Genomic DNA, 72089 nt, shown 5'->3' with positions numbered 1-72089 from the left:
CTTGACACAATAAACGTTATTTTTGCTGCCTCAGGGAGGACCGGATCTTGTCCTTCCAGGGTAATGTCGATATCCCGTTATCCAGCCGAGGAGTCTAGTTCAATGCCTAAGAGAGCCAAGATGGGCATCCCGTTAGTGTTAGGTTTTTCAGATGAGGACAAAGTTGGAACCATACAGCCCCATGATGATGCTTTAATGGTTATGCTGAGAATTGGTGGATACGATGTGAAAATGGTGATGATTGACCAAGGCAGTGCTACTGATAGAATGTATACTGACTTGTATAGGGGGCTAAATTTGAAACCTGAAAACTTAATAGCCTACAGTTCTCCTCTGGTGAGTTTTGAGGGTAAAATGGTTGTCCCGAAAGGTCAGATTAGATTACCGGTGCAGATTGGCACAGATGTGGTAGAAGTGGACTTCATCGTCGTAGATGTTTTCTCTCCCTACACGGCCATTATGGGCAGACCCTGGCTCCATACCTTGGGGGCCGTCTCCTCTACTCTTCACTAGAAGATGAAGTACCCATCCGGAGACCACGTTTTGGAGATAATAGGAAATCAGACTGCAGCCCGACAATGCCTGGTAGCGGCTATCCAACATCGGCTTGAGGCAGAGACCTCGGCCACCGCTGATAATGGTTTATAGCAATTAGAAACCCCGACGTTGCCCTTCAATGGACCAGCTGACGAGGTGAAATACGAAGATTTGGAAAGGGTAATCGTTAGCGACGATCTGGAGAAGTTCTTTTAGGTTGGAGCTAAACTGCCTTTGCAGGAGAGGGAGCAATTGGTTGAATTTCTCAGAGAAAATGTTGATGTGTTCGCGTGGAGCGCGTATGAAGCCCCGGGTATAGACCCAAGTTTCATTTGTCATCATCTGAATGTTAATCCTTCCATCACTCTGAAGAGACAGCCACTTCGACGTCCATTAAAAGAGCACGCCGAGGCTGTCAGAAATGAAGTGGCCAAGCTCAAGCAGGTAGGGGCTATCAAGAAAGTTTTTTATCCTCAATGGTTAGCCAACATGGTGGTGGTGAAAAAGAAGACTGGGAAATGGCGTGTGTGCGTGGACTTCACAGACCTCAATAAGGCTTGTACCAAGGACCTTTTCCCTATGTCTCGGATAGACCAGTTGGTGGATGCAACAGTAGGTCATCATTGGATGAGTTTTTTGGATGCCTTCCAAGGATATCACCAAATACTGTTAGCATTAGATGATCAAGAAAAGACAGCTTTTGTCACTCCCATTGGAACCTATCACTACAAAGTGATGCCTTTTGGTTTGAAAAATGCAGGGTCTACTTATCAACAGATGATGACTAAAATATTCGAACCACAATTGGGCGGGAACATTGAGGTCTATATCAATGATATGGTTGTGAAAAGCAAAGTGGTATTTGACCATGTGGGAGATCTTACGAGCATTTTTTGGAATTTTGAGAAAACACAAGTTACGTTTGAATGCTTCAAAGTGTTCATTTGGTGTAGGCTCCGGAAAGTTCTTGGGTTACATGGTGACTCACAGGGGAATTGAAGTGAACCCAGATTAGATTAAGGCCATTAATGGCTTGCAAGCACCTCGGAACCCCAAGGAGGTGCAGAAACTGATAGGGATGACTACGGCTTTGAATTGATTTATCTCCAGGTCAGCTGATAGGTGTAGACCCTTTTTTTTTTTTACTGCATAAATGGAAAGGATTTGAATAGACCGAGGAATGTGCTATAACATTTTAGCAACTGAAAGAGTACCTATCTCGGCCGCCCATCATGTCCAGTCCAGAGGTGGACGAGGTTCTGTTTGCCTACCTGGCAGTAGCCTCTCATGCCGTAAGTCTTGTTTTGATACGAGAGGACAGTGGCATCCAAAGATCAGTCTATTATGTGAGTAAGTCACTTCATGAAGCCGAGGTACGGTATTTATCCCTGGAAAATGCCATCTTGGCAGTAGTGTATGCTACGCGAAAACTCCCCCATTATTTCCAGGCGTACACCGTGGTTATTCTAACTCAATTACTGCTCAAATCCATACTTCGGAGCGTGGATTATACCGGGAGGATTGCTAAATGGGGCACGATTCTAGGGGCTTTTGACATCAAATATATGCCTCGTACCTCTGTGAAAGGCCAGGTCCTTACCGATCTAGTAGCTGAGTTTGCTGAACTTCCAGAAGAATCAGAGGTGAAGCAACATGGCATGGATGAAAAATCGGTTGGCCTAATCTCCACACAAGACTCCTCATCCTGGAAGGTATATGTGGATGGAGCAGCAAACCAGCGAGGAGCAGGAGTGGGGCTAGTTCTGGTATCCCTTGAAAAGATCACCATTGAAAAGTCCTTGAGGTTGGGATTCTCGGCTACAAACAATGAAGCGGAATATGAAGTTTTGCTAACGGGAATGGCGATGGTCCAAAAAATGGGTGGAAAGGCAGTGGAAATGTTCTCAGATTCAAGACTGATCATAGGCCAGGTAAAAGGGGAACTGGAAGCCCAAGATACAAGAATGCAAGAATATTTGGGTCAAATTAGGCGTATACAAACGAAATTTGAATCTTTTGACTTATCATATATCTCCAGAGATGAAAATACCCATGCAGATTCATTGGCTACCCTTACCACTTCCTTGGCACGGAATTTGCCCCGAGTGATAATTGTCGAGGATTTATGCATCCCCACCCCAATGAGGAAAGATTTGCTCCAGATCTATCAAGTCAATTTAGGGCCAAGTTGGATGGACCCTATAATGCTATTCCTCAAAAGGGATATATTGCCTGAGGAGAAAGCAGAAGTTGAGAAAATACGAAGGAAAACTCCTCGGTTTTGGTTGTCCGAGGACAAAAAGTTGTATAAACGTTCTTTTTCTGGGCCATATCTACTTTGTGTACATCCCAAGATATCAAAGTCGCTCCTAGAGGAACTGCATGAAAGAATTTGTGGAAGTCACTTAGGGGGAAGATCTCTATCTCACCGGGCCATTACTCAAGGATACTGGTGGCCGGGCATGCAGAAAGAAGCGTAAGAATATGTTACAAAATGTGATCAATGTCAAATATTCGCTCCAAACATTCACCAGCCTAGAGGAGTTCTTAATCCTCTTTCCTACCCTTGGCCTTTTGCTCAATGGGGGTTGGATATTGTAGGTCCTTTCCTTAAAGTATTAGGAAACAAAAAGTACCTGCTGGTCGGCACAGATTATTTTACCAAGTGGGTCGAAGCTGAACCTTTAGCTAATTTCCGAGATGTAGATGTCAAAAGATTTATTTGGAAGAATATCGTAACACGATTCGGGGTTCCCCACACCCCCTTCTCGGATAATGGTCTTCAGTTTGATGGTAAAGCCTTCAGGCAATATTGTTCTAATCTGGGAATAAAGAATAGATATTCCACTCCGGCCTATCCTCAAGGAAATGGGCAAGCTGAAGATGTCAACAAGATTATAGTGAATGGACTTAAAAAGAGGTTGGACGAAGCAAAGGGAAAATGGGTGGAGGAATTACCACATATCCTTTCGACGTATCGAACAATGCCTCGATGATTAACAGGAGAGACCCCTTTCTCAATGACCTATGGAGCCGAGGCCGTAATCCCTTTGGAAACAGGTTTTCCGACGTTGAGAACTAATGCATTTAATCCGGACGGTAATGATGGGTTGTTGGAAAAAAGTCTGGACTTAATCGAAAAGCGAAGGGAGAGTGCAATGGTCCAACTGGCTTACTACCAGCATAAGCTCAAGCAAGGATACAATATCAATGTAAAGCTGAGGCCGTTGGCTGTAGGAGATCTGGTATTGAGGAAGGTTTTGGGAACCACCAAGAATACAGTCTAGGGAAAATTGGAGCCTAATTGGGAAGAACCGTATCGAATCACTTCAGTGGCAGGAATAGATACATACTATTTGGAGGATCTAGATGAAAAAATTGTACTCCACCGTTGGAATGTAAACAATCTAAAGAGGTATTATTATTAATAAAAATAGTCCTGTTTAGTTTCCCTTTAATTTATTCCGATCATATATCATGTGTTTCCTCATCTATTGATGTATTAAACAGAAACTAAGTTATGTCAGGTTTCTCAGACCACAAACTTAGTGGAAATTAATACCCTATGACATCTATTGAAGTATTAAACAGAAACTAAGTTATGTCAGGTTCCTTGGACCACAAACTTAGTGGAAATTAATACCCTATGACATCTATTGAAGTATTAAACAGAAACTAAGTTATGTTAGGTTCCTCGGATCACAAACTTAGTGGAAATTTATACGCTATGACATCTATTGAAGTATTAAATAGAAACTAAGTTATGTCAGGTTCCTCAGACCACAAATTTAGTGGAAATTAATACCCTTTAACATCTATTGAACCATTAAACAAACTCAATAGAAATTAATACACCCCGGTACTATTAAAATGCTAGTTCAACATGAACTTGAGCATTTAAAGGGAGTAAATCCTTAATTCCCATTCTCGGATCACAAGGTTTGTGATCACCTAATAAAGATGTAAACCTCAATAAGACTATGAGCATCACTTAAAGCATTCTGAGGTGCCCTGGACTTAACTTTGTTTAATCAAACGTTGGAATTTTTTCTTGAGGTTAAACTTGTTAGAATAGATATATATTCAAAATATGTCTAAGTAGTGTTATGGATTCAATGGTTATCGTCCATTTTAACTACCAATTAAAAGTATGTGTAAACTTTGTTTTTCTCTTAAATAAACAAAGGACAGTCAAGATGAAAACTACTCAAAACTAAAATAACAAAACAGATAAAATAAAAATGAAATAAATAATAACTCAAACGAATTTGAGAGGGTAAAAATGCATATTTTATTAAAACATGTCTGAGAAAAACAAAATCCCTTACAAAAATCATAATTATATTACAAAGGAAGGTTCATTTTTTCAATTTAATCTGAAGCTTGGAGGTCTTGTTAGCTGGGTTATCTGCTTCTGTGGTCATCGTTCCTTCCTTATCTTTGGAGGCTCCCTCAACGGGCATGGTAGTTGAAGCCAAGTCCTGCTGAAAGCCCTGGGAAGCTGCTCCTACTTTTGGAACTATTGTAGCCTTGTCCGAGGGTACTTCTTGGGGAGCTCCAGGTTCTTTTGTCGACCCTTGCTGACTGGGAAGAGGAGGATCCTAAGGCTGTGCTTCTTTAATCGGATTAGCAACTGTAGAAGCCACTTCACCTTGAGTAGAAGGAAGGTCCGAGGCTCGTATGGCAAGGGGGTAGAATATATTTTCAGATTTCCTCAGCTTAGAAGAAGCCTCAACCCCAAGGGTTTCCTCGGTCTCAGCTATTCCAAGGTTGTAACCTTTTTGCTCAGCCTCATCCCTAGCCTTCTCGGCCTCAATCTTTGCCTTCTCAACCTCAGCCTTGGATTTTTCAGCCTGATTCTTAAGCCTTTGGGCTTCTTCCAACTGTTTCTTAAGCGTTGCCATCTATTCCCTGGAAGTAGTCAGTTAATCAGTGGTCTCGCACAGACGTTTCCTTTGGTCCTCGGCTTGCCTTTGCGCGCCCTCCAAGGCTGAGTCAGCACTCCAGCGGGCATGCTCCTTATTGGCCAGCTTTTTCTTTAATTCGGCATTGCTATTTTTAGCAATGGTGAGTGTTTGTACAGTTGCTGTCTGTCTTTTCTTTCGTCTTCCAGTTTCTGGTAGCATGAATTGGTTATCTCCTCAAGCATGAAAGTGGCTTGGACAGCCTAAAAGAAAAGGGTTAATACCATAACAAATAAAAAGTGTATAATAATGATAAGTAAAAAAAAAAGGGGGGGGGGTTAACATCGTACCATGCCCAAATATCTTTTACAATTGGGGAAGACCTCATTCTTCCTGATATTCCGCAGCTTTGACATATCTTTTGGAAGCAATAAGGCGTCCTCCTTGACCGAAGCGACGTGGTACCTAATGCCCCCGTTGAAGTCCCTGAGTGATGCATCATCTCTTAGGGGCTCACCGCCGAGCATGGGTGCTGGGAGCCAAGCCTGTGAATTTGGAGGCTGAGTGTCCACTCCTTCCATGCCTCTCTATGACACGTGGTTGACCTTTTGTTGCTTCGCAGCTCGTTGAGCCTCGTCTTCACGAGTTGGACGAGATCTTCCAGTCTCAATCACATCTTTCCCTTTCTACTCCCTTTTCCTCTTTGGACCAGTAGGTTCAAGTCTGATAGGCTGAGGTGGGTGAGGAGTAGGAGGAGATTTGGGAAGAGGAGGGGGAATCTGAGACTGTGTGGACTTCCCCGATGCATATTTTCCGGGTTGATTTTCTATTAACTCCATCAAACTCCTCTGGGGTTTCCTCTAGACACCCATTTCGTCTAATATGTCCTCGGGAGGTGGAGTCTGGTTGAATACCTCAAATTCGTCCAAGGAGTCTAACAAATCTACAACCTCTTCTGGGCTTTCTTCTTTTTCTTCTTCTTCTTTTCTTTCTTCCTTTTCCTCAAGAACGGGCTGGGATGAGGATGTTCCTATTGAAGGAGTGGCCACAAAAAGTGGTTGAGTACGGGGAGTACCTTCAGGAATTGGGACACCTTTTGGAACAATGAACCCTTGATAGGCAACACTGATACGGTGGAGCCGAGGATCGCGGGCTTTGATTCCGTACTTAGGGGCTTGGAATGTGAGCGAGAGAGGTGTGTACCCAAGAATTAGGTAGGTTGCTCGGAGTTGACCGTCAGCTTCGTTCACATACACCTTGGCCTGTAGAATCCTATCTAAACCCTCTTTGTTGACTAAACTAAGCTTGGGTTTAGTAGCACGCTTATCTGCAAAATCATCGAATTAGAATAATGTTTTGTTAGAGACAAGGATGTTGGGAAACAAAAGAGAAATGCAAACTGAAATTCATAAATCTACGGCTATACCACCACTTGGTTCTCCCTCTTTAGTCGGACAGGGTAGGCCATCATGCCATTCCCCAAAAAAGATTAAGAAATCCTCCTTTAAGTTTTTGTTTGAAGTTAGGAGACACTGGATTAACCTTACTTTGGGACTCCTCGATTTAAGGTAATACCCCTGTCCCTTCAGGTTATGCAGACTATATACCCAATTCACATCGTGATGGGTAAGGTTTAGGTTCATTCTCTCATTTAAAACTTCTATGCTCCCCAAGACCCTAAACATATTTGGGGCGCACTGTGTGGGAGATAATCTAAAAAACCTAAGGTAATTCCTAGTAATGGTACCCATGGGAATGGTCATCCCTCCCTCTAGGAAGGAAATCATGGGAATGACCACCTCCCCTGTTTTCCTAGCACCAACCCACTCTCCCTGGGTAGTGTACCTCATGCCTACTGTTGGTGGGATCTTATACTTCGCCCTAAAGCTTTCCATACCCTTCTCGGACTTAACCAAACGTTTGAACTTACCCATTTTTCTAAGAGGTTTCGAAGAAAAATTAACAAGTTTAAAATGAAAGATAAAAGGGTTTAAGAAGACTTACAGGTTTGAAAAAGGGTCCTCAGACAAATTTCTAGTATTTGTAGATGCACAGGGAGATTAAAGAAGGAGACAAGTTCAATGTATGAGCTCTGGGATTATGTGATTGTTGAAAGTAGGAAAATGAATTGATTTGAAAAGCTATTTATAACAGTGCAGAAATTACAAGCGGGAAAGTTCCCGCTCGTAAAACGAGAAAAATCTTCCACCGTATGATTTACATCCTACCGTTGAACGTGGGGGATAAGGACGCTACCAAAATTTAATGATGGCACACTTTAGACGCCGAAGCGTCAGGAGCGTGGCTTGAGTAGGTAAAAAGACATATAGGAAGTAAAGGATACAGAATAGGACCATAAACAAGATGGGCTGAAGACGTCAAAATCATCATTTCCTCCCGAGGAGTCGAAAAGCAAGATTTTGAGGAGCTATTGTGGGAGCCAGTTAATTAGGAGGTACTGTTAAGACTGTACTAACTGGGCCTATGGCCCAATCCGAGGACATTAGACCATCCGAGGATGTCTAGATAAGATTATAAGGGGAACAGAGTAAAGAGAAGAGTAGAGATAATATGAAATAAGTCCAACGAATGTCCGAGGAGAAAAACCATCTTGACAACAAGGGTCCGAGGTTAGTAAGAGTGTCATATCATCATGGACTTTCTTCGAAATTACATCACAACTAAGAGTTGGACATTGAACAAGGGGTAAGAAAGGAGAAGGGCAACAAATATCTTTAAAAAACTGCTACCTCCGTATTAAATGCCTCTCAACTAACTCTCTGACCGCATTAATGTGGAGATGATGCTTGAATAGTGGTCAAGCAGCCTTACAGCTACTAGTTGATGGTTCTGGGAGGTGTTGGATGGGACATGAAGGAGTTTCCAGAATCTAACCTACACGTGTTTGGTAGGGATGACACCAAGATTGTAGTATATAGTATGGGAAGATGTACTAAAAAAGGGAGGACGGGAGAAGAAATCAAGCAATTTTTACGATAAAACTGTGAACTCTTGTAAAATTTTGTTGATGAACCAGACAATATAATATAAGCTCCTCAGGCCATTCCAAGGATAAACTTTCTTATCTCACTTGTGTCTAATAGTCTTAAATTAGCAAATTTTATCGTTTTTCTTATGGAGTAGATCTAGTTCTTTCATCTACGCTCTACAAATTTATTGTTTGGGCTTCTTGGGCTAAAACTCAATCCTATATTGGGTCTAATCCAATTTCAGTCCTTACAATAGTCAAATTGGGTGAGCCAAAATTCACTGTACGTTTTATGCACAATTTTCTTGTATTGTCTTTTTTTTTTTTTTTTTTTTTTTTTTTTTTTAATACATAATTTTAAAACCAGTAATAATTTTTTTACCTATGATTTGTTGTGAAAATACTGTAGACATAAAAATTAAATAATAAAATATCAAACTGGGACCTACCACAACTAAAAATAAAAAATATTACGAAAATGTTGTGACATTTTGTTATATTCCTAAACTTCTTTTTTGTGTGACATTTTTTTGTGTTTCTAGACTTCTTTTTTTGTTTAGTCAAATTTAGTAAGCAAAAACTCATTGTTTTAGGCACAATTTTCTTTAGTTGGCTTTTTATTTTATTTTTAAATGCATGGTTAAAAGTGGTTAGTCCAATTTAAAACTAGTAGTAATTTACCACCTAAGATTTATTATGAAAATATTGTGGATGTAACATTATTCTAAAATAAAATAATAAAATATCAGACTAGGACCCATCATAGCTAAAAATAAAAAGGTATTGTAAAAATATCGTGACTTTTTGTTGTGTTTCTAGACTTCTTTTTTGGTTTATTCAATTTGTTGAACTAAAATTCATTGTTTAATTCATAATTTTTTTAGGTTGATTTTGATTTAAAAAAAAAAAAAACACACACACACACACACACGCACAAATTGACGAAGTAACACTTTCCTCCTTTATGTTCGGGGTAGTTGCATTCCCCCCTTAAACTAAAGTTGAATAATTTAATCATTTATATTTTGTAAATTAGCATATACCCCTATTGTTTCTCTCTTATTAAACCCTAACAAAATCTTATAATTCCTAAAATATTCCATTGTGCAATGTCTAATATACTCCTACTAAATTTTAATGTCCCAAAAAATTTCTTTGTGTATTTTGAATTTTATGTGGTAGACTGGTAGTCATGCTTGGAAAGTTAGAATGATAATATAGCGTTCTATTTGTTATCTAGAGAACACTAATTTATTAGGTTTAAATCTTCTACACTTATAATTTTATCTAATAGAAATTTTGATGACATATGTCTTTTGTTATTTTGTTCTTTTAAAAAAAAAAAAAATTTATTTTCCTGCTTAAAAGGGTATTCATTAAAAATAAGTAAGCTAAACATTGTAGTTAGACTCATAAAATAAGATAACAAAGAATGAAATATGAATAACAAAATCTTCATTGTAGATGATTGCAAATATTTAATTTAATGAAGATCTTCAAAAAAATTATAGCATATATTATCATTTATTGCGAAAATTTAAATATTGTTAAAAGAATGATGGCATTTATTATCATTCTTTGTAGCATTTTTAGGTGAGTTAGATATTACATTTAGTAAATAAGTTCTAAGAAATTTTCATAGTATATAAATATTCAAATAGCTATTTTAAATTTAAGTACATGACTTCATATTTCTTCAAAAAAAAAAAAAAAAAAATCTATATTAATTTTCTTACTAAAGACCCAGCACTTACCTTGCACGTGCAACTCTCACCGGTATATATTACAAGTGTAAGAGGTTTCTCTGCAAAATGAGAGTTATTCAAGAAAGAGCTCAGCCTCAACTCCCATAATCTTATTGCTTTGAACCAACACAAAATTATGGAGTTTGGAACTTGAGTCAATCTTAATCGTATTGAATTGAGTTTTAAGAATCTCGGTGAGGGGTGTCTTCTTTGGAAGAGAAAAGGATGCTTTAATGGTGCATGATAGGATATTCTGCCAAAGGTTTTTCTTTTCTCTGCTACTCTTCCAAACTACTCTATGGTGATTTCTCTCTACTAATCTTGGTGACTCTCACTATTGTTGTGTTGCTCTCGTTATTGTGTCTTCCTTTGTGAATTATGCATACTCCTATTTATACACAAATTTGAGGGCCTTCCTACCTCTCTCTTCCTCTGATCTACCTAAATTCTTGTGGTACACTAAATCCACGATTCTCCTCTTTTCCTGCCGATTCTCATTTTTCTCCGGGTCTGGGATACGGCGAAGCAAGACCCAACCTTTCCTTTTCGCCGCTTGATGTCCAAAATTTAGGAATTGAATTTAATGCTCCTATGCCCTCTTCGTGTTTTGCGACTCTTTCTTCCTTATTTCCCAATATTTTCGGGAGTGCTCAGAGCCTCCAATCTTTTATCCTAAAAGTCTAGGGCCTTCTAGGCTTGGCTTAATTCCTTGGGCCGTTCTGTAGAAGCTATTTTTTGTGGGCTTCCACTTTCTTCAACGTCTTTTGAGCCATTCTTTGACCCGCTTTTGCTTTTCTTATGGGTTTCGTGGTGAAAATTGTTCTCTCCTTTTTCTCAGGTTAACAGGCCTCTGCTGATTATCTCATCCTAAGGTATTCTGCAACGAGACCTCTTCTTCGGCCACTTGGCCGATTCTTCTTTCTTTCCCTTCATTCTTGGGCTTTTTCTCACTGGGCTTGGGATTTTGTTTGCTGGCTCATGATGTTAAAAAATGGGTACCAACAAATATAAACATCAATCACATATGGAAAGCGTCTTGAACGCGGGTGAGTTTTGGTTCAACTTTTCTAGTTTATTCTTTTTGAAAAATCACTTATTAATGCTCACCTAGTTCAATGCACAAACGCAAAAAATAATACATCTGAGTCCAAAAAGTACTCAAGCCTTGAGAAAATACTGTAGGAAACCAAAAAAGGGTCCAAAAAGTACTGACTTTACCAACCGTATTAAATTATGTTTTGAGACTGCAAATTTGGTTTTTTGCCCCAAATGCGGTAACCAAACAGGCATGTATTCTTTTTTTTTTTTATACGAGGAATGTATGCATTAATTCTTGCATTAGGTTTGAATTCGATCCAAGAGTTAGGCTCTTTTGAATATATATCACTGTCAGTTTCTTTAAAATCTTCTCTCCTCTCCCTATATATGTATGTTAAAAATATTTAGTATTCTAAAAAAAAAATAAAAAAATAAAAAAATAAATAAAAGAAGTTTGAATTCAATCTAAATAATGGTTTTTTTTTTTTTTTTTTTCGGATCTGAGGCACGTATGCAAGAATTAATGCATATGTGACTCATATAAAAAAAAAAAAAAAAAAGGGTTCGAAGTCAAAATCCAAATGATGTTGTTCGATTCATTTGATGGGTTTTTTCTCACATGTTTTCTGCTGTCACAGGTTTAGCTCCTGTCCTAGGTGAATCTAATCCTTGAAAACCCAAAGATATATCTTTAGTCCGCGTGATGTTGTCACTCTCCATAACATGCTCCACGTTCCCATAAAAAAAAAAAAAAAAAAAAATGCTCCACGTAGTCAACTCTCTCAACTCCACCAGCAGGTCCCTCCCGTCTCTCCTCTCTGGCAGCAGTGGGATCATTCTCCTGAGTGTCATTCCTCTCGTTCCACGCATTAAAATTACTTATGGACTGTTTGGATGTTTAAAAAAGGAGGGAGAGTAAAATAGAGGGAGGGAGAATAATTTAATTGACTTGTTTAAAAATTTTTTAAGGAAGAAAAATGAGGGGTTTAGAGGGGTTTCAACTATCTTTAATCCCTAATTTTTAATTCCCCCAAATTAGAGAGATTTGGAAGGAGAGTAGAGTAGATAAATTATTGACCAAATGAATTCTCCAATTTAACCTTTCTAAATTAACAAAATTACAAACCTATTATATAAAATAAATTCACATCAGACTCACATTCCTCTGCCTCCCAGAATCTGACTTGGGTCTCTCTCTCTCCTTCAATTCAAATTTCTATTTTCATTTCTCTATCTAATTTTTTTTTTTCAGTGAATAATTCTTCTGGGCCTATATATATACCGTATAATGATATTGTACAGTGATTATTTTATTTTTTTTGTTTTTGCAATTTGATCCGCTTGTGATATTATTGTTATTGTTCTTGTTTTGGAATTGTGAGCGTGTACGTGTGTGTGTGTGTTTTTTTTTCTCTCTTCCTTTTATGCTCTATTTGGTTGGCGAGAAAATGCGGAAATGGAAAGCATGAGAAAACTACAGTTTCCGATCGCAGAGAATTCCCCTCTTGAAAACTCGATAGAGTCATTTGGACGGTTTGTCTAGTTGCAGGATACGAAATTGAACGTATAGTTCAAATTTGTGTTTGTTTTTTCTCTACTTTTCATCATTTTCTAGGTAACCATACGTGGTGCCTTTATGCATCAGAAATGAATTTCTAACTTAAATTTACTTTACGCTAGCTGAAATTTATGTGCGCATAGCTTATATTTTCACAATAGGTTGAGTAATTCTTTTGATTTTGCTCATTGTTGATTTGATTTTCAATTGCAATTCCACATTTCTTTCTGTAACTCTCACATAATCCTATTCTGTGTTGCAGGTTTTTCATTTTATATTTCATATTGTTGTTTTAAGGCTGTCTTATCAGTAGCTGCCAAGTAAGCGAGAAGAGTCAACACATAGCAAAATAAGTTTTATTTATTTTTTTTTTATTATTTGAGTGAAATAAGTATTGAAGATTAAAATCATCGGAAATTGGGAATTAAATTAAGCATTTTCAAATAGGGGTAAATTTGTCTATTTAAATAATTTATTCTCCTTTCCATCCTAATTTTTAAAACATCCAAACAAGTAGAAGGACTAATTACTCAATTCCCCTTACTAATTTTAAAAACATCCAAACAAGGTGAAAAATAACTACTCCCCTCTACTCTCCTCCCTTTTTAAACTTCCAAACAGGCCATTATATTTTGCTCCTCATCCCCACTGTCCTCTTCACTAAAGCCTGGAACCCGTACCACCATTTTTCGAGATAAATTCGGCGTGAAAGCCCGAAGCTATGGACCAAATTGCTTATCATCCTCTTTGAGAAGCCTTTTGCTTTTAAGCCAAATAGGACACTCCCTGTCAGAGTGTGTGAGCTTCCCACACCAATAGCATATGTTTGCAAGATTGGAAGAGTCAAAATCCAAAAGGCTTCATTGGATTTTTCTTCCTATCATTTTAATGCTTTATTGACAAGATTGGAAGAGTCAAAATCCAAATGATGGGTTTTTTTCTTCCTGGCATTGGTTTTCTTTGCACTTGGGATACCCTATAAAAAATATCGGGACAATGAATCGACCAACAATAAACTGAATAAAGGTTTTTTAGTCCTCTATGGCCTCACATTTTTCTTCGCAAATTTTGGACTGAACACAACCACTTTTATAGTATTAGGAGAACTTTTTCCGGCAAGATTTAAATCAACTTGTCAAGGCATTTCTGGGGCTGTTGGGAAGGTAGGTGCAATTATTGGGTCTTTTGGATTTTTATGGGTTTCACATGACAAAAAAGGGGATAAAAAGGAGAAGTAATTGGAATGAATGCCTCATTGATAATACTTGCCGTAGTTTGTTTGTTAGGGATGGTAGTGACTTATTTTTTACGTGTGAGACTATGGGGAGATCATTAGAAGAGAATGAGAATGATAATTAACCCAATTAGCTTTGTTTATTGGGAACAAGTATGCAATAACATTCATTTTGTATGTGTTTTATGTCAAAAGATATTAATACAATATGAAATGTTCTTTTTCTTTATGAGTTTCTGATAGGACCAACGAACCTTCTTGCCCAGACGATCTTGTCAGCCACCTTTGTCCACCTTGCCACGTCATGGATGAAGTAAGGCGAGCCATTAAATGAAGGACTTAATACCTCAGACAGTTACAAGACAGGCTGTCAAAATGTTGGAAGCTCATCAAAACCTACATTACTAAGCACAGAGGCGTTACAAAAAGGCACTAAAGCCACAATAAAGGCCACAACGGCTAGATGCAATGAAGCTATATATAAACACCCCTCAAGACCAAACAAGGTACACATCCTAATACACAAATAAGCCATAGCTCTGATATTCTAAGCTCTCATACTTTCTTGAAGCTTCTATATGCTAACTTTATCATCGGAGACTCTATGGCAAGCACCACACTGGTGTCCACACAAAGAGGGCTTTTCATGACAATTTTAGGAACAAGGACGAGGTTGCTGACTCATCTAGACAAACCTACTAGACTGACGATTTCCACATCATCAGTTTGACGCCGTCTGTGGAAAAACATTTTCGCACTTAGGTTTGAGAGCGTAGTTCCCTTCAACTTATAAGTCCAGATGGAATCCAACACTCCCTAAGATTCTGCAGCATTAGCTCTGCAAATCCAAACACTCATAGCCAGCGTGGAGGAGCTTACCAGACAGAATCAAGAGTTGTAGCTGCAGCAAGAGGACAACTGTTCTGGGACCAACCAGGATTACGATGAAGACAGCCAAAGAAGGAATGACTGCTGACAAGCAGCTACTCTAGAAAGAGCGAGCTCGGACCTTCTTTGAGAAATGAGAAAGGAGATGGACGAGTTGAGGAGTGAAATCAAGGAAAAGATAGAATAGAGCCTGGATAGGATGGTCAGGAGGACGAATTCACCCTTCACGACGACGGTTTTGGAATGCCCAATGCTGTCAAAGTTTCGTCTACCTCAACTCGAGCTGTTTGACGGGCTGAAAGACCTTCTGGATCACCTCAACACTTTCAAGACAACTCTAGGTCTTCAGTAGCCCTCTGATGAGATATTGTGCCGTTCCTTCCCTACCACTCTCAAAAGAGCTCGAGGGAGTGATTCACAAAGTTATCAACTTTGTCCATCGACAACTTCGAGCAATTGGGTAACTCCTTCTTACGCCACTTTGTCAGGGGACAACATCCGAAAAGGCCGACAGACCACCTGCTTACTATTAGACAATGAGAAAAGGAGACCCTGAAGTCATACGTGAAGCGTTTCTCTTGAGAAAATTTTGAGGTGGACGAAGTAGATGACAAAGTACAGTTGACGACTTTTAAAGTTGGATTGAAATCTAGGGAGTTTATGGTCTCGCTTGCAAAGAATCCCCTTCAGACAATGGTGGAAATGCTCTTGAAAGTGCATAAGTACATGAGTGTCAAGGACGCCCTAGTAGCAATTGAAGGGGTAGAAAAGCCAAATGAGAGGGAAAGAAAGGAAGACGACCAAAGAGGACGAAAGAGGGAGCAGATAGATCGTTCGAATACTGACGGGAACAAATGGAAAGACGATAAAACCCCTTGGATGGTAAAATTCACTCCTATAGTCATGTCCGTTGATAAATTTTTGGCGCAGATTAAAGATGAGCACTACCTTAAATGGCCAAGGCCATTACACTTGTCACCCAATGTACGTGACAAGAAGAAATACTGCCATTTCCACGAGGATCACGACCACTACATAGAAGATTGCAGAAACCTGAAGGAGCAAATAGAAGAACTCATCCGAAAAGGGAAGTTGTAGAAATATGTCAAGAAAGGAGACTCTAGCAGGTCCAAAGATAATAATAAGGACAAACACGAAGCCTCTCCAAGGGACGAGGACCACACGCCTCATTGTCTACAAAGTGCAATTGGGGAGATAAAGATGATCACAGGTGGGCCATCCACATGAGGATCTTTCAAATCCCTCAAGAAATAGCAGCAGAGGCAAGTGAACAGCGTCCATAGGATACCACCCCTGAAGCAGAGACAAACGGACAGGGATATCCTTTTCTCAGAAGAAGACGCCAAAGGAGTGAAGCAGCCGCATGAAGACCCCCTGGTTATAATGCTTATGATAAATGGGTTCAATACCAGGAGAATCCTTATGGACAACGGTAGCTCCGTGAACATCATCTACCTCTTTGCTTTTCAACAGTTGAAGTTGGATCCAGGAAGACTGCATCCTTTCGAGTCTTCTCTCGTCAGCTTTAGTGGAGACAGAGTATATCCTAAAGGCATAGTGACGCTGACGGTCACAGTGGGGTCTTACCCGTGATAATTGACTCATCAGCTTGACTTCTTGGTGGTAGATTGTCCTTCTTCATACAACGTGATCATTGGGAGGCCTACACTCAATCGTTGAAAGGCAGTCACGTCCACCTATTGCCTGAAGGTAAAGTTCCCAACAGAAGATGGTGTAGGCGAGGTAAAAGGAGATCAGGTGCTAGCTAAGGAATGCTACCAAGCGATGTTAGCTGCGAAGGAAAACCATAAGTGGATAATCAAGGAGAAAGAGGAAGAGAAGGTGGAAGCTCTGGAAACTGTGAAGCTGGTAAACGGAGAGCCAACAAAGACTACAAGGGTAGGGACGATCTTGGGTACAAAGATGAGGAAGAAACTAGTCCAATCCCTTAAGGAGAACCTAGATATCTTCGCATGGAGCCACGAGGATATGCCAAGCAAATCCACAAAGATCATCCAACATAAGCTAAATGTAGATCCCGAGAGAAAGCCCGCTCAACAGAGACGATGATTCTTTGCTCTAGAATGAAACTAAGCAATCATGGACAAAGTTAACAAACTGCTAGTAGCAAACTTCATCCACGAGGTCTTATTACCCAGACTAGCTAGCCAATGTCATCCTGGTAAAGAATGCAAATGGAAAATGGAGGATGTGTGTAGACCTTATAGACCTAAACAAGGCCTGCCCAAAGGATAGTTTTCCCCTACCAAGGATAGACTGGTTGGTGGATTCCATAGCAGGACATAAACTCTTGACATTCATTGATGCATTCTCGGGGTACAACTAGATAAGAATGGCAGAAGAAGACCATGGGAAAACTGCCTTCATCACAAGCCAAGGGCTCTACTACTATAAGGTAATGCCCTTCGGATTGAAAAATACAGGAGCAACCTATCAGAGGCTAGTAAAAAAAATGTTTAGCAAACAGATCAGGAGGAACATGGAAGTGTATGCAGATGACATGCTTGTCAAGAGCAAGGAAGAGTCTGTTCAACTAGACGACCTCCAAGAGACGTTCGCTACTCTCAGGCAGTATCAAATGAAGTTGAACCCCAGCAAATGCACATTTGGAGTAGCGTCAGGGAAGTTCTTAGGGTTCATGGTGTCCCAAAGAAGGATCGAAGCAAACCCAGAAAAGGTGCGAGCCATACTTGAGATGACATCGCCCAAGACTGTGAAGGAAGTCCAGAAGCTCACAGGAAGGATAGCAACACTCAACAGGTTCGTCTCTAAAGCAACGGACAAATGCCTACCCTTCTTCAAGACGCTGAAGCAAGCTTTCACCTGGATAGAAGAGTATGAGAAAGCCTTCCAAGAGCTCAAACACTATCTGGGCAATCCCCCTTCCTGAGCTCGTCTAAAGAGGGAGAAGACTTGTATTTAAACTTGGCGGTGTTAGCTACAGCCGTGAGTATGGCCTTGATTTGGGAGGAAAATAGAACACAACTCCCAATTTACTACGTCAGTTAAGCCTTCCAAGGAGCTGAAGCAAAGTACCCACGGATCGAGAAGATTGCATTTGCCCTGATTGTAGCTTCACGAAAGTTGCATCCTTACTTCCAGGGAAATCCAATCCTAGTGATGATGGACCAACCCATAAAGAAGTCCATGAATAAGCCTGAGGCTGCAGGAAGAACGATTCAGTGGGCAATCGAGCTTAGCTAGTTCGATATTGAGTACCACCCAGGACAGCTGTCAAGGCGCAAGCATTAGCAGACTTCATCTTCGAATTCATAACCTCGGACAAGGATGGGGTATCAAATGAAGCATAAAGATGGATGATTCAAACTGATAGTTCATCAGCTCGGAAGAGGGGCAGAGTAGGGGTCATTATCATCACTTTAGAAGGAGAGACGCTCAAATATAGAGTTCAACTAATGTTCCCAGCCACCAACAACAAAGCTGAATACAAAGGGATATTGACAGGATTAAGGGTCAGAAAGGCATAAGAAGCCAAAAACTTGCTCCTCCAGAGTGATTCAAAGCTAGTCATAGGGCAAATAAAGGGGGAGTATGAAGTAAAGGAGGAAAGGATGCAAAAATACCTAAGGCTGACGAAGTATTTGGTATAGGAGTTTGATCGGGTAGAATTCACACAGGTCCCCAGAAGCCAGAATATGGGAGCAGAAGAGCTAGCGAAGCAAGCGTTGTCAAAAGCAGGACCAACGAGTATAGACTTAAATAGAAGTCTAGATACGCCCCAGCATTGAAGAGGTCCTCACTTTTGAAATCCAAAGCGAAAGCAGCTGGATGACCCTAAACTTGTCCTACCTCCAGGATGGACGGCTTCCACAGGACGTCGAGGAGGCCAGGAAAGTCAGGAAGAGGGCAGTTAGGTTCACAATCCTGAATAACGCCCTGTATAAAAAAGGTTTCTCCATGCCTTACCTGAAGTGTGTCGACGAGGGAGAAGCTAAATACATTCTGGAAGAGATCCATGCAGGAATATGTGGAGACCATGCAAGCTCAAGATCCCTGGTAAGCAAGATTATTAGAATAGGTTACTTCTGGCCTATTATGTAGAGGGATGCAAGGGAGTTCATCAAGAGATGCGACAAATGCTAAAGGTTTAGAATGTTCAATGCATCCCAGCAGAAAGACTGACACCAATAGCCTCCTCATGGCCATTTTCCCAATGGGGGATTGACATTGTCGGTCCAATACCCCAAGGTAAGAGATAGGTAAAATTTTTACTGGTTACTATTGATTATTTCACAAAGTGGGTTGAAGGAAAAGCACTATCAACCATCACGGAGGCAAAGATCCAGAATTTCGTGTGGAAGAACATAGTTTGCAAATTCGGGATACCATAGACGATCATATTGGACAACGGGCGGCAGTTTGATAGTCAAAGCTTCAAGTATTTTTGCTTAAGGCTAGGGATCAAGAACCAATTCTCGTCCCCAGGTCACTCACAAGCCAACGGTCAGATGAGTGATGAACCAGACTCTGCTCAAGATCATCAAAGCTCGGTTGGAAGATACGAAGGGTGCTTGGCTGGAGGAATTGCCCAATGTCCTGTAGGCATACAAGACTACAGCAAGAACCTCGACAGGAGAAACCCTTTTCAGATTCACCTATGGCACCGAAGCAGTAATTCCAGTCGAAGTGGGAATCACTAGTGTAAGATGAGAAGTCTTCCATGAAGGCAACAATGACGATCGGCTAAGAGCCAACCTGGACTGCTTGGACGAAGTCAGAGATGGAGCATCCCACAAGATGATGAGATACCAGTAGAAAATTGTCGAGTACTACAACAAGAGAGTAAAGCTTAGACGACTTAACATAGGAGACCTCGTCCTATGCAAAGTCATACTTGCTACCAAGGACCTGACCTAAGGGAAGCTTGGCCCAACCTGGGAAGGGCCTTACAAGGTCACCCATTATTCCAAGCAAGGCAACTATCACCTGGAAATGTTGGACGGGAAGAAACTACCACGACCATGGAATATTGAGCATTTGAAGAGGTACCATCAATAAATGTAACAGACGATTGTATTCGTATTTTGAAACAAAGAAATGAAAGTACTATTCAGTTAACACTTCGATGTACTGTATGCAAGTCAAGAAGTTAAAAAAAAAAAAGAAAAAAAGAAAAAATATTTTTGGCTAAGTAATAAGATTCCGCCTAGACGGATGTAAATTACTGACGAAACCAAGTGACAAGATCCCTCAAATGGGTGTAAGTCACCTAAACATTGGTTAAGTAATAAGATTCCCCCTAGACGGATGTAAATTACTGACGTAGCCAAGTGACAAGATCCCTTAAATGGGTGTAAGTCACCTAAAAATTGGCTAAGTAATAAGATTCCGCCTAGATGGATGTAAATTACTAACAAGGCCAAATGACAAGATCCTTTAGATGGGTGTAAGTCACCTAAAAAGTGGTTAAGTAATAAAATTCCGCCTAGACGAATGTAAATTACTAACGAGGCCAAATGACAATCCCTTAAATGGGTGTAAGTCACCTAAAAAGTGGCTAAGTAATGAAATTCGGCCTAGAGGAATGTAAGCCTAATCTAAGGGTAAACAGGCAAAGATGTAGGCAAAAAGCATGAACCACATATGAATAAAAGGTGTTAAGCATAACGAAGAACAAACCAACGGAAGCAGGAAAGTTAGCAGGTAAACATGAATATATATTCTATGAATTAAAAGCCCAAAAACATCGGACAACAAATATTGTTCTGGAGATAGAATTAAAAGCCCAAAAACGCTGGGCAAGAAATATTGTTCTAACGTTAGAATTAAAAGCCCAAAAACATATTGGGCACCCCAAAAAAAAAAAAAAAAAAAGGAAAAAGAAAAACATAGATAACTCTGACAAACAGGTTCATGCGTTGGCCTCTTCACCACCAGTGTTAGTAGGCTCTAAAATATCTCTTGCAGGAGCAGTGGCAGTAGCCTGAGTAGCCTTGTCCTGAGCTATCTCTTGGTCCACCACCTCCAGATCCAAGCTCTCCAGGTCTACTTCGGTGGGGTGTTTGACGATGTACTGTCTCAGGAGCTCGAAGCCTTTGTAGTACCAATTGAAGAGCATAGTATTGTACTCATCAGTCTACTGAAAGGCCTTGACGGACTTGGCTACAACGGTCTTTACTCTCTCCTTTGCGGCTTGGAGTTGCTCCTCCTTCTCCAAGGTCAACTGCCTCTCAGCCCTCAAGTTGTTAGACAGGACCCTTGCCTTCTCCTTGGCAGTATTGGCTTCATCCATAGTCGAGATAAGGTCCTTCTTCAGCTTTGAGTTCTTTGCCTCTAGACCCTGCAACTTGGACCTTGCGGATGTGGTCTTTGCCTCCTGACTCAGGTACTTCGAGGTAATATTTGGATAAAGTGATGTCACGAAAGCCTGAAGAAAGCACACACAATATTCTTTTTGATGGAATAGAAACTAAACTGTGAGTTTCTGGTAGTAAACCTCGAATCCATGAGGGTTCTTTGAATCCACAAGGTGATAAATTGAAATCCACCAGAGAAAAGTTTAAGAAAAACTCTGCAATTTTATTAATAATAATTTGATTTGCCTTTGATGGCTAAAAAACCTATAAATATTGAGAAAGTAAAACCCTAGGATGATTAGGAAATGTTTGAAACCCTAATTTGCACTAATTACAAGATTAGGTGGCAAAATACCGAATTTTACCAAAAATAGTAAAATTGAGTTAAATGCAAAGTCATAAACTATTGACCTTAAGAGTCATCCCAAAACAGACAAGACTTATTCTGAATTTTAAATTAAAAGTTATTAAGGAAAAACAAATATTACTATAAATAGCAAAAATACTGTTTTCAGGGTTTTAACGAAGGAATTTCCCTAAATTTAGGCAACACTTAAGGCATAGTCTCCAGTCTGGATCAGAATGTTGCTTCCCTCCAACTTGCCAAATTTCATGCAATTCCGCCATTGTCGCCCTAATGGCCTCTACTGGCACCCCCCTTAATATAGCGTTGCAACTTCTTCCAGCGCCCCTGCTATTTCAGGAAGACATGTGTTGTCTGTTCTACAGCATAAAGAAGGCCATGTGTCGTAATGTGATTTGTACATGTCAAACCATTTGTCTTGCCATGTGTCACAGTAAATGAGTGTAAATGAGATGCAAATTTTTTTTCCCATTCTTTTCGGTTAAAATTTCAAAAACAATAAATTTAGACACTAATGTTATTCCTTGAATTAAACCGAAACATCTCAAATTCCTACTTAAAAATTGAGCTTTTGTATCATTATTTATATATATATATATATATATATATATAAAATCATTCTTGAATCAATTTCCACTTAAATTCCTACAGTAATTGATTCTTTAAAATAATAATAAATGCTATTGTAATTTTTACTACTACCTAACATGGAAATATATACCTTTTGGGTGTCCAAAACGATGTCGTTTTATGCATGTTCAATTTCTTACATTCTTTAATTACTGTTACCCTCATCTTTCTCTTTCTCTTTCCCTCTAATGAATTTGTTGGAATCGAACCATCGCACAATCTCTTCCTTTTCGTACTTCTTCATCTTCCCAGATTTCCTTAGTTTTAGTCTTTATAAATGCATAGAGTTAGAGTTGGTTTTCCATGGTTGCTTCCTATGGAAGAGAATACTCTCACCTTGTTGTATATGTGGCATGTTGTGCAATTGTAGCTCTAATGCCTTAAAATTTTGGTTGATTTAAGTTTCACTCCTTCATGGCAAACTAAAAAAGAATTCAAGACAAGGTTGTCAAAATCGGGATCCTACGTAGGATCATGGGAGGTAGGTAGGATTGTGGATCGTAGAATCGGATCTTGGATCGTAAGATCCTACCTATTTCCAAATTTTAAGCAAAAAACCTATTGATAGTGACTTTTTATGTTATATAATCACTTAAAATATGAATCCATCCATTAAAAAAAAAAAATTGCATCATAAAATGTAATTTGCATGCACTACATCGTTCTTATGTCATTCTAACGAAACAAAATATATTTAACTTTTGACATAATGTATCTAAAAAGTTCAGTACATGTTTAATTAGCAACTAAGTACCAAAATATTATCTACACATATGGAAAATGTTTTCCAAATTCTAAGTTCCAAATCCAAAATAAGTTAGGTTAGTTAGCATATATATAAAAACTAGCTAACTACAAATTTACAATATGTAATCCAAAAGAGAATTCTCAATCTAAGGTAAACTACCTAATTACAAATATGAAATCTAAAAGAGAATTCCCAATCTAAGGTTCTTCTAATCTAATCACTGTCATTGTCATATCCCATTTCATTATCTAAATATTTTAGGTTTTGTTTTTGAAAATGTTAAACTTAAATACTATAGGTTTTTTTTGAGATTTTATGTTGACATAGGGGTAAATTTGGGACTTCAATTCATTATTGGGCTTCTAATAACCCGTTGGGCTTGTGGGTTTAGGTGGATTATCTTACCCAAATGAATCCTACTTAAAAAAAAAAAAAATCAAGTCAAATGGTAGGATCAGTAGGTTCCCATACGATCCTACAATCCTATGCGATCCTACACGATCCTATATACGATCCTACCATTTTTGCGATCCTGCTACGATTTTAAATTTTTTTGTGAGGTGAGATCGTAAAATCATGCGATTTTATGATCGGATCGCGATTTTGACAATCATGATTCAAGAATTGATAATGTTATGTCCACAACATTTTCACAATAATTTAATAACAAATCTCATGTGATAATAAGTTGTTACTGATTCCAATCTTAGTTGACCATTGAAATTACTTTTTTATCCACTAGTAACAACCGGTAATAATTTGCTTCCTTGGATTTATTATGAAATTTTTGTAAAAATATTATAATATAACATGTCTCTTACTTTATGATTTTCTGTTCACAAAATAATGGTAGATAATGAATATTTTTTAGTTTTGCTCATGCTAAATTCGTATGTGGTGTTAGAACTCAGAAATAGTGACACGTGGAGCACTAGATGTGCAATTAGGCTTATGGTTTCTTTTCTCTTTTTATTTACGTTGTAAAAATTTGTGAAATAATTTGCTTACGTAAGGTTAAAGAAAAGAAAAAAAGAAAATATAACATAAAATTTTTAAATAATTCAGTAATATATCTATGTCCACGGAGACAAAAATAAAATTTCACTATAATTTGAATATTATACCAATAACTTGAAGGTACTCTCACATATCCAAAGTCCAAATAGATCCTCAAGGGTTACAGCTTACAAGACATTCTAGCTTCGTTTCCCTAGTGTCTGCGCACACAGAAAAAGCTCTTATTCTCACTTGCCCACTACCACTCTTCCCTACATCTATTTAAAACTAGAGGTTCAGACGAATTGGAAATAGTTTTAGGACTCTCAGCACATGAAACTTGCTTGGTCAAAAATAATGGCAAGCATATATTGCCAATGGAGTCATCCATTTCGGCTACAATGAGAAATCCAATTTTGACTTGTATGACAGGTGGCTGTTCCTTACTTTTTGACAGTACAGGACAACAACATCTACTGTTGGCTTGTGATGTCAAGCCACCGACAATTCAAGCCATTCTAACCATTTTCATCCGCACAAACTTTTTGATACAATTCCTGAATGTTATGTTCCCAAAGTTGTATTTAGAGGTTGCCTTAAATCCTTCTGTTATGAATAAATGGCTTTGTTTGTTGACCATTGAGTTAGTAAACCAAAAGAAGCTTGAGTTCTATTCAGATTCAAGTTTTCTCAATATCACACACACATGGAGAAATTCATTAGTATATTGTGGAAAATCTAATTACACAGATGGTTCAAGATGATACAAAACTAAAACAAGACTTTCAAGCCCAATGTTCCTCTGTTTCTATTTCAACCATGAGTGAAGCTGTTCAGGAAAGGCAGGTGCATTCGAGATGTTCAAGGGTTGGTCATTGGTGCAAATTAAGTCTGTTAAGGTGTAGTGCTTGGGTACAAGGTTAGATTTTATGATGGAAGCTGCTAGAAACTTGCAATGGTTATATTTCTGGAATTCAATTGAAATGAGAAACCTATTGTCCTGTTTCCCATTTAAGTTCTTCACTTATTTTTCGGTGAGTACTGCTTACCCTACATTTTAACACGGTTTTCAAAGGTGTTTCTTTGATTAACCATTCATTTGCAAATTTAATTTTATACCTGTATTTCCAATATAAATATATATATATTTTGGTTATGTTTTCTCACCTTCTGTTTTTCATCTCTCTGTTTCCTGCTTCTGCATCAGGTTAGCAATGAGATTTTTTATTTATTTATTTATTTATTTTTTAAATTTTAAATATGCTGTTGCAAAAATGTTTTGGAATACCATATGTGAATCATGATCCCAATAGTCCAGGCCCACTAACATAAAATAGATTGTGCGTTTTGTTAGAGAAGGTCGGAGGTAAGTGTAATAAGTTTGGTACTATACTTGTGTGAGAAAGTTTTACTTGCAAATACATCCGAGGACATAGACTTGACTATAAAAAGATACGAGATACTGACAGTTTCCAACCTGTGATATACATTTGTTTCTGATGACTTTCTGGTTACCTATCCATGCATGAGACAACAATTTTTCTATTGGCTGCTCCATATTTTATAAAATTCGATCAAATCATAAAGACTTCATTGATTTTTCACATGTATGTAAAGTAATATACATTAATATGTGTGTAATAAAAACTATTCATCTTTTAAATGTGAATATTTTTGCATCAATTGTAAATTTATGTTTGAAATAGTGTGAATGAAAGTATATTTTATCTTGATGAAAATCGTGGAAACGGATGTTCAATACTTCCCCGTCAATAACATTTCCCATCAACTTCAAAGGAAACTTCCTAGTAAGTGGTTAGTAAGAGGCCAAAGAATTTTGAATGCCCACTTTCTGGCTCTTCTTATTAAAATTCGATAGAAGGTTAGCTTTTCAAATCTTGCTAAGAAATCACAATGGCGTTAAAAGTTCTTTCAGCCCTCGACACTGCAAAAACTCAGTTATACCATTTCAAGGCCATCATCATAGCTGGTATGGGCCTCTTCACTGATGCCTACGATCTCTTCTGTATTGCTCCGATTATGATACTCACCGGACGCGTCTACTACGAGAAGGAGCCTGACTCCAAAAAGTATGTGATCCCACCAATCGTAGTGTCCACCATAGTGGCTATCGCTCTTTTGGGTACTGCGATTGGTCAACTAGTATTTGGAAGGCTGGGTGATAAAATAGGTAGGCGCCGCGTGTACGGGCTCGCTTTGATGATCATGGTGCTGAGTTCCATTGCATGTGGGTTCTCTATAGGCACCACAAGGACCTGTGTTCTGGTGAGTCTGGGGTTGTTCAGGTTCATTCTAGGCTTAGGGATCGGTGGCGACTATCCCTTGTCGGCTACGATTATGTCGGAGTTTGCTAACAAGAGGACGCGTGGTGCTTTTATAGCTGCTGTGTTTTCAATGCAAGGCTTTGGGATCTTGGCTGCTTCGACGGTCACCATGGTGGTGTGTGCTATATTTGACCGTGCATCGAATTTGTCGGCAAATTATCCAACGCCCAAGGAAGCAGATCTCGCATGGAGGTTGATACTAATGATTGGTGCAATTCCCGCTGGGTTAACATTTTATTGGCGAATGATGATGCCCGAAACTGCTAGGTAAATATTTGAAAATTTTTATATTTGAAAAATTATTGTTTTACTTTCTTTGATGAACATTTTATACCGGGATGGATCCAGATTCCAAATTAGGGGCTGTATAAAATGAAAATTCAAGTAGTAATAACAAATGAAAGGAGTCAATACCATATTTAAAACCGTTTCAATTAAGCCAAGAAAACAAAATATTTAAATACCGATTTAAAGTTACTGCTACTTTTTATATATATATATATATACACACATGGTATAATCCCAATCTATTAGCCTAATATATAGTAATATAAAAATATATTATACTAGAATTATATTATCATTTATATCTCTAGCTACCACAATCCCACTAATCCCATGGTTTTAGTTTTCCCACCCATCTACAAGCCACGTTTTTTTTGTTTTCAACTCTAGCTATTATCCTCCTCCAACCATTCCTTATCTTTTAGACTCTTCTTTGTTTTTTCCCCCACCTTTTTCACATCCATACGATTAATCATTTTTACTCCCTTTCTTTCATCAGCTTGTTTTTCATTCTTCGTTTCATCTTCTTTCTTTTTCTCTATTTCGTCCACGGTAAATTTTCTCTCTCTCTAGTGTCCTTCAAAACATCAATTATGTACGTGTTGTGCTGCTGCAGTGACACTATTTCTCTGCCTCTCTTTTCAGTTTAGCGTCCCTCACTCTCTCTTAGTTATTTGTTTTTTCTTTGGGAATTTGATGGAAGCACTGAAAATTTAAATTCATAGATTAGTTTTGTTTCAAAAAATTTTTAGGGCTGGTTTTTGTTTTTCGGTAAAATTATTAGATTGGGCTAAATGTGATTTCATTATTGGGCTTATTTTTTTAGAGTTTGCTATTTTCAAAGGAGCTAAAGAATGGTTCCATCCCTGGTTTATACATACCATATACCCACTTTTATACTGATCATCTAAAGTTTTAAAAGATGTCCGCATTTAACACATAAGGTGTAAGTTTGCAAAAATTAAAATTATTTACATTTTATTTCTTTTATAACTACACATTTTATCATAACTTGTACATGTCTTATCCTATGAAGAAAGAGTAGAAGAATGTCTTAATTAATTGAGTGGGAGAAGTCCATGAAAATTCCTAAAATAGAGATCTTTAGTTCAGCCTTATAAATTTTTTAGTACTAACCATTAATTTTCTTTTTTGGAGAATAGTCACGAAGTAACTTAAGCAAGTATAAAACCTTCATTCAGTTTACACAATAAAATAGAAAAATTCTGTATTTTTTTCTTTTCTATTAGTTTCTTTAACACATTTATTTATATATAGTTTTTTTAAAATCACTTTTATTCTAAACACAATTATATTTTTTTTCAATTTTTAACAAATAAATAAATTTCTAAGCGCATATTAACCATAATATGCCCATAAAGAGAGGAGATCCCAAACGGCCAGTTTTTTAATTTTATTTTATCTGGTATTTGAAAGATAGGAAATTTGAACACACTAAAAAGTATTAATAAGTTACAAAGTTGTTGACCATGTTGCTTGAAGTTAATTGACTTTGTACGGCCTATATTAAGTTTTAGGCGAAGAATATTGCGTCTTAGTTAGACATTTACACGAAGAATATTGTGCCTTAGACTTTTACAACAAGAATATTGTGTCTTAGTTAGGCTTCTACAAGAAGAATATTGTGTCTTACTTAACAGCCACTAAAATATTTGGACAGGCGTGTCCATTGGGTAGGAGCCTAGCTGGGTAAGAGAAGATAGCAAAACTAAATTTATATTTTATACTCGTTTTATACAAAATCAAATTTAATGCATCTTTATTCTTAGAAAAAGTCACAATTATTGGATGGGAATAGGTTTCAAACGACCAATTCTTCTTTATGTGTCCATTAAATCATATTCTTCATTTGTTAATATACATATTGAATTCAATTGAGAATATATATAGATGAAATAATAAAATAAAATAGGCTCAATAATGTCCACACCTAATCTCCTATTATGATATATTCCACTTTTAAGCAGGAAAAGTCACATAGTTCATCGCTAGTAGTTTTGACGATAAATTTTCCGTTTTACAGATATTGTGCAAAGCATTGTGGTTTATAAATTTTAATTCTGGTTCAAGTGACAAAGCTGAATTGCTCGTTAAAACCGTTGTATGTTACAACCATATGACATTTTTTAAAAATAAAACAATAGTCCTAGAGTTTTCAAAATGGAAAAAGATTAATTGAAATGGGGTTTGGGAAGCCTGTGACAATTTCAAATTGACTTATTAAGCTCTGATCTTAATCTATGGATGATAGTTTATCTCTTTTAGTTATGTTTTGTTTTTCATCTAGATACACAGCTTTGGTGGAACAAAATTTCGTCCAAGCGGCTATGGACATGGAGAAGGTGTTAGAACTTCCAATGAGTCAGATTGTGGAAGATGAGCTATTGTTACCTATTCCACCATCATATCCCCTCCACTCCAAGCAATTTTTCCGTCGCCATGGTCGTGATTTATTCTCTTGCTCCTTTACATGGTTTCTTCTTGATATTGTTTTTTACAGTAGCACCCTCTTCCAGTCTCATATATATAATCAGCATCTCCCAAAGAATGAAGAGATGAATGCCTATCGACATGCTTTTGAGGTTGCAAAACTCCAAGCAATTATCGCAGTTTGTTCTGCAATTCCAGGCTATTGGTTCACTGTTTATTTCATTGATAGGATTGGAAGGGTCAAAATTCAAATGATGGGTTTTTTCTTTATGGCAATGGTTTTCTTAGCACTGGGGATACCCTATTACGAATATTGGGACAAAGAAATAAATAACTCTAAACCCAATAAAGGTTTTTTAGTCCTCTATGGCCTCGGCTTCTTCTTCTCAAATTTTGGACCGAACACTACTACTTTTATAGTTCCAGCGGAGCTTTTCCCAGCAAGATATAGATCAACATGTCATGGCATTTCTGGGGCTATTGGGAAGGTAGGGGCAATTATTGGTTCTGTAGGATTTTTATGGGCTTCAAATGGGAAAAAAGAGACTAAAGAAGCAGAGGGTTATCCTGAAGCACTTGGAATGACTGCCTCATTGATAATACTTGCTGGAGTTTGTTTGCTAGGGATGGCGGTTACATTCTTTTTCACTCGTGAAACTATGGGAAGATCGTTAGAGGAGAATGAGAATGATGATTAACCTAATTAGCTGTGCTTATCGAGAATAAGTATACAGTTAATGTTATTTTCATAAAGATCAAGGTTTTATCTGTTTTATGTCAAAAGTCCAAACCATGTTTAATCCTCATGATCTCCCTTCATGCTAGAGTGAATTGTGCGATTGAGGTACAACAAAACTTGATTGAATTGAAATATTCTTTTAAAATTGAACTTCCTGTATGTAGAAAACTAGTTATTTGTTTGCACTTTGCACATAGTAATTTGTACGTCATATTCCTTGTCAAAGTAACATCTTTGTACATTGTTATTGATATAGTCCAATAAATTTTACATCTGTTTTGTAGTTTGTAACAATATATCCTAAATATTCAAGCAAGTCATCAAGATTTTTGTTCCAAATGGTTGTAAATTTTAAATTATACAATTTATTAAGTTGTTTTACACCAAACAAAAAGTAGTAGAAGAATTTGTCCCCAAAAAAAAAGTAGTAGAAGAAGGTCATATCCTATAATTAAAACTCCTGTCAAAATACACGCACGCCTATGCACTCACATACATAACCGTTAGGGCCGGCTCTCCCACTAGACCAATTAGGCAATTGCCTAAGGCCCCCAGGTGGAAGGGGACCCCAAAATTTTAGAAAAGAAGGGGTAGTAGGGAAAAAAAATTTAGTTTTAGATGAATCTAAAAAAATCCAGCACATCCTTTTGACCAAAAACAAAAATTCTGGTATATCTGGTTAAACATTAGTAGCACAAAAAAGTTCTTTGGTCTAAACAAAATCAGTTGTCCCAAAAATAATATAATTATCCTCTAGACAAACAAAAATTCAACAAGATAAACTACAAATCTGGTTTAAGGAATTAACCACAAAACAATCACAAATCAAAACAAATAAAAAAATCTCAAATCCCTAAAATTTTTAACTTTTCTTTTTCTAATTCTTGCTCTGCTTCTTTCTCTTAGCTCTTGCTCTCTGCCTCTCTCATTCTTTCTCTCCACTATTGCTGGCCCAAGCTTCCTCTGATCTAAATTATCCGATCACATTTGATCTGAAAACTCCGAACTGAGTACTGAGGAGTGAGGACTACGTTTTTTTTTTTTTTTTTTTTTTTTTTAGCTGCAGATGAGTTTTGACTTTTGAGGTATAAGGCTTGGCTTTCTTTACTTTTTGTTTGTTAAGAGTGGGCCTGTTTTTACTTGAGTTATGGCTGGCTGTTTGGGCCTGCAAGATAATTTTTTATTTTTTATTTTTTTTGGGTTATAGGTGCAATAGGATTTGTTTTGTGTTTTTTGTGGGTGGGTCTTATTAATAAGACTTGTGTGGCCATCTTCTTGGCTGGGCTTGTACTTTTTGTTATGATTAGGCTTAATTTTTTTAAATTTATATATATATATATATATTAGATATTGGTAATATAATGAATAATTCTTTATTTATGCAGGTCGAGATTGCTAAAAACTTGTTATTATTCGGTGAAATTATAATAATACTTTTTATATAAATCAAGTTCTATTTCTCATTTGCTCTACACTTGAAAGTTATTTTCTAATTTAGTCTTTATAAATATATTGTTTGATTAGAAATGTCTACTAGAAAATATGCATTTGGATGTGAAAAACTTAAAAAAAATAAAAAATAATAAAAATAATTGAGTCTCAAAAAGGATCAATAGATAAATTTTTTATTAGTAATAAACAAAATATAACACAAAATTTAGATGAAAATATCACAAATGAGTAAGAAATTCACCAAAAAGAGTTAGAAGATAATGAAATGATACAATTGCAAGATAACAATGATGTTCAATTTTGCAATAAAACAAATCTTGATAATGAACTTCAAAAGAATTTAGAAGAAAATGAAAATAATGATGAAAATGTCACAAATAAACAATTTCACCATAATGATGTTCAACTAGAAGAAAATGAAAATAATAATGACATGTTGAATTATATTCCTTCAAATATTTATGATCCAGGTAATTGGAAAAATATTGACACAAAATTAAGAGATTTATTAGTAGAAAGAGGTCCAATTAGAGACAATGATATGACTAGATGATGCTAGTTTACAAAAATACTGTCTTAAACTTGAATCTTTTCTCAAATATAATGTTTATTATAATATTGATGGCTTAGATTTATTTTCAAAGTTAAACGTTTTAAAAGAAATTTTACAAATAAAATATTATACTCTAATTGACATACTAAATTATATAAAAAGATTAAATTCATTTCCAAATACATGCATTGCTTATAGGATTTTACTAACAATATCTATTACAGTTTCTTCTACAAAAAGAAGTTTTTCAAAATTAAAATTAATAAAATCATATCTAAGATCGACAATGTCCCAAGAAAGATTAAGTGGATTAGCTGTATTATCGATTGAAAATGAGATGTTAGAAGAACTTGAATACAAAAATTTAATTAGTCAATTTGCATCTCAAAAGGCAAGAAAAATATATTTTTAATGAAATATATTATAATATAAAAATATTAAATAAATATTAATTTAATTAATACATAAGTATAAAAATGCCTCATTTTAGTTCTCGCCTTAGGCCCCAAAATGTCTAGGGCTAACCCTAATAACTGTGCTCATATACACATATTGTACTTGAATTTACTATGAAAAATAATAAACTATTTATTCATGTGAATATTAAGTGGTATTTTTATTTTGATAATTGGGAGAGAGGATATTTAAATTCTTGACAGCTTCTTTAAAAACATTAATATATGTCAATTGAACTACAAGACTCTTGACAATATTAAGTGGTTTTTACTATAGTAGCTTGTTTGGGAGGGAGAGGAATTGAATGGAAATAAATATTTTGAAATATTGCTTCCATTCTCTTATATATAATTTTTAGAGATTAAATTTTGTAAAGATGTGGTTTTTTTTTTATCTCTTCAATCATAACATGTCGTATCATCATATTACATATTATAGAATAGTCACAACCATACTCAATCAATTCTAATATCTATTTGAAAATCCAACTTTTTTTTTTAGTAAATAGTAATACTTATTAGAACACACACGAAAATAATAATATTAGTATTTTAAACAAAGTTTATAATACATTATATAACTAGAGTACAAATACAAAAGGGTCTAATATTTGTAGATGTAGATTGGGGTTATAGACTTAGAAATGTGAATTTATTGAGATGTTATTATATGTGGTAAGATGTATTAAGTTTTAAGTAAAAAGCTGATATGACATCTTTTAATAGATGGTGTAAAACATAGGTTTTATACCTCAACCTTACCAAATTTGGACTCTAATTTTTAATAAAGGAATGAAAAATATCATTCACTTACTCACTTAGTAGAGACTGGTGGATGCACTGAATGCGTATGGGTGCCTCACAACTTTCCTTAGTATATTTTGACTCCCGAACTTGTTCTTGGTGGAATGTAAACCATTTTTATTTCTAAAGTTATTTCTTAAAAATGGACTTTCATTTCTTATTTTATTTTCCCTTCAAAAAATATAAAATTAATTGTTGAGTCATAGAAGTTAAATCTTTGAAAAAAAAAAAAAACTCTTAGTTTCAAATAAAACTCCAAAACAATTTATTTTCTAAACCCTTTCGGGGGAGGCGTCATAAGGCGGTGTCTACAGATTTGGATGTGGAATATTAATACTTAGAGCATTCACATCAATCTATGTAAAATAGAAAAAAAAATGTGTAAAATTTATACAATTTTTTCTAAAAATGATCCACACAGTCCTTGTATAATTGTGTAAATTTATACTAATATTATTTGTGGTGGCATATTCCCAACAACCTGGGTTGATTGGGCTCAATCCCCCAATTTATTTATACTCTAGGTTGGGTTTAGCCCACAATGGGAGATTCTTGAAGCATTTTGTATTGAGGTGGACAACACCCTCATTCTATTTTACTATTGGACTGCTTTGAACTAAGCCTAGCCAAAAAGGCTCCCAAATAGCCGAGTTCCCTACTTGAAGTCCGAGCAGGACTTCAATATTCCTGAGATTGTATTCTCGCCTTTCTCTCATGTATCTCTCTCTTTCTAGTTTCATTCTCCCCCTTCTTTGTTTTTCCTCTCCCCTTTTATACCCTCCCCTTAGTGGAGCCCTTATGATGGCAGAATATTCCACACCTACGTGTGTCCTACCACCTTTTAGACTTAAGTAGATCCTTGTGTCTATAATACCATTCCTACCTATCAAATAGTTTATCAGAGGTGGGGCCTGAAACTCTGATATTGTGAAGGTCACTCAGTAACTTGTGCCTGACACCAATTTTTGTGCTCGGCAAGGCGTTCGTCCTCATATTAGCACTTGTCCTTGGTAGGGTCGGTTGTCATTGATGAGACCTTTTGAGGTCCATCATCTCTATCTATGTTCCACTTGGCTAAAGTGGAAGGCAATTAGGACCAACTGAATCTGGATGGGCCAAGTCCAAGTTAGGGGTGGGCCTTTCTTTTTACCCCGCTTTACATTATTTATTTTGTATTTAGTTGTTTATTCTTTCTTTATGTATCTCAAGAATGAAGGAAGTGAGTGAATGATGATTGTTGTGTGTGAAAAAAGAGAAACAATTAAAAAAATCAAGAAAAAATTTGATATTTTAATAAAATGTAATGTAAAATAGATAATTTAATATAGGGTGTTTGAAAGAGTGGATATGCAAAATAGAAAAAATAGGTTCTGATAGGATTGACGAAATTGTCTACAGACGAGATAAGCCTTACTGACGAGACCATCCCCCAGTGAAGAGCCTAACCCCTACTCATGTCACTGACGAAGATAGCTGGATCATTCAATGCCACCAATAACGCCTCGGACGGTTATAGGACCAACTGTACAGACCGTTAAGAGCACATTAAAAGCTCCATTACAAGGCAGGTGGCGTTACCAAAGGAAGACATTAACATCACTATGCCAAGCACAACGACTAGAATCCAGAGCAACATATACAAAGCTCCCTACACTGCCACCACAAGGTACACAAAAAACACATAGATACTCTAAAACAATAGCGATTGCCATTTTACTGTTTTGTTTCATTTTACAATATCCTCTCCCGTTCTGACTTTGGCATCAGAGGCATTGTGGCAGGCACCACATCGGTGACCATCGTTACGGAAGCAGTCTCGTCAACTTCACAGGCATCTAGGCAAGGATTTGGATCCATCTGGGCACGTTCAATTCGACTGACGAAGTCGCGCTTCATCAGTTTGGCGCCGTCTGTGGGAATGACATTTTCAGATTCATATTTGAAAACGTAGTTTCCATCAACTTCTACATTCAGATGGAATCCAATCCAGATTCCGCAGCCTTGGCCCAGGAAGTTCAAGCTCTTGCGGCCACCATTGAAGAACTTACCAAACAAAATTAGGAAATGAAACTACGACTTCAATAGGTCCAACAGGCTCAATAGGAGGAGAACCGATCCAATGATAACATGGAGGGAGAAGGGGATAGCCATAGGAGGAGTATTCATCAAAGACCAATTACTCCGAACGAGCAGAATTCAGATCTCCTTCGAGAGATGAGGAAGGAGATGGACGAATTGAGGAACGCCATTAAGGAGAAGATGGACCGAAGCATAAACAGAATGGTAAGGACCACGGATTCGCCTTTCACCACGGCGGTACTTGATTGCCCCGTACCGTCAAAGTTTCGTTTACCTCAACTTGAGCTGTTCGACGGACTCAGAGACCCTCAGGATCACCTTAATACCTTCAAGACGACGCTAGGTCTTCAACAGCCACCCGATGAGATACTGTGTTGTTCCTTCCCTACCACTCTCAAAGGAACTGCAAGGGAATGGTTCACAAAGTTGCCGACATCGTCCGTTGACAACTTCGAGCAGTTGAGCAATGCCTTCTTGTGTCACTTCATAGGGAGGCAGCGTCCAAAGAGGCCGACAGACCACTTACTCACCATTAGACAGGGAGAGAAGGAAACTCTGAGGTCGTACGTGAAACGCTTTACTCGGGAGACTCTGGAGGTGGACGAAGCTGATGACAAGGTACAGCTGATGACCTTCAAAGCGGGACTGAGATCTAGAGATCTCGTGGCTTCCCTTACGAAGAATCCTCCAAAGACGATGATAGAGATGCTCCTGAAAGCACAGAAGTACATGAATGCTGAAGATGCTTTAGTAGCCATAAAGGATATAGAGAAGCCAGGAGACAAGGGAAAGAAGGAAGACAAGCGTAGGGGTCAAAAGAGGGATCACCTAGATCGTCGGAACAATGATGGGAACAGAAGAAAAGATGATAAAGGTCCTCAGACGGTAAGATTTACTCCTCTGGTTATGCCTGTTGACAAAATTTTAACGCAGATCAAGGACGAGCACTATCTCAAATGGCCGAGACCATTACACTTATCCTTTAACGTCCGTGATAAGAATAAGTACTGTCGATTCCACAAGGATCACAACCACAACACAGAAGATTGTAAGGACCTAAAGGAGCAAATAGAGGAGTTGATACGGAAAGGAAAATTACAGAAATATGTGAAGAAGGGGAAATATAGTAAGTTCAGAGACGACAATAAGAGCCAGCATAAGTCCTCTTCCAGGAGTGACGATTGCCCGTCCCAACCTCCACAAGATGTGATCGGGGAGATAAAGACAATTACAGGAAGGCCCTTCTTAGGAGGGTCATTTAAATCCCTCAAGAAAGCGTACCAGAGGCAGGTGAATAGCGTCCACACAATACCTCCGTTCAAGCAACAACGAACGGACCGAGACATGTCCTTCAATGAAGTGGACGCCAGGGGAGTGAAGCAGCCCCTCAATGACCCTTTGGTTATAATGCTGAATATAGAAGGATTCAATACCAAAAGGATCCTCGTGGACAACGGTAGCTCCGCAGACATTATCTACCTCCTTACTTTCGAACAGCTGAAGCTAGATCCAAGGAGACTGCGCCCATTTGACTCTCCCCTCATCAGCTTCAGCGGAGACAGGGTATATCCCAGGGGCATAGTGACGTTGACAGTAGCAATGGGGACCTACCCGGTGCAGTTGACCCGTCAATTAGACTTCCTAGTGGTAGATTACCCCTTATCTTACAATGTCATCATTGGGAGGCCCACGCTCAACAAATGGAAAGCGGCCACGTCCACCTGCTGTTTGAAGGTGAAATTCCCAACAGGAGATCAAGTCCTGGCCAGAGAGTGTTATCAAGCTGTCCTGGCTGTAAAGGAGAACCACACGTGGATGATTGAAGAGAAGGAAAAAGGTAAAATGGAATCCCTGGAAATAGTGGAACTGGTTGAAGGAGAAGCGAACAAGACGATGAAGATAAGGACGACGCTAAGCCCTGAGATGAGAACAAGACTCATCCAATTTCTCAAAGAAAATCTAGATGTCTTCACATGGAGCCATGAGGACATGCCGAGTATAGCTCTAGAAGTCATCCAACATAAGTTAAATGTGAACCCGAAAAGGAAACCCGTCCAGCAAAGACGAAGAGTCTTCGCCCTAGAACGAGACCAAGCAGTCGCAAATGAAGTTACTAAGTTGTTGACGGCAGGGTTCATCCGGGAAGTGTACTATCCTGAAAGGCTCGCAAACGTTGTCCTAGTGAAGAAAGCAAATGGAAAATGGAGGATGTGCGTAGACTTCACAGACCTGAACAAAGCATGCCCGAAGGACAGTTTCCCTCTATCGAGAATAGACCAGCTTGTGGACTTTACAGCCGGACACAAGTTACTGACGTTCATGGACGCTTTCTCGAGATATAACCAGATAAGGATGGCTAAAGAAGACCAGGAGAAGACTGCTTTCATCACGAGTCAAGGACTCTATTGTTACAAGGTAATGTCTTTTGGATTAAAGAATGCTGGAGCTATGTATCAGAGACTGGTGAACAAAATGTTCAGCCAATAGTTTGGCAGGAATATGGAAGTATACGTGGATGATATGCTCGTCAAGAGTAAATAAGAGCTCATACATTTGGACGACCTGAAGGAGACGTTTGCCACCCTCAAAAAATACCAGATGAGGTTGAATCCTAGTAAGTGTGTTTTTGGTATAGTTTCAGGGAAATTCTTGGGATTCATGGTGTCCCAAAGAGGAACAGAAGCAAACCCGGAGAAAGTGCAAGCCATAATCAACATGTCATCACCCAGGACCGTTAAGGAAGTCTAGAAGCTCACAGGAAAGATTGCAACTTTAAACAGGTTCGTCCCTAGAGCTACGGACAAGTGCCTACCCTTTTTCAAGACCTTGAAATAGACTTTCGCTTGGACCGACAAATGTGAAGCAGCGTTCCAAGAACTCAAATGTTACCTGAGTAGTCCACCTCTCTTAAGCCCGTCCAAGGAAGGGGAAGACCTATATTTGTACCTGGCAGTATCAGCTTTAGCAGTGAGTGCAGCCTTGATTAGAGAAGAAGGCAAAAAACAGCTCCCATTTTACTACGTCAGCCAAGCTTTCCAAGGGGCTGACTCCAGGTATCCACGGATTGAAAAGATCGCGTTTGCGTTAATAGTAGCCTCACGTAAGCTAAGGCAATACTTTCAGGCGAATCCCTCCTAGTGATGACGGACCAACCAATCAAAAAATCCATGAACAAACCTGAGGCAGCCGAAAGAATGGTCCAGTGGGCAATTAAACTTAGTCAATTTGAAATTAAGTACCATCCCAGAACAGCCATCAAGGCGCAAGCTTTGGCAGACTTCATCGCAGAGTTCACCTTTCCGGACGAGGACAGTCTCACCGACGAAGTCGAGTGATGGACAATACAGACTGATGATTCGTCAACCCAAAGGAGGGGGGGAGTAGGCGTCGTCATAATCACCCCTGACGGAGAGATACTCAAGTATGGAGTTCAACTGAAATTTCCGGCTACCAACAATGAAGCTGAATACGAAGGGATACTGACGGGATTAAGGCTCGGAAAGGCGCTTGGAGCTAAGAACCTATTAGTCCAAAATGATTCAAAGCTAGTGATCGGGCAGATCAGGGGGGAGTACGAAGCAAAGGAAGAGAGAATGCAAAAATATCTCAGACTGATGAAACATCTGACTCAGGAGTTTGATACGGTGGAATTCGTATAGATCCTAAGAAGTCAAAATATAGGGGCAGACGAAGTCTCGAAGCTAGCATCGTCAGAAGAAGGGGAGATTAGCATGGACTTGGCGATGGAAGTCTAGAAACACCCCAGCATTGAAGAAGTCCCAACATTCACAATCCAGAGCGCAAACAGCTTGATGACACCAATAATATCTTTCCTCCAGGACGGGCACCTCCCTCAGAATACAGAAGAAGCTAAAAAGATCAGGAAGAGGGTGGCCAGATTTATGATCCTCAATGACACCTTATATAAGAAAGGCTTCTCCATGCCTTACTTGAAGTGTGTCGATGAAGAAGAAGCCAGATACATACTGGAAGAAATCTACGGAGGAATTTGCGGCGACCACGCCGGCCCCAGATCCCTGGTAAACAAGGTAATACAAATAGGTTATTTCTGGCCTACTATGTAGGTGGACACTGTGGAAATCGTCAAGAAGTGCGATAAGTGCCAACGATACGGGAATGTACAACGGCTTCCAGCAGAGTAACTGATGACGATAGCCTCCCTGTGGCCATTCGCACAATGGAGAATCGACATCGTCGGTCCACTACCCCAAGGTAAAGGTCAAGTAAAATTCCTACTAGTTGCTATTGATTACTTCACAAAGTGGGTTGAAGCAGAGGCTCTAGCAATAATCACCGAGGTAAGAATTCGAAACTTTGTGTGGAAGAATATAATCTGCAGGTTCGGGATTCCATTAACGATTATATCAGATAATGGGAGGCAATTCGACAGCCAAGGCTTTAGAGACTTCTGTTCAAACCTTGGAATCAAAAACCAGTTCTCATCCTAGGGCATCCTCAGGCAAACGGACAAACGAAAGTAACGAATCGAACGTTGCTCAAGATTATCAAAGCTAAGCTGGACGACGTGAAGGGTGCCTGGCTAGAAGAATTACCAAATGTCCTGTGGGCTTACAGAACTACGGTGAGAACCCCAACAGGAGAAACCCCCTTCAGGCTTACCTATGGCACTGAAGCAGTAATCCCGGTCGAAGTAGGAGTAACAAGCATCAGGCAAAAGACATTCAACGAAGAGTGCAATGACGATGAACTGTGACTCAACTTGGATTGTTTGGACGAAGTAAGAGACAAAGCTTCCAGCAAGATGACAAAGTACCAGTTGAAGATGGCCGAATACTACAATAAGAGGGTTAAACTCAGATGACTGGACATAGGTGACCTCATCCTGTGCAAGATCACCACAGCAACTAAAGACCCTACCCAAGGAAAGCTTGGCCCCACATGGGAAGGACCTTACCGAGTTGTCCACTACTCAAGGCAAGACAATTATCACTTGGAAACCATGGATGGACAAAGACTCCCTCGACCGTGGAACATTGAGCATTTAAAGAAGTACCACCAATAGATGTAACAAACAAATATATTCATTCCTGAAATTAATAAAAGAATTATTCATCTAATGTCTTTATGTAAGCAGGTCTAGTCAACCGTACAGCATAAAATGGCTAAGTAACAAGATTCCACCTTGACGGATGTAAGTTATTGACGAAGCCACAAACATGACAAAATCCCTTGAAAGTATGTAAGTCAAAAGGCTAAGTAACAAGATTTCGTTTTGACGGATGTAAGTTACTAACGAGGCCACAAACATGACAAAATTCCTTAAATGGGTGTAAGTCAAAAGGCTAAGTAACAAGATTCTGCCTTAACGGATGTAAGTTACCGACGAAGTCACAAACATAGCAAAATCCCCTGAATGGGTATAAGTCAAGTAACAAGACTCCGCCTTGATGGATGTAAGCTACTGACGCAGGCACAATCCCTTAGTGGGCGCAAGTGACAAGATTCTGCCTGACGGATGCAGGTTACCAATGAATCCACATAAAACAAAAAAAAAAAAAAAAAAAAAAAAAAAAAAAAAAAAAAAAAAAAAACAAACAAACAAACAAACAAACAAACAAACAAGGGACAAGAACCTTGCAACAAATCAAAACAAAGCTTAGGCTGTATCCAAGCCCCTCTGAAGGATTGTGAGTTGTAGACTAAGTAGCAAATCAGTGACGAATGGAGGGGAAAGGTCACAGCTTAAAATTTATGCTAAGTACAAGGTATGGACGAATGTAAAACAGTACAAGCATTTGACAAACCAGTATGTAAGCAAGTAAGTTCACAATCATGGATTTAAAAGCCCAAAAATGACGGGCAGTCATCACTACGTTCACACCCAAAGGCCCATAAACACTGGGCAACACAAAAAATTGTTCTCAGGACAAATTAAATTGTTCTAAAATTAGATTTACAAAAAGCCCAAAACATGGCGGGCTAACAAAAGGAAAGAAGAAATTTTCACAAGTATGAAGTTCAGGGGCCAACAACAGCATCATCACCCATAGAAGCATCATCACCGGCAATAGCAGCATCATCAACAGGAGTCTTTTCGGGGACGTCATCCTCAGGAGCAGAAGATTGGGCAGCCTCGTCAGTCGCCATCTCCTGGTCCACCACTTCAAGATCCAAATTTTGCAGATCAACTCTAGTGGGATGCTTGACGAGGTACCGCCGTAGAAGTTTAAACCTTTGAAGTACCAAATGAAGAGCACAGTGTTGTACTCATCAGTTTGCTGAAAAGCCTTGACGGACCTTGCAGCAATAGTCTTGAGCTTCTCCTTGGCTGCAGAAGCTGTTTGTCCTTCTCCAATGTTAATTGACGCTCTGCCCGGAGATCATCAATCAAAGTCTTGGTGCTTTCCTTCAAGGTATTGACCTCGTGCATAAATTCAATGAGCTTCTTCTTCACTGTGGAATTCTCCTCTTCCAAGGCCTCCATTCTGGACGTTAGTGACACCACCTTGCCCTCCTAAGTGAGGTACTCAGAAGCAATGTGGAGACTCTCCCCCAACACTTGAAAAGAAAGCTAAAGTCGTTAGTAAAAAGATAGAAAAATACAAGAAGCGCATGGGTGGATTACCTGGACGAGCTTGTGGACTTGTTGATTTGCGACCACATTGAAAGGCACGTCGGTAAAAACCTTCAAGTCCTCGGCAGTGACAACTCCGTGTGCCCTGTCCACAGCCAGCCCTTCGTCACCCCATACGGTGGACGAATGAGAATCAACCTTCTCCTTCTCCTTGCCTGATATGCGCGACCTTTTCGATGAAGGAGTGGGAATCTCTTCAACCAAAACGGTTGGAGAGGTCGTCCTCACGGTTTCAACACTGGAGACGATGGGAGTAGCTGAAGTAATTGGAGTAGCAGACGGGCCTTTCCCAGTTATGTGTACCCCCTTCTTCCCGATACTGGACAAAGGCTCGTCCTTCTTAGACCTCATCTTGGCGTACATGTCCTTGTTGAACTTAGTCGTCATCTCTGCAAGAAGAAAATACTTGTAAAAAAAAAAGGGTGCTTAAAAGAAAGTCAACACTAACGGTATCAAACACTGATGAGCTTAATACTTACTCTTTTTTTCTTCCATGCCAAGAGTTCGTAGAACGTAGGAGGACGGGTCAGGACCAAGATGATAGAAAGCAAGTGTTCGCGGATCAACCAAGTCGTCCCAATTCTCTATCGACTGAGTGTACTCTATGGCCTTCTCAACATGCTCCTTATACCTACTCTTGAGCTTAGGTCGTCTTTTTACTGCACAAAACAAGAGGCATGGAGTCAGCAACAATGACAGCAAACACAATGAAACTGAAAACAACGAGAAGAAATACTGACGCACCTAAAGTCGGGGTTCCCCACCGATGAAGTAACCTTGGGATATCACCCCAATCCCGACTAGAGGGAGTCTCAAAATCATCCCCCGGACACAAAGAAAAATCTTGACTTCCGATACCTAAAGGACGATGGTAAACCCCTGACAATCCTGGTTTTCCTCTCCTAGGGCACTAACTCGTAATACCCGTACTCTTTATACCCTTTCAACCGGTACATATGGACGAGTTCAGCCACCTTAATCATGTCCCCAATAGCGGCCAACCATATTTTCATATAGTTAACCACTATCCTCCATGGGTGGACTGGGAACCTAAGGCCACAAGTGAAGGCAGCCTTATAGAAGCAGGCCTTACCAGGAAAGAAGTGGCATGCCCTATCCTTGTCATTAGGCCAACGAACACAAACCCTCTTCGGAAATTGGAATCCATCTCTAAATCTACCTACGGTTTCGGCATCTAGCCCACACACCTCCTTGAGGGCGTAAAAAGCCCTAACCTCTCGAGGGGTAAAGATGATGGTATCTCCCTCCACCGGCTCGCCACTAGATGACAACCCAGTGTCGAGCTCACTAGACCTAACCTCAGACATCGTCCCCCGCTCTTTAACCAGACCCTCGAACCAATCAACAGATCGACGAAACAGAGGGCACAACTCCGCCAATACAACACCTAAACTGTTACCCTAAAAAACAAAGTCCTCGACATTTGGGAAAACACCTAGAGACCCCCCCAAACACGCAAAAAGGAAAGAAATTGAGGGGCAAGCTATCCTAACCTCCGAACTACAAACCATAGACACCTAGAAAAAAACGCAGAAAAATGAGGTAAATACTAAAACCCCAAAAGCCAGAAAACAAAAACAATCACAGCGATAGAAAGAAAATGGAAAAATCAGAGGCTTACAACAGAGTACAAAAGAAAAGAAAAAGGAAATAGAAGGAAAGGAAAAGGAGAAACATACCTCGAAAAAGTGCAGCGCAAGTTGGAAAAAGAGAATTGCTGAAACAAAAGTTGGAATGGTAGCAAGAACAAGCGGGGAAGAAGAGACTCAGAGCAATGAATAAGGAAAATAGGAAAAGTAAAGGGGGAAATGAAAGGAAAAGGAAGTTTAAAAACTAAAGCCCAAACAACTGAAAAGCAGCGGGAAACCCAATGGTCATGCAAAAACCCACCAATCAGCACGCGCCACGTGGCCATGAGAGGTGTGGCGTCGCCACTATGCATTTAATGCAGTGCGAAGTCCCAAGAGACACTTACAGTCCAATGACCTTTTATATATATTCCACTGTCATCGTGACACGTCACAACGACCATAGAATCTGGGGGCATCTGATAGGATTGACGAAATTGTCTACAGATGAGATAAGTCTTACTGACGAGACCATCCCCCAGTGAAGAGCCTAACCCCTACTCATGTCACTGATAAAGACAGCTAGATCATTCAATGCCACCAATAACGCCTCGGACGGTTATAGGACCAACTGTACAGACCGTTGAGAGCACATTAAAAGCTCCATTACAAGGCAGGAGGCGTTACCAAAGGAAGACATTAGCATCACAATGCCAAGCACAACGGTTAGAATCCAGAGCAACATATATAAAGCTCCCTACACTGCCACCACAAGGTACACAAAAAACACATAGATACTCTAAAACAATAGCGATTGCCATTTTACTGTTTTGTTTCATTTTACAATATCCTCTCCCGTTCTGACTTTGGCATCGGATGCGCTGTGGCAAGCACCACACCAGTGACCATCGTTACTGAAGCAATCTCATCAACTTCACAAGCATCCAGGCGAGGATTTGGATCCATCTGGACACGTTCAATTCGATTGATGAAGTTGCGCTTTATCAGGTTCTCATATTAAAATAAATATAAATTTTTGCATAAACTAATGCGAATATTTTTACAAAAATGAAAGGACTCTCAAAATCTATGTACACCAAATGGAAGTGGACAACGGGCATCTTTGAACCCAAATAATAAAAGATTAATTAAATGAAAGCATCGGAAGTATACGTGTGGCGTTAGGTTCGATCCGCGTCTTGATGAAAACATGGACACAAATGGTCAATACTTTGTCCCTTTAATATCACATCAGATCAGCTTCAAGGAAACTACTCGGTACTTACGCACCACTCTATTACCAAGGAGACGAAAGAATTTTAAATGCCCTTTCACTTTCTAATTCTTGTTATTAAACCAAAAAGGATAGAACGTAAGCTTTTCAATTTTACAAGAAAGAAGAATGACGTTAAAAGTTCTTTCCGTCCTTGACATTGCAAGAACTCAGTTATACCATTTCAAGGCCATCATCATAGCTGGCTTGGGCCTCTTAACTGACGCCTATGACCTCTCCTGTATCCCTTCGATTATGATACTCTTCCGGAAGGGTCTACAACGAGAAGAGGCCTGAGCCGAACAAGTATGTGACCCCACCTGAGGTTGTGTCCAACATGGTGGCTATCGCTCTTGTTGGTACCGAGATTGGTCAACTGGTGTTTGTTAGGCTCGGTGATCTAATCGGTAGGCGTCGTGTGTACGGGTTGGCATTGATTATTATGGTGCTGAGCTCAATTGCATGTGGGTTCTCTATATGCACCACAAGGAACTGTGTTCTAGTGAGTTTGGGGTTGTTCAGGTTCATTCTGGGCTTCGGGGTTGGTGGGGACTATCCCTTGTCGGCTACAATTATGTCGGAGTATGCTAACAAGAGGACACGATGTTCGTTTGTGCAATGTGTGTGAAACTCACTTTTGGAGACTTGAACTCTAATCATTATCTCTCATATTCCACAAATACTTATACTTGTAGAATAACCATCACACTAAAAATATACAGTAGTATAAATTTTAATTCTAGATATATGTTGACAAAACTGAATGGCTCATTAAAACCATCCTATGTTGTTACTACATAAATTTTTTTAGAAATAAAGTAGTTATCCTACTTCAATTAAAATGGAAGAAGGAAAACATTGGAATCGGGATTTGGGGAGTCAGTAACTCGTTCGCATTGATATATTAGGCTGTGATCTTATTCGATGAATGATAATTGATCTCTTTCTAGCTATATATCGTTTTTCACCCAGATATACAGCTTTGGTGGAGCAAAATATCATCCAAGCAGCAATGGACATGGAGAAGGTGATGGAAGTTCCAATGAATGAAATTGCAGAAGATAAGCTACTACCACTCCCCTCCTCTCCAAGCAATTTTTGCGTCACCATGGCCGTGATTTATTCTCTTGCTCTTTCACATGGTTTCTTCTTGATATTGTTTTTTACAGCAGCAACCTATACCAGTCTCGCATATATTTTCAACATCTCCCAAAGAACGAAAATGTGAACGCCTATCAAGATGCTTATGAAGTTGCAAAATTCCAAGCAATTATTGCAGCATGTTCCACAATTCTAGGCTATTGGTTCACAATTTATTTCATTGACAGAATCGGCAGAGTCAAAATCCAAATGATGGGTTTTTCTTCATGGGATTGGCTTATTTAGCAATTGGGATATCCTACATATATTGGCACAAAGAACGAAAAAATAGTGCATCTAATAACAATAAACCGCATATAAAGGTTTTTTAGTCCTCTATGGCCTCACATTTTTCTTCGCAAACTTTGGACCGAATACAACTACTTTTATTGTGCCAACAGAGCTTTTTCCAGCAAGATTTAGAACAACATGTCATGGCATTTCTGGGGCTATTGGGAAGGTAGGGGCAATTATTGGATCTGTAGGATTTTTTTGGGCTTCAAATGGTGAAGACGAGAAGAATAGTCTTAAAGCAATTGGAATGATTGCCTTAGCACTTGCTGGAATTTGTTTGTTAGGGATGACGTTTACTTCTACTTTCACTCGTGAAACTATGGGGAGATCATTAGAGGAGAATGAGAATTATGATCAACCTAGTTAGCTATCTTTATTGGAAATAAGTGTGCAGTCATATTGGTTTTCAAATAAAGCTATTGTTAGGGCCGACTCAACACATTTAGAGACCTAAAGCAATAACTTTAAACCAACCTTTTAATGCTTATATAATATTTTGCTAGTGTCTTATATTGCAACTTTTTTATTTAAAATATATTATTCTTACTTTTTAATATGACTAATTCACTTAATGGTTTTTAATTTTAAATTTTTTTTAAAAAAATCACTAAATGGTGATTGAGCTAAATTTCTAATAATCAATATTTTTTTCTGTTGGGAAAACTCTAAAGCTATAACAAGTTTTAACACAAAAAACTTACAAATTGATATGGTAATGAATATGATTGGTGGCACTTCAGGAAGATAATAAATAAGCATTTGAATGACTGCTATTAGAAATACTACAAATTTTACAACATGAGGATTACAAAGACGTATCTCTATTCACAAAAAAATAATTCAAACATGTATTTATTTGGTTGTTGAAGTCTATCAATTATATTCATTACCACATTAATTTATAAAGACAATGTATAGTAAAATTTATATAGTATCTCTTGTATGTTTTTCGACCCCTTAAAACACAAGTTGTTTAATCTAGTTATTTAACCAAGTGATTACTTAGGTAAATTATTCAAATTTAGGTTAATATAAGTAAATCATATCATGTAAACAATGCGAAAAATAAATAACACATGATATGATAACTCAAGAAAACCAAACCAGTAAAAAATCTGAGGAGGATTTAACCTAGCTATCCTCAAGGTAAAATAGATTCACTATGAAAGAATTGAAGTTTTACAATAGCAACTTAGACCACTAACATCCTATTACTATCTCGAGTAAAAAACTTACTACCATGACCACGTGACAACTCCGAGTCCATGGACTATTTCTTTCCTTGATCCACAGCAATCACAAGTACTCCCACTTGTGTTTTTTTTAAACTCTTTATGTAGCAACTGAAGCGATCACCAAGTTCTCGACATCAATCTTGATCTTGATAATCCTAAGTGTATATGAAGGCAAACACATCTAGATCTCACAAGAGATTCACACACACAACATATCAACAACCTCTAAAACGTGGCTATAGTTTTTCCTTTTATACTTAAGGCAAAACATAAAATCCTATATGTCATATGGGCTTAGGCTGAATTGAAAATTCTGCAGAAAAAACATTTTGCACGAGTTTCTATCAATCGAGTCTAATTTTCGATCGATAAAGTCTTGCAGAAATTGAACAGTAATTTTCTGCAATTACTCGATTCTAATTTTACACATAAACACACTTTGAGCAGCCTAAATCTAGACCAAATGTTTTGATTATGGTTTGCTAACATTACACATTGAAGTTTTAATACATTTAGATCCTAAAGTTTTAGAACCTAACATCTCTAACATTTTCCTATTTGAATTACTTCTTGTTGGTAACATTTACATATCTATTTGAAAGACTTATCTAGTAAAACTTGTATTATCTCTACCATTACTTAATTTTTTGGGAAATTTTAAAAGTGGAAGAGAAAAAGTACAACTAACAATTTTTTTTATATGAAAAAAAATATTTTTTAAATAAATAAAAACCAGAAAAAGTTGACTCATTACACGTATCACGCGTATGCTTAGAGGCTTTTTCTGTTTTTTAGTTTAACGTCATATACCTCCATCCCAATTTGTTTGTCTTATTTCAAAAAATCAATTTTTTAAGGGAATATCATTTATTGTCTTATCTGCTGTATAAAAATGTATAAGTTTTTAAAACTACCCTTAAATAAATTTATCAAAAATAGTTTTGAAAATAAAGTAAAGGCATAGTAGGAATATTAGTAAATTAATGGTTTTTAATTTTAGAAACTGAACAATATTTTTTGGACATCTCAAACTAGAATAGATGACAAACAAATTGAGGCAGAGAGAGTAATTGATATTATTTGATATTAGACACGTGAGCCCAACTTTCATTTTCAAAAAATTGATATTATTTGATTTTTTTTCTTAATTTATATTGTACAATTAATGTAAGATTTATATTGTAGACTAAATAAATATATACAATATTATAAACCTTTTCCAAATGAATAAAAGTGTATAAGTAATAAGAGTGTATGCATTTGTTTAGTTTATAATATAAATTTTACATTAATAGTACAATATAAACCAATAATGGTCCCTTTTTTTTTCTTAGGTGGATCAATTCTTATAAAAAGTCTATTACGTACTTGATATTTCAATTAATTAGCTTTTCGACTGTGACATCAAAATGCAGTTTGTCTTTTTTCTTTTTCTTTTTTTCTAAGGTTTCTTTTGTAAATTATTTTACAAATTTAATTAAATAATATATACATGGACAATTATTAGACACATTAGTATTTTCTATGAGGAAAATGGCATTTAGGATGAAATTGGAATTGTCTCAAAAGATTAAAATGAAACATGATAAATATCAAGGACAAGAACGAAAATACTCACTTTTAAAATGTATCAATAATGTTCTTTTCTCTCCATTCTCTTTGTTGCGAACCATTGCTTCTCCATTTTTTATTCTTTTCATTTTCTATCCTTATTTTTCATTTATAATATTTTAGTGTTAAGATATGAAAGATTTATTTATTTATTTTAATAAATTTTGACATGTAAAAGAGATTATACTCCATCAGTTATCATATAAAAATCTATATCAACAGAAAATACATAAAAGGAAACCCATCAAAGACAAAAAGAAGAAAAAAAATCACTTGTCGTTCTTATAAATATGAGATGAAGAAAAAAGAGTTCAAATTCTTTATATAATAATTTATTACTTTTCATGAGAATATATCTATAAGTAACAAATCCATAGAATATTCATAATAGACTTAAAATTCCAATAATATTTTCAAGCTTTTTTGAAATAAGTATTATTTTGATTTTCATAAATAAATAAAAAAGTATTATTTTGAAGTTGTATTCTAAAGTTTGAAGTGTATATTACCACCTCCTCCGGAAGGAGATCCCCGAACAATTCAAAATTCAAACAAAACATCTGAAGTTGACATCAGGTTCGATCCTCATTGATGAAATCATGGACACAAATAGTCAATGCTTTCCCCTTTTTTAATAACACATTCCATCAACTTCAAGGAAACTACTTGGTAAATTCCCTCCAATTCTTCACAAGGACGCCAAAGAATTTTCAATTGCCTTTCACTTTCTGGGTCTTGTTATTAAACAGAAGGATAGAAGGGTAAAAAATTTGCAAGAAATAAGAATGGCGTTAAAATTACTTTCAGCCCTTGACACTGCAAGAACTCAGTTAAACCATTTTAAGGCCATTATTATAGAAGCCTAGGCCTCTTAACTGATGCCTATGACCTCTTTTGTGTTCTAGTTCACTGGCGGCTCCACGTTCAATTCAAGATGGTCACATGACCATCTTGACCTGAAAAAAAAAATTTATTATATATAAATTTTTAAAATTTATGATTTTTTAATCCTTAAAAAATATTTTTGACCACCCTAACATTTTTTAGGCAAAATATAATTAAATTTTGGATAAAATTTGGTTTCAAACTTGGTTGTAAATTAAAACTTGTACAGTACACTAGCCAAGGCATAGGAGAGTGTCGATGTGGCTGGCTCTAGACCTTACACGTGGAGTGGCTATGAGCAAGGGAGAGAAAACGTTGGCCACAAGATATTGTCCTTAGCCCATGCCAAGGGTATGACTGCCTTAGGAAGGAAGTAAGATATGCATCTGACATGGGTACTCAAGCACTCACAAAAAGGGAGATAGTGACCTCCTAAGGTCAACAACTATAGAAACACTCCTCATTGGCTGAGTGCATGTTGGACCACTTCAAGGACACGTGTATCATCTTTAGCACCCCTGATGTCCCTTTCATTGCTCAAGAGTTGTTCCCCATGCAGTGGCAAGGTCACCTACCCTCATGCCACAGAGTTGATGTTGGCGTTCTCTCTCCTCCAGTCACCAAATAGTACCTTAGTTGTAGTAAGGTCCAAAATAAGAAAATGATGACTTGACACCTGTCTTTGTACTCAGCCATATTTCTCAAACTATAAGAGGAACATGCAGCTGGACTATTAGGGTAAGAACTCAAGTAGATCTTTTGAGAAGAGAGTAAAAAGTTGATAAGAAAGTAAGGTAGAAAACACGGTCTCTCTTTTGAGGAAGAACATCCTTATTGTGCAAGAGATACCATTTTTTCCATACAATACAAAGTTGAACAGAGTAGGAGTGATTCTCTCTTGCTCAAACCGTGGTTTTTCATCCATTTCTTAGGGTTTTCCACATACATCCTTTGTCCACTTTACATTCTTGCAATCACTTTCTTTTTCTCAAGACATTATGATGTTAAAACTTGCATTTTTGTCACTCATGAGCTTTCTCTCGAGATGTACTGTTAAATAGTTTATTTACTCTCCCATATAAGTTCAAATCTAACTTGCACATACAAGACTATAACTCAAATTTTTTTTTATTATACGTGAATTTTGACAAATCCACAAATAGATTACATTTTATTCTTATATCCTCCATATTTGCAAATTTTCAAGAAGATCAAAGATTAATAGCTATGTCATCAATCAAATCTTTAAATTTTGAGTTTTTGTAGTCTAAAATTATGCATAAAAAACAAATTTATAGATAAAAAATAAATAACATACGATTTACATAAAATTTGATATATGTTTTAAGAACATAAAGAATATGCAATTCAACAATTAGATTTTCAAAATATGTGGTCATGTTAATTTATTTAATGAAAGTTGTAGCCTTAGGGTACAATTAAGTTTGTAGCCAAATTTTGTCCTTAAACTTTAGTCTCTTTAACAATATATTAGGTCCTTACTGAATGCTCGAAAATGTGTTAAAACACAAGAGCTGTTTAGACCCCCAAATTAAAAATTACGGCTGGATAGATTTTACTTTGACTTATATTAAGTGCGAAATAGAGTAAATGCGAGCAAATAAACAAACAAACTACTCTAAGCCATATTCAATATAACACATCAGTAATATGAAAGTTAAAAGAGTAGGGAAGAAGAATGCAAACACAAGATAACACGCCGATGTGTTATCGAAGAGGAAACCGAAGTACTCAGCGTAAAACCTCTTTACCGCCCTCCAAGCGGTAATCAATCCATTAGATAATCATTTGGGATACATGAGTTAGCAAGGGACCTTTCAATCCTAATCTACCTAATGCACCTAAGCCCTTCAAGCTCCTACTCCAACAAGACTTCTCGGAATTGTGTCTTGTCTAGCTCTCCGGATCCCGCAATACGCCTGATTGCATCCGCTAAAGCTTGGCTTCTTCCAATGCTTCTTAGTAGCACCAAAACCTCACTGAACACTCTAAAAGGGTGTCGTAAATGTTTGGGCTATCAACCTCTCAATGGTATGGAAATAGAGAGGTAGGAGTTGAGAAAAATCCACAAGCAAATTGTGTAGAGATATGTGGGTATAACAATCTCTAACTCTCAAGATTTGTGACTAGGGTTTTTTCTTATAAGTACTCCTCAACATCTATGGGTAATGTGGATATAAATAGTGTAGGTACAGAAAGTGTGTATCAGAAATAATAGTCTGGCAAAAGAGAATGTTTCGTGGGTGTCTCGGGAGAAGGCCTTACCCACGAGATACTCGGGAAAACTAACTGTCTCCATCCTGTCCGGACTCTTTGCATTCTAGTCATGTGCAGGGCACATGCATCACTTTGCGGGATGCTTACTCGTGAGCTACCCGTGAAAACACTTCAATCTTCAATGCCTTGAGTCTTCACACTCTCTCCCTCTCACACACAACCCTTATAAATAAATCCCACATAAAATACAAGGTACAAAAGACCTATCCCAGCACTTTTGAAGCGCTGGAATAGGTTGACCCTATTCCAGCGCTTACAAAAATACCGGGATAGGCTTCTCTCCATAAGGGAATGGAGCAACCTATCCCAGCGCTTTTGAAAGCGCTAGAATAGGTTCCTATTCAAGCGTTTTCAAAAGCGCTGGGACATGTCCCTTCATTCCCTTATTGGGACAAACCTATCCCGACGCTTTTAAAAGTGCTGGAATAGGGTCCACCTATCCCAACGCTTTTAAAAGCGTCGGGATAGGTCTTTCCTATAAGGGAAATCGGTGACTCTATTCCAACACAATTTGGCTTCCTGTACCAGCATTTTTGAAAACCTTCGTAATAGGGTCTCCTATACCAGCGCTTTCAAAAAGCGCTAGTACAGGCTTATCTATTACGGCGGTTTTTAAAAGCGCTGGGAAAAAAACGCTGGGACAGGACGATTTTTTTGTAGTGTCTATGCAAGTATCAAGACCACTAACCAATCATTCATGACAAACTTGAAGATCTATTGACAACAATCACACATAGTTTTCAAGATTTCTCCCACACAGAAAAATGTGCATACATAACAAGCTAAGCTCGTAAATGCACTACGCCATTAATACGAAGGTACTAGGCCAAACTCACATGTGATATATACAACACAAGCGATCAAACTTTTTGGAGATTTTTCAATTTTTATGAGTTTTTGAATTTTTAAACACACTCAAAAACAGAACAAGTAAAGTAAGATCAACAAATCAACGAGTACAAAACAAAACTTGTAAAAGAAACATGCTATAAACCGGAAGCAATGACACAAACTAAATTATGCATGTCATGATGCATGAACGTATGACCCTAAACATTGGAAGTATTGATGCATGAGCATAGAGGGTGATCATGCATAAGTACCCTTCTTTACCCACTCTTTACGAGTATGTTGGGTGAGAGCCTTAGATGGCCGAGTACGACCAACATTACTTTCAAACCTTGGAGTGAAGCTAGCAAGGCACAGTGATATGTTTTTCAACATTTCCATAACGTCTCCAATGAGACATCCTTCACTATCTCCCTTAGCTTGTGCTCCCTTTGGTCTTTTCTTTGAACTTTCTTTACCACGCATATAATCAGCCTTCTTGAATGCATGAAGCTTGAAACAATTAGACTTGGTATGCCCTTGTGTGCCACAATGATGACACAGATGCTTTACTTGAGGCCCTCTTTGATTTCTGGGTAATGACTTCCCTTTTTTTCGTTGATTTTGCACCAATGGTTCTCTTTACTACAGTAAGGGTCTCAATCTCAGGCTTCACTTCTTTAAGTTTCTCAATATTCTTGGCTGAAACGAACTTCACTTCCTTCTTAGGTTTGCTGCTTGAATTTCCTTCTCTGGTATAGCCCAAATCGGTCTTATCATATGAAGATTTTTTAGAGGACAACACATTGTCAAGTTTCTCGGTGGAGATGCGCTCGACCTTGACATTAGCTTGGATAATTTCAAGTTCAAGAAACTTGGTCTTAGAGTAGCTTCAACCAACTCTCCCTTGAGTCTTTCCACTTCACACTTTGCTTCCTTGTGTTGCACAAGTATACACCTATGCTTTTCTTCAACCTTTTTCATCTTTTTCACAGCAAGATTCGCAACTTTGGTGCATTATTTTGCCACAATCTTCCAGTAGAGAATCATATGCTTCTTGTAGGTTGATTTCCCCTTCATTTTGGCACACGTCTTCATCTTCTGATTCTTCAATTTCCTCATCCTTAGAAAGATCACCAAGTTCATCAACCAAATTGCTCAAATCATTCTTAGAATCAACGGAGGCAATTGTCATGAATGCTTTGTAGTTTCCTTCACTGTCACATTCTCCTTCCGTGTCTAAATTTGAGCTGTCAGAATCACTAAGGTTAGTGGCAAACACTTTGCCCTTCCCTCTCAAATAATTAGGACACTCCTTCTTAAGATGTCCATGACCATTGCATTTGTAACACACAATCCCTTGAGGGGATTGAAATTCCTTCCCATCTTTCTTCTTAAACTCCTTCCTACCACCCTCGGAGGACGAAAACTTTCCTTTGCTGAATGACTTCCCACTGTTTTTCATCTTCATAAATTTTCGAAAATTCTTTGCAAGGAATGCTACCTCCTTCTCCACATCATCTTCTTCGGAGGAGTCATCCATTCTCTCGGTGATGGTTTTGAGAGCAAGAGATTTGCTCGACTTATGAGAAGGCAGTCCCAGCTCATATGTTTGGAGAGATCCAAGGAGCTCTTGGATTTTGATCTTATCCAAAACTTTACTTTCCTCTATAGCTATGACTTTTGCTCAGAAGCTCTCCGGTAAGGACCTCAAAATCTTTCTCACCACCTTAGCATCTTCAATCTTCTCTTTGAAATTGAGCTTAGCAATTACGATTTCATTGAGCTTCCCATAGAATGAATCGAAAGACTCATCGTCCCCCATCTTGAGCTCTTCAAATCTGGTGGTAAGCATCTGGAGCTTTGTGTCCTTAACTTTCTTGGTACCCTCATAGGTAGTCTCAAGAATCATCCAAGCTTCCTTGGCAGTCCTCACATGTGATATCTTATGAAACTCATCAGTAGACACACCACAGAATATAGCGTAAATAGCCTTACTGTTTGCATTTGCCAATGCAAGAGCTACCTTGTCCCATTCGAACTTGGTTGTCGTGGGTTTAACATACCCATTCTCGACGAAGTCCCATACTAACTCATCTATAGCACACAAGAAAGCCCTCATACAGACCTTCCATAAGGCATAATTGCTCTCATCAAAGAATGGTGGGGTATTGAGTGATTGTGACCGGTCCATCACAAAAGGGTCAAGGATCATACTCAGGTAATAAAACCACAGCGAGTGTACCTGCTCTGATACTAATTGAATGCTCGAAAATGTGTTAAAATACAAGAGCTGTTTAGACCCCCAAATTAAAAATTACGACTCGATAGATTTTACTCTACTTATACTAAATGCGGAATAGAGTAAATGTGAGCGGATAAACAAACAAACTACTCTAAGCCATATTCAATATAACACAGTAGTAATATGAAAGCTAAAAGAGTAAGGAAGAAGAATGCAAACACAAGATAACACGCCGATGTGTTATCGAAGAGGAAACCGAAGTACTCGATGTAAAACCTCTCTGCCGCCCTCCAAGCGGTAATCAATCCACTAGACAATCAATTGAGATACATAGGTTAGCAAGAGACCCTCCAAGCCTAATCTACCTAATGCACCTAAGCCCTCCAAACTCCTACTCCAACAAGGTTTCTCGGAATCGTGTCTTGTTTAGCTCTCCGAATCTCGTAGTATGCCTGATTGCATCCGCCAAAACATGGCTTCTTCCAATGCTTCCCAGCAGTACCAAAACCTCACTGAACACTCTAAAAGGGTGTAGTAAGTGTTTGGAGAGGTAGGAGTTGAGGAAAATCCACAAGCAATTGTGTAGAGATATGTGGGTATAACAATCTCTAACTCTCAAGGTTTGTGGCTATGGTTTTCTCTCAGAAGCACTCTTCAACATCTGTGAGTAATGTGGGTATAAATAGTCTAGGTATAGAAAGTTTTTATTAGAAATGATAGTATGGCAAAATAGAATGTTTCACGGGTGTCTCGCGGGAAGGCCTTACCTGCGAGATACTCGCGAAAACTAGCTGTCTCCATCCTGTCCTAACTTTTCGCATTCCAGTCATGTACATGGCACATGCATCACTTCGCGGGATGCTTACTTGCGAGCTACCCGTGAAAACACTTCAGTCTTCAATACCTTGAGTCTTCACACTCTCTCTCTCTCGCACACAACCCTTACAAATAAATCCCACATTAAATACAGTGTACAAAAGATTAAATAGAATTACAATAAAATTTGGCACAAAATAAAAGCCAACAAAACACATAGTTGTAAATTATAACTTTATCATTACAAACAAAAGGAAAAATCCCAAGAAAATTTTTTCTAACTAAAATTTTGATAGAGATGTAACTTGCAACATTGGTAATGAAACTATTATGCAAAAAAAAAAATTGTAAAAAGAAATTGTAAGACTTTATGTATTTTTTTTTGTGCATTTTTTTTTTTGGATCAGTATATAAAGTTCTCTTTTAATTAAATTTTGTATAATTTAAGTTTCTTAATAGGGCTGTAATCGGTTCGGTTCGGTCGGTTTTTTTTTTTATCTAACCAACCGAAACCGAAATTTTCGGTTTTTAGAAGTCTCATCCGAAACCGACCGAAATAGTTGAAAAACTGTCGGTTTCGGTTTGTTTCAGTTTCGGTTGGTTTTTCGGTCGGTTTCGATTCCTTAACATTTATTTTCTAAGAAAGCAAACAAAGAAAAAAAACAAACCCAGAATATAAAAAAGAGAGAATAAATTGAAAAAATAAACAACCAAGCACATGGGTTTTTTCAAAACCTTAACTTTCTTTGCACATAAAAATTGAAAAAATAGCTTTTTTTTTTAACACGAAAAAATAGCATTGATTCAATATTAAACAAACCCAGAATGGCAGAATATAAAAAAGAGAGAAGAAATTGAAAAAATAAACAACCAAGCACATGGGTTTTTTCAAAACCCTAACATTCTTTGCACATAAAAATTGAAAAAATAGCATTGATTCAATATTAAACAAACCCAAAATGGCAGAATATAAAAAAGAGAGAGGAAACTATGGAGAAATTAAAGAGAGAGAGGGGGTCACCGTGAATATGAAAAGATTAGCCGGCGTTGGGAGCCCGGCGTGTGGAGACCAGCGTGTGGAGGCCGTGGAGGCTGGTGCAGGAAGGCCGATGTGTGGAGGCGGCATGTGGAGGCATGGAGCGATGAGAGAAGAGGAGGGGCTGAAGGCTGAACTCTTTGAAAGACAAAAAAAATTTGAGAGAAAGAGTTGAGGAAGGGGGCGGCTGAACTGAAGAAACGAAAAGAAAAGAATAAATAGGGGAGGGGTATTTTCATCTTTATCTCATGCCCTAGGGTTTTAAAAAATTAAATAGCAAAAAAACACAAGCCCCCACGCGAAGGCTCGAACCTGGGATCACTAGCAAAAGTACAACGTAGCATACCACTAAGCCACTAATCAGATACGTAATAGAGTTACATAAATATATATATATATATATATATATATATATTCGGTCGGTTTGGTTCGGTTTCGGATGAAAAAATCCAACACCGAAACCAAAACCGAAAATTTCGGTTTTTAAAAAATGAAACCGAAACCGAACCGAACCGAAACTAAACCGAAAATTTGGCAACGGTTTCGGTCGGTTTGTTCGGTTCGTCGGTTTTTTGCACACCCCTATTTCTTAATGACCACCCTAGAAAATATTCCTAGAGCTGCCACTGTTCTAGTTAGTCTTGACTTGTTCCAATTCTGGCTGCAGTTCGGGATTGATGGAGACTAACGGTTGTCGGCTACCATCATGTTGAAATTCACTAACAAAGAGGGAGATATCGCATGGAGGTTGATACTGATGCTTATTTCAATTCTAGTTGGGTTAATAGTTTATTGGCGGATAATGATGAAGGCAACAAGCTCTTCCTCTACTATATCTATGCCGATTTCTTCCTCTCCTTCCACCATTATTAATCTCCATCATGTTATCAGAATCAAACTGAATCGTGACAATTCCTCATTTTGAAAGCTCAACTGGTTCCTTATCTTCGTGGTCAACACCTTCTCGGCTATGTTGATGGCACTAAACCAATACCTCCTCAAATGATCAATCAATCATCCTCTTCTGGTGAAACTTCTTAGGTTCTTAACCCAGCTTTAATCTCTTCACTGGGTCCAACAAGATCAGATTATTCTTTCTACCATAATTTCATCCCTCTCTGAATCTCTTGTTGCCCATGTTGTTGGCCTCCCTACTTCTCATGCTGTATGGACAACTCTTGATTGAATGTTTTCATCTCAATCCAAGGCACGATATATGTGACTCCGCTATCAGTTATCAACTACTAAAATGGGAACTCTGTCTATTGTTGACTACTTTCAAAATGTCAAGCAACTTACTGATACATTGGCTATTGTTCATCAACCTCTTGATGATTTTGAGGTAATCTCCTATCTTAATGGTGGATTAAGCTCTGATTATGACTCTTTTGTTACCTCTGTCATTACTAAAGTTGATCCCATGACCCTTGAGGAGTTCTATGGTTATCTTCTCACCCATGAACAACACCTTGAACAGCTTCACTCCATTATTACAGATGCTTTGCATCCTACTACAAATGCGAGGACTAACAACCCCAACAACAATGTAAGCCATGGTTGGGGTCAACGGTGAAGAAACAGAGAGAGACAGAGAGAGATTCCAAAATATCTAGAAATTTCTGTAACTAAAATCCAATCTATTAAAAAACTGATTAGATGGAGATGGTTTATATAGATGACATCAGAGGGAGAGTTTGTTATAACAAACTTCCATTAGGACTAATAATCCTCACGTGTAATCTCACTACTCTAAAGGAAAAACGTTGCCGTATTACAAAGTCTTAAATGAAACGGTGAGTTTTACCTCTAACTATGGTCTTAGAACAGGTTGAGGCAAACGACATCGTTTGGAGCTACAATTCCTGAGTATTGGCATGTTCCTGCTACAATTCCTGAGCATCATGCTCTTCTGGCTTTTCATCCCCCCTCAAACACGTGGGGAATCGCCACATGAGTTTGGAGAGAAGCCACAAAAAAACGAGGAGAAGGTAACCCTTTAGTGAGAATATCAGCAAGCTGATCATAGGAAGCAACAAACTTAAGAAGGAGATCACGCTTGAGGACTTTCTCCCTAACAAAGTGGTAGTCCACTTCGATATGCTTCATCCTAGCATGAAAGATCGAATTGGAAGCCAGGGCAAGAGCAGAGATATTATCACACCAAAGAATGGGAGGAGTACATAGAAACACACCAAGATCTTTAAGAAGCATACGAACCCAACACAACTCAGCAACAGCAGAGGCTAGAGCCCTGTACTTAGCCTTAGTAAAAGATCTAGAAACGGTGGCCTACTTCTTAGTAGACCAAGTAATGGGGGAATTACCAAAAAACACAAGAATACTAGAGATAGACTTCTGATCCACTGGATCTCCAGCCCAGTCAGCATCACTGTAAGCTGACAAAGACAAAGGACCTGGAGTAAAAGCAAGGCCTTGATGAATAAACCCTCTCAGGTACCGTAAAATACGCTTGGCAGCTTGGAGATGATTATCAGTGGGAGAGCTCATGAATTGACAAGCTTGCTGAACTACAAAGGACAGATCTGGCCTAGTAAAAGTGAGGTATTGGAGTGCCCCACCAGACTTCTATAGTGAGTAGGATTAGACAGCAAAGGACTGTCATCAGGCCATAAATGAGCATTGGCAGCACAAGGAGTGTTGCAGGGCTTACAATCAACCATATGAAACTTGTTAAGAAGGTCTAAAGTGTATTTGGATTGATGAACAAAAAAACCAGAGGAAGTATACTCAATTTGCAAGCCTAAAAAGTAGTGCAGCTTACCCAAATCCTTAAGGTCAAACTCAGAACTAAGCTGATGAAGAAGAGAGGCAGTGAAAGGAGGATGATTACCAGTGACAATAATGTCATCCACATAGAGCAAAAGAAACACCAAATGACCATCATGCCTATAGATAAAGAGATTACCATCAGCACTAGAGGCAATAAACCCAATGTGAAGCAGCTGAGTTGTAAACCTCTCAAACCAGGCCCTAAGTGCCTGTTTCAAACCATAAAGAGCCTTATGCAAAAGGCAAACATGGGTGGGAAAAGCTGAATCAACATAGCCTTGAGGTTGTGCCATGTAGACCTCTTCCTTGAGGATACCATGAAGGAAGGCATTACTCACATCTAATTGTTTAAGCTCCTAACCACAATTCACAACCAAAGCAAGAAGCAACTTGACTGTGGCAGGCTTCACTACAGGACTAAAAGTCTCATCATAGTCCAATCCATACTGCTGAAGATAACCTCTAGCCACTAACCGAGCCTTGTACCTAGCTCTAGTCCCATCACTATGCTTTTTAAGCTTGAAAACCCAGTTGCAAGTAAAAATATTCTTATCCAAAGGAGCTGGAACAAGAGACCAGGTTTGTTGCTTTTGAAGAGAGTGAAACTCTGAGTCCATAGGAGCTACCCATTAAGGGTATTTAGCCACAACAGCATAAGAAGGAGGTTCTTGGTAAGTGTAGTCAGTAAGAACTCTCAAAACTCTAGGCTTGTGAATACCAACCTTTGATCTTGTTACCATAGGATGAGAATTAGTAGGACAAGGTAGAAGAGTAGAAGAGGGTGAAGTAGAGGGGACACAAGAAGATGACCCAGAAGTGGAAATAGGGGAAATAGAAGGAGGTTCAGGGACATATGAAATAGAAGAAGATAAAAGACTCAAAGGAAGAAAATCATCATGAGCAGAAGAACTAGGTGAAGGGATATCAAAGGAGACATTATCTGTAGAAGAAGCAGGACTTGAAGAAGTAGCAGAAAACCAATTCAAGACATCATGAGACATGGAAAAGGGAGTTTGAGAGTTTGTAAGATGAGGATTATCAGCAAAGGGAAAACGGGTTTCATTAAACAAGGCATAACAGGTAACATAAACCCTATTAGTAGTAGGATCTAAGCATAAGTACCCTTTGGAGAGAGGAGGATAGCCTAGAAAGATACACTCAGTGGACCTAGGTTGAAGTTTGTGCCTATTGTATGGTCTTAAGTAGGGATAACAAGCACATCCAAAAGTTCTTAGGACAGAAACTGATGGTGACACAGAATTAACCAATTCCCAAGGGGATTTAAAACCCAAAACTGAGGAAGGAAGTCTGTTAATGAGGAAAGAAGCAGTGGAGAAAGCATAGGACCAAAAATTTAAATGCAGATGAGATTTGTATAAGAGAGCTAGACTAGTTTCTACCAAATGCCTATGTTTCCTCTCAAAAATGCCATTTTGTTGAGGAACATGAGGACAAGAAGTTTGGTGAAGAATACCATGATCAGAACAAAAAGACTGGAACTGAGAGCTGAGATACTCACCATCATTATCAGATCTAAGGACTTTTATCTTAGTAGAATATTGGTTTTCCACAAGATTCTTAAAATGTTTAAAAACAGCAAACAATTCACTTTTCTGTTTAAGAAGGAAAAACCATGTGAACCTTGTGTAATCATCAATGAAAACAACATAGAAATTATAACCAAACAAAGAAGTAAGAGGAGCAGGGCCCCATACATCAGTATGAACAATTTGAAGCATTGAAGTTGATGAAATTTCATGTTTGCTCAAAGGCAATCTGTGCACTTATACAAAAAGTACATGAGGAACAACAATCATCAACATTATTGAAAGTAAAGGAGCTATTTACAGACTGAATAGCAAAATGAAGAAGTTTAGAACTTGGATGTCCAAGCCTATTATGCCAGAGCAGAATTTGAGCAGAAGTAGTGGGTGACACAGCAGTAGCTGTGGATGAAGAAGAAGCTGAAGAAGCAGTATTTGCAGTGGAGGAAGAGTGGAGAGATGATGGTGAAGGAATGGGATAGACACCATCTTTACATAAGCCTTTGTAAAGGATCTTCCCCGTAGGTAAGTCCTGGATTGAAAATCTATAAGCATCAAAATAATAGAAGACATTGTTTTGCAAACAAAGTTTATGAACAGAGAGTAAATTGGAGGCAAGATCAGGTACTCGTAATATGCCATCAAGCCTTAAATTATGAGAAGAAGTACATAACTCACCACTACCAATGTGTGTGACAAGGAGTTCTTGACCATTCCCCACTGTAACAGTCTTAGTACCAGATGTGGGTTGCTGCTGAAGTGACAAATTGGCTAGAATAGGTGTTACATGATCTGAACAACCTGTGTCTGTGAGCCATCCATTTGCACCATGAACCTGAGCTGAGTTAGCCACCATAGCTGCTAATTTAGATGGAGCATGTTTACCCTGGAAAGAAAAATCCATCCTATGACAACAATCAAGACCTGTATGTCCATTCTTTCCACAAATTTGACATTGTGGTCTTTGACTTTGGCTTGATTGACCTGGACCTTGAAAGCCAGGTGATCTTGATTGAGGAAATTGAGAGGTGTTAGGATTATAACCACTAAAATTGTAGCCACCATTAGAATTGTAACCACTATTGAAGTTGCCTCTGCCTCTGCCTCCTCGACCTCTCTAAGTATTATTGCCCCTTCCTCTTCCTCGAGGGAAGCCTTGAGATTGAAAATTTGCAGCCATGGCCATAGTAGCTGCATCAACAACATGAGATTTCTTCTTGATAGCTCTTTCTTCGGCATTAAGCAGTGTATTCAGTTCTTCAACAGATAAGACATCACTTCTAGTCCAAATTGCAGAACTAAAAGAATTAAACTCTGATGGCAAACCATCAAGAGCAATATGAAGGAGCTCTTCATCATCAAGAAACACTAACACAGCAGCCAATTTATCCCTAATTTGCTTGATCTTCTGAAAATAAGCATCAATAGTATCTGTGCCTTTCTTTACTTCATTAAGTTCATTTCTAAGACTCATCACGCTAGATCTAGAAATGGAAGCAAAACGTTTCTCCAAAACTTTCCAAACACCTTTCCCTGATTTCTAACCCACAGTGAGAGCAAGAACAGAGGGAGATTAGGTAGAATTGAGAAAAGTGAACAGAGCCTGTTCACGACTCTTCCAACTCACATATGCTGGATTAACCTCTAAGGTGAAATTACCTGAGGAATCTTTGAGATAGTGATCTGGTACTTGAACTGAATCGTCAATGGCATCAATCATCGAATATGTCTCCAGAATTACTTCGATTTGATGCTTCCAAACAACATAGTTGTTGTGGTCAAGCTTCACAGTCATCATTGATGACATGTTTGAGAGTAACAGTAGCGGATTAACGAACGGGTTTGGATTCACCATAGCTACAGATGTAGCAGATGAGGAAGATACATTTGGATTTGTAGGAACAGAAGAAGAATTTGGATCTATGGAAGCCATGGATGAGTGCTTCAAAGCTTAGGGCTCTGATACCATGAAGAAACAGAGAGAGGCAGAGAGAGATTCCAAAATATCTAGAAATTTCTGTAACTAAAATCCAATCTATTAAAAAACTGATTACATGGAGATGGTTTATATAGATGACATTAGAGGGAGAGTTTGTTATAACAAACTTCCATTAGGACTAATAATCCTCATGTGTAATCTCACTACTCTAAAGGAAAAATGCTGCCGTATTACAAAGTCTTAAATGAAACGGTGAGTTTTTCCTCTAACTGTGGTCTTGGAACAGGTTGAGGTAGACGACATCGTTTGGAGCTGCAATTCCTGAGTACTGGCATGTTCCTGCTGCAATTCCTGAGCATCATGCTCTTCTGGCTTTTCAAACGGTCCAATAATGGATATTCTATGAACTCCTCTCATTCATCCTCTGAATCTAAAGGGCGGTCTCGTGGCAAGGGGAGTGGTCATGGTGTTTTGGGACCTCCTCCCTCTACTCGCTCACGTCCTACCTGCCAAGTATGCCACAACATTGGACACTCTGCTCTTGATTGCTACCATCACTATGATCATGCCTATCAAAGTTCATCCACCAATCAGATAGCCTCTTTAGTCTATGTTGGTAATGGTCAAGGTTTGAAAATTTATCACAGGAGTTCCTCATCTCTTCCTTACCAACAATCCAAATTCTTTTTTCAATAATATTCTTCATGTACCTCTGATTCAAAAAACTTCAATCTCCTTCAGTCAATTTACTAAAGATAATAAACTTTCTATTAATTTTCACCCTGTTTGTTTTTATGTCAAGGATCTGGTGCTGGGCACGATACTTCTCAAGAGGACATAATAGACATGGGTTGTATCCCATGGCATCATCATCCTCTTCAACTCATCCTATTACCTTTTTGGGTCAACGTGCATTGCTCTCTCTCTCTCTCTCTCTCTCTCTCTCTCTCTCACAATGGCATCACTACCTTGGTCATCCTGCTTTTCTCATAGTTCGGCATGTCTTCTCTCAGAATAAGCTTCCTTTATCAAATAAGGCTCTCACCGTTTGTTCTTCTTGTCAACAAGCAAAGAGTCAGGGTCTTTCAATTGCTCGCTCGTCCTTTGTTGACAGTTAGCGCGTGGTACTATGTATCTTTTATGGATGATTATAGTAATTTTTGTTGGTTCTTTCCTCTCTCATCTAAATCACAAGTTTATGAAAAAATTATTCCATTTCAAAAGACTGCGTATATTTTCATGTCAAATAAAATATTTTCAATCTGATTGGGAAGGGAAGGCCACATAACTAAGAACCCGACCATCGACCTCATTTTGTCAAACCGATCTTACATGCAAGAATAAACCTTAAACCAAACAAGACTAGATCTAAATCTTGTATTCAATGAAATAGGATGAATAGGATGCACATGATAGTCTAAAATTAAGGTTAATGAAACGTTTATATGACCAATTCATCAGATGGGGTGAGAACCTAATACCTTTCCACTGCGTAACTTTACTTCTAATCTTAGATCAATAGTTCTAGACAAGGCTTTATATTGTGATTTTTTTAATTTTTAGAATGTAACTAGAACCAAAGCCATGAAATTTCTTAGATTGTATAAAGGAACAAAGCTTTGTAACGTTATTTTTCTATTAAATGTAATTTTTTTTCATATTAATGGAATGATGTATTTTCATTCATGGTTTCTTATTTTTCTAAATTAAATAAGATAAGTGACAACTCAAGGCAAAACCCTTGATCTTGGGGGACACATGACTTGAAGTTGAATTGTGCATTTTTAGAAACAGTTAACACTACCTCACCTATTCTGCTATTCACATGGGTCATGACTCTCATGAGCTCACTTGAGGTCACGGTCAGAATCAATCCTACATGGAACACTACAAAAAAGATTGCTATTAGCGACGGCCAAAGTTCGTCGCAACAACACAAAAAGCCGTCGCAGATTAGTAGTGTCGACGGCAAAAGGCCGTCGACTTCCGTCGGTAAAAGCCTCGTCGATAATACTATATTACCGACAAGGCCATCGCTAACACTCATTTTCTATAGTAAAAAGCCGTTGTAAGCAATTTATTTTTTCCGTCGAAAATACTTCTTCATAAGAGGAAGTTGGACGACCAAATACATTTTGTGATGAACTAAGGCCGTCATTAATGTATTTTTTCGATGGCTAAAAGTCATCATAAATACTTGTTTTGCCGTTGAAAATACAACTTCGTACGAGGAAGTTGGACGACCAAATATATTTTGCGACGAACTAAGGCCATCGTTAATGTATTTTTTCGATGACAAAAAGTTGTCATAAATACTTGATTTGCCGTCAAAAATACAATTTCAAATGATGAAGTCAAACGACCAAATACATTTTGCGACGAACTATAGCCATCATTAATATATTTTTTTCAACGACCAAAAGCCATCGTAAATACTTAGCTTTTCATCAAAAATACAAAATCTTAGTGACCATTTATGTCTTTTCAACGAACTTTGACCGTTATTAAAAATTAGTTACCACGTCACTAATACATTATTTGAAACAAAATAGCTTCGTCGAAAAAAGAAAGGCCATTTCTAGTAGTTTAATTGCAACAAAACAATTTTGTCGAAAAAGAAATACATGAATTATATGAAAGTAAATAAAATAATATATAAATTACAAACATACATCTCATAAAAAAATTTCCATTCAAATAACAAGTACAAATCCATAATTGTTCAAAACTAATAAGTGAATAATGCAATAAAAATGAAAATATTAAAAGGTCTACAAAATAGCATGATGTTCAATAATACATGAAAGCTATATTATGTCCTTCACTAAACTTGAAAGCATAAGTATTGGAAGATCAGTCATCATCCGAGCTAATTTCCTCTATCTGAGAGTCACCTTCCTCCTCAAAGTCATCTTGTGTAATTATTCATACTACGATCTCCTCCCTAACATTGGTCTGCAATATTTTAGATTAAACTGAATAAATATACAAAAATTATAACTACACAAATTTTTATGTTTACAGTAAATAATAAAGAATTAACTAAAATATATTCATTTAAAAAAATTAACACAATCACCATGATAAAATGACAAAACATCAAAAATAAATCCTTACTACTGACACAAACATTGCATCTATCATAAATTCTTACTACTGTCAAGAACCTTGTAGTTCTCCTGTGAATGAGAACTTCCAAGAATACATCCACCACCAATAACCACATTAATAGTACATCCCCATCACTCTTAACAATATATCCATCATCACAACAAGTCACATAAAAATTATATATGAACTAAGAATAGCAATTAATTGAAAACTGTAATGAGCAAATTTATCATTGGTTTCAACAACCTCAATAAAATAGGGAAAAAAAATTTATGTTGGTTATACTGGAATAAATTATGTGCAATAGGTGCTTGCATATAATTAAAAGTAATCAACAAATTGGTTGGGGCCACCAATACACACAAACATTACACTATGGTCTAGTACCAAACTGTCAAGAATTTTACCTACAATACAAGATTGTATATTATGAAAGAGATATATCTAAACCAAACCCAAAATTTAGATAAAATAAATCAACCAACAAATCCATTTAGTAATCCACTACATTAACAAAATATATAAATCAAGATATAAGGATTTAAGAAAACTAACCTAGGCTAATGAGGTGAGAGCTTTTTCTTCTTTATTTTCTTAGTGAGTGAAATAGAGTGTTAGGATTACTAAGTAAAAAGGGAGGCGTGGGATTGAAAAAATAAAAAGGTAGGCGCTTGTTTTTTAGTGATAGGGAGAGGTAGGGTTTTGTCTTCTTCTTCTTCTTTTTTTTCTTTTTTTTTTTTAAGTTAAAATGATATTGCCGTGTGTGTTTTTTTAACAATGTGGGGCTGGGTTTATTTTACTGCAATGTGACTTCTCTTTTTGTTTTATTTATTAAAATTATGTTTTTTTTTTTTTAATGACAACCACGTCACTTTCTTTTTTTTGGTCACTTTGAAATATCATTTTTTTTAATTATTATTATTATTATTATTATTATTATTATTATTATTATTATTAATAAAAGATAGAAACACTATGAAATTTTACTTCTTGCAATTATTTTTTAGCAAGTGTTCTTTTAAAAAATGTCAAGGAAATATAACCTCAATATTGTTTAGGTGGATTTATTTTACAGAAATATAACCTCAATATTAAAAAATAAATAAAAATAAACTTTAATTGTGTATTTTATTTGGCAAAACCACTCCATTTGAAGGAAAAACCATTTTCCACTTGACATCTCATTAACTGAATTTTGTTAAATTAATATTAAGAATGTTGTGTACAAACCTGCCCGCAAATTTCCAAAATCATCTTATTTCATAATTAAAATACATTGATTTCAAATTTTAATTAAAGATTATTTTAAAATATTTAGTATGACATTTTTTAAAAAGTTTTTCAAAGGGTTGTGGAGGGAATTTTCGTTGCAAGTATTTTGGTGCTTAATAAAATTTGTATTATTATTCTAAAATTTTTAGTATTGTATGTACTATTTATTGTTAAACTTTGATAAAGAAAATTTTATAGAAAAGCATAAATGTCAAGAAAACCAAAAAATACAAAGCAATACCCAAAATCCACTCAAAACCTCCTTATTCAACCTAATTTGATTCTATTGAACGGTCATAGACCCAACTTCGATGGTTGACCATGTTTGACCAAAATTTGCAAACTTTGACTACTCATTTCTCACAATCTAACCGTCTAATTGTTATCATACTTTGCCAACACTAATATCTCACCACATTCTTCCAATCCAACGGTCGGATTTTGGATTTGAGTCTAGAGCATTATGGACGTGTTGTTGTACCAAGACACTAAGAAATTTTGATTGGTCACATTCTCCTAATCCAATTGTTTGATTGAGCTCAAAATCTATCAAAACCAATATTTATCCCACTCTTTCAAACTAATGATCAAAGTTTTAATCTAACTCTGGCACAAGATGGATGCGTGTCGTTGTATCCACCTATCATGAAACTTCAATCAATAAAAATATACAATTCTCTTCCGAGTTATAAACTATATAAATATCACTAAAAATCGAGAAAATGATCTACAAAATACAACCAAAAACCTGCAAAATGACCCCAATGGATTTGCATATGACCTTTGACTTTGCCATTTTTAAACTTGAAACTGATAAAGGCATAAAAACCCAAAAAACCTTAAAACACTGACCAATACCCAAAACCTACTTAAAACCTCCTGATCTACCTAATTTGATCAAATTCAGTAGTCCTGGAACCAACTTTGAAGTTTGACCAAAAATTGACCAAGTTTAATAGACTTTGACGAAGTTTTGCAAGATTTGACTTTTCTGTTTTCATAATTTGATCGTCTGATTGTCATTGTAATTTACAAAAACAAATATTTCACCATATTCTACCAATCCAACGGTCAGATTTTGGATCTCCATCTGGTTGCATGATGGACATGTGTTGTTGTACCCACCCACTGGGAAACTTTGATCAACCTTGTTGACACAATCCGACCATCCAAAATGGCTAAAATACACCATCAAAGCTAGGAAAAAACCAAAATACCCATAAACTTCTAAAGTGACGAAAGTTCCCCTAAAAGCTTCAAAATAATAAAAATACCTTTTACTTGGAGGGTCTTGTAATTTTTTTTTTTTTTTTGCAATTTTTAAAATTAAGAAAAAATTCTACATTTTTAAGACAAAATTGAGGAAAATTTACCATTCAAATAAAATAATAAATTTTTATGGCCATATATATGTTGGAAATCACCTTTATTGTGACAGATTTACCTTATCGACACTAATACCTTCTTTTCTTAAGAAAATTTTAACTATTAACGATGACCAAAATGTCCGTCACAAATAACAATGCAATATATAGTGATGGAAAACAATCGTCAAACACATAAAAATAAGGGCATGAATTCCCCCCCTTTAAAAAAAATTACCATTGTCGACAGCTTAGGTCCATCGCAAATATTATTTATTGGGAGGGATCCAATTCTATCACTAATACGTTCTTTCTTTTAAAGCAAATTAACTATTTATGACAGTCAGTATGTTCGTCACAAATATGAACTCAGTTAGAAAAATAAAAAAATTAATTGCGATGGATAAATTTCGTCACAAATATTGTGAAAAGTAAGGGGGAATTTTCCCTCCAAAATATTTCACCATTTTCAATGGCTTCATGGCTGTCACTAATACCCTCTTTTATATTTACGATGGAAGAATTTTTGTTGCAAATAATAACACCATAAAAAATATATTTTTTGTATTTTCGACGTACAAAGGTCGTCACAAGTGTTAATAGTTCTGACGGTTTTTCTTCGGTCATCGTAAATAATACCGTCTTTTATATTTACGATGGAAGAATGTTTGTCGCAAATAATAACACCATAAAAAATATATATTTTGTATTTTCGACATACAAAAGCCGTCACAGGTGTTACTAGTTCCGACGGTTTTTATTCGGTCGTCGTAAATAATACTTTATTAGCGATGAACATTTTTATGCCGTCGTAAAAAGTAAGGCGGGAAAACTTCCCTCCAAAACAAATCATATTTTTGACAAAAATAATAGGCATCCTCGACGAACTCATTTTGCCGTCACAAATATTTTAATATTTGACGAGTAATTGTCGACGAAAAAGACTTGTCGTCGAAAAAGCTAGTTTTTCCGACGGCTTTTTGTAGTCATCGAAAAAGTTTCGTCGCAAATAACAATCTTTTTTGTAGTGGAAACCAATGTTAACAACCTTGCTCTTAATATTAAATAAATAAAACTATTGTTGGGTCAATCCGTTATGACCCCTATTTTTTCACATACCAAACAATTACATAAAAAATAAGAAAGAAACTTGATAATATTGTCTTAATTTTCTTTCAATACAAATAATAGAATAAATACACAAAAATAATCAAAAATAAAAGTTAAATAATACATAAATTGTTAAGTTTACACGATCCATTTTTGTTAAACTGAAACCTTCCAACCTCGACCTCGCTAAGACAAAATCTAGGAGTGTTTGTGAGAAGAAAATAAATAAATAAAAGAGCTATAGGTGAAAGTGGGAAACACATTTACAATGCAAATATGTGAAAATTTCCTTTGAAAAATTGTGCAATAGGAACGACCTTGTTGAGATTCCTTTTGCCCATACATCCTTGCTACCTCCATCTTTGCCGCTTCGAGGAGAAATTAATGATGCACTCCTAGCTTTGAAGCTATCTAGCCCCTATAATCTATCATATCATATGTTCAGTTTTAAGGAGATTTTAAAATTGTCATTGAGAATCTGCAACAATCTTCTTCAGCTCCTCCAAATAATTTAGTTTTTGTAATGCCTATTATTAACTCTACTTTGAGATCCCTTTCTTGGTGGGATTTTTGCTTTGTACCAAAGAATTCCAATTTTTTGGCCTATAATATTGCGATCTAGGATGCTCATTCTAGCTGGGATCTAATTGGCATGGGCCCTTAGCCATCCCATCTCTTCCTAATTGGATCTTTTGTCCTAAAGGTAGAGATTAGTCTAGGCCTTTCTCTTTTTCTAGTATATAGAACGGCCAAGCCAAGTTATAAAAAAAAAATCCGTATGACATAGACACATATATGATGTTCCCTCTCCTTACAAGATCTGAATCCAAATATTCTATATATATATATATATATATATATATATGAGAAGAATTACCTAATAATAAGTTCTTGGCCATATTTTATAAGTTAATGAAATTATTTTAAGTTTTTGCAAATCGATATATTCACCAATCATGGTATGCCATGTGTTTGAAGTGTTTTTTTTTTTTTTTTTTTTTTTTTTTTTTTCATTTTAAACTTTGATTTTTTTATAAAGAAAGTCAAATATATACATGATAAGTTACGATTAGTAGAGTATAAAGTGAAAAACAAAATTACAGAAGATTTGTATTCTAACAAAACTTACAAATGACACCAAAGTATATGTACGCCAAATGGAATTATGGAAGTGGACAATGGCCTTGACATCTTCGAAACTCCCACTCATGAACGATATCTAAGATGATTCCAACATAAATTAAAGAGCAATACTACAGGCACAAACAATTTTACAACATTTTTACAAAATGTTGATATAGTCAATTTCTTTTTGGTTTTCATTTAAGCTCACCATTAATATCACTTTTTCATTTATCAATAATCACTCTCCACATCAACCGTTTATAAAAAAATTTGTATCTCTAGAATTATTTTAAATTAAATACTGAAAGCATCTCAAGTATACAGTATGGACGGCATCTTGATGAAATCAAGGACACAAATGGTCAATACTTATTTACTTACCCTCTTCAATAACACATCCCATAAACTTCTGGTAACTTCATTATTCTGAATTACTTGATACACAGGATTATAACAAGGAGGCCAAAAGAATTTTCAATTCCCTTTCACTTTCTGGCTCTTCTTATTAAAGCTAAAAGGATAGAAGATAGAAGGTAAGCTTCTCAAATCTTGCAAGAAACAAGAATGGCTTTAAATGTTCTTTCAGCCCTTAACAATGCAAGAACTCAGTATTACCTTTTCAAGGGCACCATAATAGCTGGCATGGGCCTCTTTACTGATGCCTACGACTTCTTCAGTATCCCTTTGGTTATGATACTCATCGGAAGGATCTACTACGAGGAAAACACTAGAGTCCAACAAGTATGGGATCGCATTGACCATCATGGTGCTCAGTTCCCTTGCATGTGGGGTTTCTCTATGCACCACAAGGGGCT

The 72089-nt window shown here is 37.4% G+C and overlaps 2 protein-coding genes and 1 pseudogene across 2 annotated transcripts; 2 read left to right on the top strand and 1 right to left on the bottom strand.

Annotated features, from left to right (window-relative positions):
• The first annotated feature begins 24527 nt into the window (after nucleotides 1–24527).
• Nucleotides 24528–30059, top strand: LOC115974702 (probable inorganic phosphate transporter 1-8). Its single transcript, XM_031095181.1, has 2 exons — nucleotides 24528–26602; nucleotides 28929–30059. The coding sequence occupies exons 1-2, from the start codon at nucleotides 25905–25907 to the stop codon at nucleotides 29767–29769; spliced, it is 1539 nt and encodes a 512-aa protein (XP_030951041.1). The 5' UTR covers nucleotides 24528–25904; the 3' UTR covers nucleotides 29770–30059.
• Nucleotides 30060–44760: 14701 nt separating this feature from the next.
• LOC115960071 lies at nucleotides 44761–46432 on the top strand (annotated as a pseudogene).
• Nucleotides 46433–53445: 7013 nt separating this feature from the next.
• Nucleotides 53446–55137, bottom strand: LOC115960053. The gene is made up of 3 exons (XM_031078749.1): nucleotides 54697–55137; nucleotides 53898–54504; nucleotides 53446–53771 (listed from the first exon to the last, which is right to left on the bottom strand). The coding sequence occupies exons 1-3, from the start codon at nucleotides 55135–55137 to the stop codon at nucleotides 53446–53448; spliced, it is 1374 nt and encodes a 457-aa protein (XP_030934609.1).
• Between the last annotated feature and the right edge of the window lie 16952 nt (nucleotides 55138–72089).

The sequence above is a fragment of the Quercus lobata genome, chromosome 2, assembly GCF_001633185.2.
Source record: "Quercus lobata isolate SW786 chromosome 2, ValleyOak3.0 Primary Assembly, whole genome shotgun sequence".
NCBI classification, from domain to species: Eukaryota; Viridiplantae; Streptophyta; class Magnoliopsida; order Fagales; family Fagaceae; genus Quercus; species Quercus lobata.
Note: the sequence above shows the minus strand (reverse complement) of the source record. Positions and strands in the feature narration are given on the sequence as shown.

Coding starts and splice junctions, on each gene's coding strand:
- LOC115974702 (XM_031095181.1), top strand. CDS start 25,905: ATGGCGTTAAAAGTTCTTTCAGCCCTCGACACTGCAAAAACTCAGTTA. Junction 26,603..28,928: donor ATGATGCCCGAAACTGCTAG/GTAAATATTTGA, acceptor TTTTTCATCTAG/ATACACAGCTTTGGTGGAAC.
- LOC115960053 (XM_031078749.1), bottom strand. CDS start 55,137: ATGATCCTTGACCCTTTTGTGATGGACCGGTCACAATCACTCAATACC. Junction 54,505..54,696: donor ATGGGAAGCTCAATGAAATC/GTAATTGCTAAG, acceptor CCTTCTCATAAG/TCGAGCAAATCTCTTGCTCT. Junction 53,772..53,897: donor CTGTGAAAAAGATGAAAAAG/GTTGAAGAAAAG, acceptor AAATTATCCAAG/CTAATGTCAAGGTCGAGCGC.